The 69,705-nt window shown below is 37.3% G+C and overlaps 7 protein-coding genes and 2 pseudogenes across 13 annotated transcripts in view; 3 read left to right on the top strand and 6 right to left on the bottom strand.

Moving 5' to 3' along the window:
• Positions 1–4,582: 4,582 nt before the first annotated feature.
• On the top strand, positions 4,583–18,609 carry LOC141596451 (E3 ubiquitin-protein ligase BRE1-like 2). The gene is made up of 19 exons (XM_074416622.1): positions 4,583–5,466; positions 9,525–9,686; positions 9,769–9,856; positions 9,963–10,181; positions 10,458–10,634; positions 10,869–11,062; positions 11,163–11,246; positions 11,410–11,529; positions 11,859–12,045; positions 12,214–12,374; positions 12,616–12,687; positions 12,936–13,012; positions 13,399–13,593; positions 16,113–16,185; positions 16,321–16,407; positions 16,733–16,870; positions 17,374–17,576; positions 17,832–17,994; positions 18,329–18,609. The coding sequence occupies exons 1-19, from the start codon at positions 5,359–5,361 to the stop codon at positions 18,458–18,460; spliced, it is 2,640 nt and encodes an 879-aa protein (XP_074272723.1). The 5' UTR covers positions 4,583–5,358; the 3' UTR covers positions 18,461–18,609.
• Positions 18,610–20,385: 1,776 nt separating this feature from the next.
• LOC141596452 (senescence-specific cysteine protease SAG39-like) lies at positions 20,386–21,503 on the bottom strand (annotated as a pseudogene).
• A 5,830-nt stretch (positions 21,504–27,333) lies between these two features.
• On the top strand, positions 27,334–33,293 carry LOC141596453 (O-fucosyltransferase 7-like). 6 transcript variants are annotated; one of them, XM_074416623.1, is made up of 12 exons: positions 27,334–27,857; positions 28,429–28,527; positions 29,503–29,590; positions 29,683–29,750; positions 30,280–30,368; positions 30,469–30,649; positions 30,862–30,990; positions 31,078–31,211; positions 31,615–31,828; positions 32,075–32,259; positions 32,350–32,445; positions 32,636–33,293. In XM_074416623.1, the coding sequence occupies exons 1-12, from the start codon at positions 27,717–27,719 to the stop codon at positions 32,784–32,786; spliced, it is 1,575 nt and encodes a 524-aa protein (XP_074272724.1). In that variant the 5' UTR covers positions 27,334–27,716; the 3' UTR covers positions 32,787–33,293. The 6 variants fall into 6 exon arrangements, with proteins under 6 accessions (XP_074272724.1, XP_074272726.1, XP_074272728.1 ...); XM_074416625.1 differs by having other exon boundaries at positions 29,517–29,590; XM_074416627.1 differs by having other exon boundaries at positions 28,432–28,527; positions 29,494–29,590.
• A 306-nt stretch (positions 33,294–33,599) lies between these two features.
• Positions 33,600–37,481, top strand: LOC141596456 (thylakoid lumenal 29 kDa protein, chloroplastic). Its single transcript, XM_074416632.1, has 11 exons — positions 33,600–33,842; positions 34,078–34,185; positions 34,998–35,082; positions 35,158–35,192; positions 35,304–35,369; positions 35,516–35,556; positions 35,724–35,854; positions 36,046–36,152; positions 36,285–36,422; positions 36,875–37,009; positions 37,142–37,481. Exons 1-11 carry the CDS (start codon positions 33,744–33,746, stop codon positions 37,250–37,252), a joined length of 1,056 nt encoding a protein of 351 aa, XP_074272733.1. The 5' UTR covers positions 33,600–33,743; the 3' UTR covers positions 37,253–37,481.
• Positions 37,482–37,886: 405 nt separating this feature from the next.
• LOC141594742 (exopolygalacturonase clone GBGA483-like) lies at positions 37,887–39,246 on the bottom strand (annotated as a pseudogene).
• A 192-nt stretch (positions 39,247–39,438) lies between these two features.
• Positions 39,439–44,311, bottom strand: LOC141596455 (serine--tRNA ligase, chloroplastic/mitochondrial). 2 transcript variants are annotated; one of them, XM_074416629.1, is made up of 10 exons: positions 44,034–44,311; positions 43,432–43,580; positions 42,094–42,187; positions 41,862–42,010; positions 41,633–41,725; positions 41,192–41,371; positions 40,835–41,001; positions 40,199–40,333; positions 40,005–40,098; positions 39,439–39,884 (listed from the first exon to the last, which is right to left on the bottom strand). In XM_074416629.1, exons 1-10 carry the CDS (start codon positions 44,248–44,250, stop codon positions 39,618–39,620), a joined length of 1,545 nt encoding a protein of 514 aa, XP_074272730.1. In that variant the 5' UTR covers positions 44,251–44,311; the 3' UTR covers positions 39,439–39,617. The 2 variants fall into 2 exon arrangements, with proteins under 2 accessions (XP_074272730.1, XP_074272731.1); XM_074416630.1 differs by having other exon boundaries at positions 42,094–42,194; positions 44,034–44,276.
• Positions 44,312–45,658: 1,347 nt separating this feature from the next.
• On the bottom strand, positions 45,659–50,470 carry LOC141596457 (uncharacterized). The gene is made up of 5 exons (XM_074416633.1): positions 50,201–50,470; positions 48,227–48,538; positions 47,566–47,648; positions 47,395–47,476; positions 45,659–46,021 (listed from the first exon to the last, which is right to left on the bottom strand). Exons 1-5 carry the CDS (start codon positions 50,240–50,242, stop codon positions 45,968–45,970), a joined length of 573 nt encoding a protein of 190 aa, XP_074272734.1. The 5' UTR covers positions 50,243–50,470; the 3' UTR covers positions 45,659–45,967.
• A 1,078-nt stretch (positions 50,471–51,548) lies between these two features.
• LOC141596458 (alcohol dehydrogenase-like 2) lies at positions 51,549–54,879 on the bottom strand. Its single transcript, XM_074416634.1, has 9 exons — positions 54,760–54,879; positions 54,348–54,487; positions 53,806–53,852; positions 52,989–53,311; positions 52,795–52,877; positions 52,651–52,726; positions 52,394–52,554; positions 52,012–52,173; positions 51,549–51,863 (listed from the first exon to the last, which is right to left on the bottom strand). The coding sequence occupies exons 1-9, from the start codon at positions 54,821–54,823 to the stop codon at positions 51,747–51,749; spliced, it is 1,173 nt and encodes a 390-aa protein (XP_074272735.1). The 5' UTR covers positions 54,824–54,879; the 3' UTR covers positions 51,549–51,746.
• Positions 54,880–67,395: 12,516 nt separating this feature from the next.
• Positions 67,396–69,705, bottom strand: part of LOC141594743 (alcohol dehydrogenase-like 1) — a 3,927-nt gene continuing 1,617 nt past the window's right edge. Inside the window, exons 4-9 of the mRNA XM_074414737.1 lie at positions 68,806–69,128; positions 68,642–68,724; positions 68,377–68,452; positions 68,131–68,291; positions 67,865–68,026; positions 67,396–67,743 (exon numbers count right to left, since the gene is read on the bottom strand). Of these exons, the coding sequence (XP_074270838.1) occupies positions 67,627–67,743; positions 67,865–68,026; positions 68,131–68,291; positions 68,377–68,452; positions 68,642–68,724; positions 68,806–69,128 (922 nt within the window). The 3' untranslated portion in view covers positions 67,396–67,626. The remainder of the gene's footprint in view (positions 67,744–67,864; positions 68,027–68,130; positions 68,292–68,376; positions 68,453–68,641; positions 68,725–68,805; positions 69,129–69,705) is intronic.

Consider the following 69,705-nt stretch of genomic DNA (forward strand, 5'->3'; position numbering starts at 1 on the left):
AAAACGTAGAATCGCCTAATCTTTTAGTAAATAGAGGATTTGTTTATAATTATGTTGATGCTGATTTGTAACATCTAAACTCTAAAATGATATAGTAGCAATTGATTTGTTTGATATTAGGCTGATTGTGTATTAATTAATTAAGGAATTAAATTTGGATTGATAAGACAACATATCAAAACTTTTAAGGAATTACATTGTACATTAATGCTATGTAAATTTGTCACCAAATTTAGACATCGTAAATATGCATCATAATTTTTATTTTCCTAATTTGTCAGTCACATCTTAATTCTTAATTACAACTTACAAGTAATATAGTAGTAACGAGTTTATTTCATAATCAGGTTGATGTTGATTTGTCACATCTAAAATATAAATTGATATAGTAGTAATTGATTTGTTTCATATTAGGTTGATTGTGTGTTAATTAATTAAGGAAGTTAATTTAGATTGATAAGACAACATATCAAAACTTTTAAGGAATTATAGCGTTGTCTGAATATGCATCTACTAGAACAATTTTTTATTTTCATTTTGCTGATTCGTAAGTCACATCTTAATTTTTAATTACAACTTACAAGTAATATAGTAGTAACTGGTTTGCTTCATAATCGGGTTGATGTTGATTTGTCACATCTAAAATCTAAATTGATATAGTAGTAATTGATTTGTTTCATATTAGGCTGATTGTGTAATAATTAATTAAGGAAGTAAATTTGGATTGATAATACAACATATCAAAACTTTGAGAAATTATATCCTTGTCTAAATATGCATCTACTAGAACAATTTTTATTTTTATTTTAATTGTAAGTTGTAATTAAGAATTAAGATGTGACTGACAAATCAACAAAATAAAAATAAATATTGTTCTAGTAGATGCATATTCAGACAACTATATAATTCCTTAAAAGTTTTGATGTGTTGTCTTATCAATCCAAATTTACTTCCTTAGTTAATTAATACACAATCAGCCTAATATGAAACAAATCAACTACTACTATGGTAAATTATACCATGCACCCAGGAGTATGGTGCATGGTACTCCCTTTTCTTAATTTGTTTCTTATAATAAATAAATTATAAATTTAATAAATTAGAAAATAATAAAAAATATATTATTATTCATAATTTTTATTCCTCTACAAATTGAGATCATATTTGATATATTTTGTTATTTGTTTTATTTTTCCTCACATATTCACATAACGTAATTGACATATTCATATCATATCACATAATTTTTTTCCTTAAATTATTTTGTATTATGCGGTTTTGGTATGAAATTAAACGTTCATGATTATTGTTCAATATATTTGAACAAATAAAGTCATATTCACTAAATTATAAATGTCATATTCACTAAAGTGAAAGTGAATATAATAGAACCATCGGATGAATATCACACCACATAATACATATTCATCAAACTACACTGTCATATTCACTAAACTGAAAGTGAATATGATAGTGTCCTATTGTGAATATCGCACTTTAAAGCACATATTCATTAAACAACATTGTCATATTCACTAAACTTAAAATGAATATAATAGTGTCATATCGTGAATGTAACACTACATAACACTTAAACTGAATATGATCGTGGTAGCTTTTCTTAAAAGTGGAAGTTTATTTTTTTGTTTTAAAATTTTAAAAGAAAAAAAAAAAGCAAAAGAAAAAAAAATGAGGAAGTTGAGGATGAGTGGGGAGTGAGGGGTTAAAGGGAGTATGTAGTATCGATTTAAGAATTGCTACTACTATATCAATTTAGATTTTAGATGTGACAAATCAACATTAACATGATTATGAAACAAACCAGAATTAAGATAGTAGATGCATATTCAGACAACGATATAATTCCTTAAAAGTTTGATATGTTGTCTTATCAATCAATTTACTTCCTTAATTAATTAATACACAATCAGCCTAATATGAAACAAATCAATTACTACTATATCAATTTAGATTTTAGATGTGACAAATCAACATTAACATGATTATGAAACAAACCGGAATTAAGATGTGACTGACAAATCAGCAAAATAAAATAAAAATTGTTCTAATAGATGCATATTCAAACAACGATATAATTCCTTAAAAGTTTTGATATGTTGTCTTATCAATCCAAATTTACTTCCTTAATAGATGCATATTCAAACAACGATATAATTCCTTAAAAGTTTTGATATGTCGTCTTATCAATCCAAATTTACTTCCTTAATAGATGCATATTCAAACAACGATATAATTCCTTAAAAGTTTTGATATGTTGTCTTATCAATCCAAATTTACTTCCTTAATAGATGCATATTCAAACAACGATATAATTCCTTAAAAGTTTTGATATGTTGTCTTATCAATCCAAATTTACTTCCTTAATAGATGCATATTCAAACAACGATATAATTCCTTAAAAATTTTGATATGTTGTCTTATCAATCCAAATTTACTTCCTTAATAGATGCATATTCAAACAACGATATAATTCCTTAAAAGTTTTGATATGTTGTCTTATCAATCCAAATTTACTTCCTTAATTAATTAATACACAATCAGCCTAATATGAAACAAATCAATTATTATTATATCAATTTAGATTTTATATGTGACAAATCAACATTAACATGATTATGAAAGAAACGAAAAATAAGAAAAAATTAGAAATGAAATCTTACCAAATCTGTTAATTTATGGTATAAAGAAATCAATAATACTTTGGGTAAATTTTCACATTTTAAATTAATCTTTAAAAAGTTTGGTTTCCAAATATAAGAAAATCAAAGTTAAAAAAAAAATTCTATTTCATGCTCCACCATTGCCACATGTCCATACGTTACTCGCGGTGTGTAGAAGATTCTATACACCGAGTGTAGCCGTAGCTTTTTCGATTACGGTAGGTAATATAATAGTAACAAGTTTGTTTCATAATCGGGTTGATGTTGATTTGTCACATCTAAATTCTAAATTGATATAGTAGTAACTTATTTGTTTCATATCAGCCTGATTGTGTTTTAGTTAATCAAGGTAGCAAATTTGGATTGATACGACAACATATCAAACCTTTAAGGAATTATATCGTACAATACTGATATGTAAATATTATACGTAATTGCTAAATCCTGCACACTGTGTTACTTAATCCTGCACAATATTGATATCCGGAAATCCGTATAATTAAATTCGTATAGCGTATCGGATATGTAAAATAAAACCCTATCGTATAATTTTGCTCAGCGCTGAGGACATGGACATATATATTTTTCATCCATGGTACAAAACGTTTGGACAAGAAAACAATTATAATTTGAATTTAAAGGACGCTAAAAAGGTAACTAAAATTAGATTAGGGACAAACTAATACGAAGTATGAAAATACATACGGAGTAATAACTTGGGAAAAAATTGACAAAAGAGAAACATTGTTTACATTGCTTAGAGCTAGCCTCTTGCTCTGTCGTCGTGTAATGTAAAATTGTAGTGTTAGTAAATCAAAATATATTTAAGTGTCAAAGAGATCTTTTATACTCCGTATTATGTTGCAATGATTTTGCAAATGTTATGCAACAATGAATAAAGGTGATAATGTCAAGTCGATAGAGAAATGATTTAGAGTAGCTCAATAACTTGAACGTAGGAATTGATACGACTGGTAATGATTAATGAAACAGTAACAAGAAATGCGTTTAATAACATAAAAGGATGGTAGTGAAGTTATAAGACTTATTACCAATTTGCATTACCTTCATACTCCCTCCTATTCACAATAAACTTCCTTATTTTTTTTCGTCTATTCACCATAACTTCCTTATTTCCTTTTTTGGTAAGTGTTTGTGTGGTCTAAATTTAATTGTATCGTGTGATAGTCTATTTGTGTGGTCCAAATTTAATTATATGGTGAGGTAGTGTGTTTCCTTAATTTTTGTGTCAAAATGAAAGAGGAAGTTTATTGTGAATATGAGGGAGTATTAAAATATGACTTCTTAACAAGTAACTCTTCCGATATAAAATATTTGCAACTTCGGTGTCGATGAAGGTGCACACGAAAGCAACTAAGATCTTTGCCGTAAGAAAAATTAATACTCCATAGTTATATAAGATATAAGAAAATGGACGTTTTGCACTTAAGCACAATGCTAGATAACAATCTTCATACGGTGGTGAAACAACTTTGAAATGAGTGTGACCACAATTACTAAGGTGAAAAAGAAAGAAGGGAAGTCGGCACAGTAACAACGGTAATCAACTTTTAGTTCAAACGTGTAATATGTAGAAACAGTTAAACACTGACTTTCCCTACCGCGTATATGAGCACTTGACCTTGACAAAGAAACGATAATCGCATAAATAGTAATCAAAATTCAAAATACCGTTATTAAGTAACACCTATAATTCAAATTAGCATCAACCTTAAGGAAACCAGACGATTCCAAAACACCGACAAATTTAGAATCTCGTTATAAGTTCAATAATACAACAGAATTTCACGATCACCACAATCATACAATTGACTACAAACCCGCCAAATATAGTTCAATCTTCAAAAATAACTCTCAACTAACTCGTTCCATCGTCAATTACTACACAACAAACACTGAAACACACAACGAACTATTCTACACTTCTAAATAAAGCACTCCAATCAATCACAAAACTACTCTCAGTTTTCCACACTTCACAAGTTCACATATAAAAAGCTCCTATCGTCGCAATGAGAAACTCCGACAACTTAACCTCTTTTTACAACCGTCTTACCCAAAAACTCGTCCGTGATGACATCATCTACCATCACCCCACCTACCAGGGTGTTTAGTTGTTGAGACTCCTATTCTAACAAAGAAGTCAACCTAATTTCTCACACTATAAATTAGTAGTGTATATGACACACTTACATACACAGGTGTGATTCTTTCTGCTGCTAATTTTGACAGCTGACATTTGCAACTGCAACAAAAAAAAAAAAAAACATCTGCAGTTTCAGTTTTCAGTTTCAGTCTCCGTTTCACATAAAATTCCTCAACTTTTTTTTTTTTTCTCTTTTCCCTCTTCCACGGATACTTTTAACAAACCCCCAAATCAATCAAACCCTTATTTCTATTGATTAAAATTAAATTTCTGCAGTTCTCACTGAAAAACAATTGAATTTCATTATTTCTGTATCAAAGTTTTCAACTTTTTTCAATACCCAGATAAAAATTTCACTGTTTTATCCATCTGGGTATCTGAAATTATCAAAAAGTTTACTTTTTGGGGATTTTTTTGGGGGGAATTTTATTATTTGGGATTTAGGGTTTTAGGGTTAGGGTTTAAGGAGAGAAATTGGGTAATGGTGAAGGAGGAGGAGGAGATTAAGTGATGGAAAATTCAGAATCAGAAGGACCAGATAAGAAAAGACCTCATTTGGGCGCTCAAATTTCATCACAAATGGCGCGCAATTCTACCCTTTCTCCTGATAATAAAGCGGTATCAATTATATATTTATTTTTGTGTATTTATCATCTTTTGAATTTGGTTGTATTATTCCATTTTTGATTTAAGTAATTTGATGTGTGCCTTCGTTCCAATGAATTGTATACATTTTTTGAAATATGTGAGGATGATTTTGGAAAATGTATAGAATTAATAGGAATGGATGAAGTATAATTGGACTCCCCATACCCCTTTATTTAATGAGTTGTTGTTGGTATTAATGTTTGTTTGTTTAGATGAATTTTGTTGCACTTGAATGTTTTTGAATAAATGATTTAGCCGGATTCGAAGCCGAGTGAAATCTAAAAGTGTGGAATTAATTCCATTTGTGTTTGAAAAATTGTTGTGCTTGTAAGTTTGGCATGAAGTCCTGGACTGTAGGATTTCCTCTTTAGCAGGATTTTTCCGGGATTATTGTTGTTGTTGTTGTTGTAGTAATTTAATAAATATTTGAGTAGGGTTAGTTGATTGTTTAGCAATGTTTATATGGACATTTTGCGTAAACGAAATGAAAACGGAATGAATATAAATTGAGAGCTCTTATTATGGAAGTTCATGTCAGTATCGTGTTTGGGTCTTAGTTTAGGCTGAATTAACGGCCAATGGCAGTTTTATGTGAATAGAGAAAAAGGAGAAGATTTTCCGAACAGAAGTTTAGTACAGAGTCTTTAAATTTCTTGTAAGGTGAAAAGCTACTTGTTTGTTTTCTCTAACTCGATAATTATATCCTAAAAAGGTAGGATTTTGTCAGGTGGTTGTATATTTGTATGTATGGTATTGAATATCGGTAGATACACAATGTAAACTTAACTCCGCTGATATCTAAAGTAGCTATAGAAAATAACCAATAAATGGCCATCGGCTGCCCACGCACCTCTATAACCCTGTACCTTTGAGCATCAGACTTTCAAATAGTCACTGGCACAACCCTCCAGCATCCAAACCTTCATATATAACCTCTTACCTTTAAGTCATTCACATCTGAACTCGTTCTACACCAAACAGACACGCAAACATTGCCTAAGTTGACATAAAAATATTATTACAGATACGGCCATTGGTTTTTGTGTCTGGATTTAGAAGGGGTACAGTGTCAAACAATTCCCTTGTCAGATCGAAGGTCAAATGGTTTTAAGGATCAAGTATGCCCTCTATCCTATAACATATAGATTGACCTTGCAGAACAGGAAGAGAACCAAGTTCGTTTCTGATAAAAGAGTTTCCCTTGGTCTTCTTAAGTCTTAGCCATGAACTTGCTCATCTCATGATCAGAATTGACATTCAACGCGTCTCCACTGGTTCTCTCTGGGTAAATATTTGTGCGAAAGGCTTCCTTGTTACCCACCACCTCAAAATGAATACCTTGTACTTGTCGAACAAGTGGCCGTTCCCGAACCCCTAATACAAGGGGACTGATCCTTTGGGGAGACGAGTCCCTTTAATGTAATGGTACCCCTGAGTTGTACTGTTCGGCACATATAATATCTTATCGCCTAATTCAATAATGAAGTAAATCAACGCATTGTACGAGCTGATGGGGTTGACAACTTGAACCTCCCATCGCCTGGCTTGTACATTGCATCTATCTCTCTTGAGTTTCTTTAGATCGTGCAGCATAACATTATAGCGAGCACCTTTCTTTTGGGTTACTAACGACATGTTGTTCCCATGGAGTTTAGTGAATCCTGGGATGGAGATGAAATAATTCTGATGTTTGAAAACTGGTTTGAGTCGAACAAGAAATATAATTGGTAACAGAACAAATATTTCAATCGTGAGGTCTAATGTTAGGTATATGCGACTGATATGACTGGGCTGGTCGATACAAATCAAGCCGCAATAAACTGTCATTGTCAGTGTCACGTTACCATAGCAATCCTTACCACTGTTGTGACTCGTACCGCTATTTATTACCATGTTCGTAGGGGATTATGGCTGAATAGAATGTGCAAATATTCTAAATGATTTTGATGGGAAATGTTGCTATTTGAAGTCTAGAACTTTTGGGTGGGATGTGGAATAGTTGTAGAAATATGAAGTTTGGATAGGATCGGCACTGGATTCTGTTTAGTTAGGCAACATATCTTGTTTGTCAATGGGGCGTTTGCACACCCGTAAGATGAAACTGACTTGCAATGATTAATTAATGGTTGTAAAATCTCTTGTAAAGTCGCTATCAATCTTATGCTTAGGAAAATGTAGTGGTTGTACCTGTGTTTGTCCCCTCGTGTCTGTTCCTATCTATGTCTGCTATTTGAAGTGGAACTCTGCCACCTGTTATTTCCGAAGCCATAACATTGATCCAGAGCACAAAAACTGATTTCACATGTTCCTCACTTTCTGAAACTTGATTCTACAGAACATTCATCCACCATAGAGTTAGAGCACTTTGCACAAATTACCAGAGATTAGATCACCAGAAAAACTGATTAACAATGAAAAGATAAGAAGAATACCCCTAGCTTTTGTAGTTATGAAAAAAAAAAAGAGTAACTGCAAGTAAGAAAAGTGAAGGTGGTAGATGAAATAGGTCAAATTAAACACACTAAAAGATATGATCTATGAATAGTTCGACTAAAATTGAGCATTGAATTGATTGATAAACACTCGTATGTTTTCAATGCTCGAGAGAGATCCTCAAATTAAATTTCAAGTTAAACCTTTCCGAACAAATCAGATTCAATTCTACAACTTTAGATCCACAGCACTCAGAAGCAAAAGCAAATTGATTTCACATGTTTCTCACTTTTTGAAACTTGATTCTACAGAACATTCATCCAGCAAGATTTTGAACACTTTGCACAAAGTACCACATATTATATTGCATTAGATTACCAAAAGACTGTAACACTGAAAAAATAAGAAGAATATCTCTGGCTTTCGTAAGCGATTAGAGTTTACAGAAAGGTATGTGAAACATTCGATACAGGGCCAAGTGAACTTCACGGATATTGCCCTCTCATAAACAAAGCAGGTCGTGAAAAAAAAAAAGAGGAACTGCGAGAAAGAAAAGTGAAGGTGGTAGATGAAATAGGTCATGAATGAAATCCTAAGGGATAGACTTCCATTTTAGTTATTACATATTGGACTACATATTGGACTGTCATATCTAATTCGCCACTTAAATTTTGTTCGGTATATCCTAATGCTACTAAAGTTAATTTTCAAAAACCAAAAATTTGGATCAGACCGTCAGAGGCGTAGTCCAAGTCATTTTCTTGACAGTCCAATATGTAGTAACTAAAATGGAAGTCTATCACTTGGGATTTCATTCAAAACCTATTTAAGCTACCACCTTCATCTTTCTTTCTCGCCGTTCCTCTTTTTTTTTTTTCTTCATAATCTGCTTTGTTTATAAGTGGCCAATATTCGTGAAGTTCAGTTTGCCCTATATCGAATGTTTCACATACCTTTCTGGAAACTATAATCGCTTACGAAAGCCAGGGGTATTTTTCTTATCTTTTCACTGTTACAGTGTTTTTGGTAATCTAATGCAATATAATATGTCGTACTTTGTGCAAAGTGTTCAAAATCTTGCTGGATGAATGTTCTGTAGAATCAAACATGTGAAGTCAATTTGCTTCTGACTGTGGATCTAAAGTTGTAGAATTGAATCTGATTTGTTCGGAAAGGTTTAACTTGAAATTTAATTTGAGGATCTCTCTCGAGCATTGAAAACATACCAATGTTTATCAATCAATTCAATGCTCAATTTTAGTCGAACTATTCATTGATCATATCTTTTAGTGTGTTTAAATTATCTATGTTAGATCAGTTAGTTTTGTTGACATGACAGGTATATTACGCATTTTCTATTCCAGGTTGCCTTCTGGGTACATGACGTTGATTTGGGAACTGTAATGTATTTTCATGCTTTCTCTCATAAAACCATTGTACACCGAATGTGTGGTTCATAAAGTATTATATGCTACAGTGAATCTTGTATAAAATGGCTTTTATTTATTATTTTTTTTTTCCCCCCTCTTGCGGGTGAGAGGAGGGGTTGCAAATGATTCTGATAAGTGTTATTAACGCTATTTTATTATCTGCAGGTTGACGCAGCTGTCCTTCAATACCAGAATCAAAGTCTTGTACAACAGCTAGAAATGCAAAAGCAAGAGTTGCACGATCTCGAAGCTAAGCTTCAAGAACTGAAAGACAGGCAGGCTTCTTATGATGAGAAGCTGATTTCAGTGACCCGTTTGTGGGACGAGGTTAATCACTGAGAATTTTTTCCATTTCTATTTTATCCTTTCTATGCTTCTTTTGATGATATAGTATGGCCTAGTGATGCAGATTGATAGTTGGTTAGTTATACTCGCGATAAGAGCCGGTGGAGGCCAAGAGGCTCTACAACTTTTAGATGCTATTGATTCTTCTCATGGTCAGTTTTCTTGTCCCTTATCTCATGTGGTTTTTTGAAATATGAGTAGGGATCATGTTTAAACTCTTATGTACTTGGATAAACATTGATTTGCAAAATATTTTAGGTTCAGACCCGTCATGTTCTGCAGAAGATGTATTTCTTCAGAGGCTTCTGAAAGTTGATACTGTTATGGACAGCACAGGAGATGATCGTGTGAAATTTGTTGAGGAAGCCCTTGACCGACGACGTGATTCTACTTTGGAGTCAATGACAACCCTTGAAAATATAATTAAGGATCAGATAACAAAACTAAACAGCATTTCTGAGGAATTGCATCGACAAGGTCACTTCGTTGAACTTGAATTTTTCTTTTTCTTATTTATTTATCTTGTAAGCTTTACTGTTTTATTTATTATAAAGTGATACTAGTATATCTACATTTATTTTAGACATATTTGATTAGATTGTATCTTCAACAATAAGAAGATATATAAATGCAAAAAGATAAGGTGAAATGCCACTTCTTAGACCACTAAAGGTCAAATGAGAAAACATTGTGAAACAGGGGAATACATTTATAAATTCAAGCACTGACTCTATTAGTTATTTTCAATTTTAGATGGAGTCAATGCTGAAATCCTATTCAACAAGTATAAAGATATGTGGACAGAGGAAAGAAACAATCTTCATAACGCGATGAATGCTCTCAATCAGAAGCAGCAGGATTATGCTGAAAGAATTCAAACTTACATACAGAACCAATCTCTCGATCAAGCAGAGATCAAACGTCTTGCTGGTCAGCTGAACACCTTTTCTCTTTCTTGGTTTCTGCGCATGATGCTTAGGGAGGGTTCTTGCTGTCTAATTGATAATTTGAGATGCATCATTGTTTGCCGTTTCTTTTTGTAGTAGTAGTATTTGCTATTTGTATTTCCGACCTTTTTAAATGCTTGAGTTAGTTTTATAGGGAAACTTGATTGTCTATTTTTCTTACACTCTCCACCCACTTCCTCTGTTGTAATGTGAAAAGGTGAGCTTGAAGAAAGCATGGCTGAACTTGAAGAAAGCAGAAGGAAGCTTGTAAATCTGAGAATGCAGAAAAACATAGCATCTGGGGTTTACAGCCCACCTACTGAGGTGGTAAATGGCAACTTATCTCCGGTAAAGCTACCAGATAGGGCAATGAATTTGCAGGAACTAAAAGACTCAATTCACGAAGCCGAGGTACTTATCTGTCTGTAATCTATCCCAGTTAAATAAAAAGCAGGTTAAATTTTCATAATTCGTTCTGAAGTTCCTCATTTCATTTTGTACGGTAATTCAGATATTGGCAGACGAACGTCTTACAGAGCTTGATGAAGCACGGGAAGACAATGCAGTCCTGATAAAACAACTGGAAAATCTGGAGGTCTGCCACCATATTCATAAAATAATTATTTTCATCTGTAAATTCATTTGACTCACATATTCTTGGGAGGCAATGAGAAATGTTTAGAGATGGTGTACATATTTAACTTGTGAAGACTCCTTATTTTGTTACTTTCTCACTATTTTTAATATTGCTGTCGCAGAATGAAATGAAGGACGACAGATATGTCTGCAACTCTCGAATGTATAATTTATTGAATGATCAGCTCCACCATTGGAAAGCTGAACTCTCTCGGTACAAAACTTTGTCAGAGTCTCTGCAGGTGATGCTGCTTTCTCGATGTCTAAGAATATATATCTTGTTCTATTTTCTTCAAGAACATTACCCCAATGCCTTTAAAGGCTTCCGTCCATGGTGAGGTAAAGGAGGACGGATGTACGTAGCCTTATTGTTCTGTTGAACTCAAATATTCTTTTCCAGCCTCTAGGTGATCTTGGATGAAAATTGTCACGATTTGCATCAATTGTTTTGCTACTTAACTCTAGAAGTGCAAACAGTTTAGTAAATCGTTTTGTTTGATTCCATCAAATTCCCAAGCGAAAAATGGAGTCTTTGTGTTTACTGACAATGCTCTAAAATGTTTTGTTTCAGGCAGAAAGGTCGTATCTCATGAGAAGAGAGAAAGAACTGGATCTGAAAGTGGAATCATCAGATTCTACAAAAGCTGCCGTTGTCAATGCTGAGAAAAGAGTAGAGGAACTAGAGGCTCAGCTTCAGAAGACTGTAACTGAAAAGAATGAACTTGAAGCTAAAATGGAAGAAGCTGTTCAAGATTCAGGTAAGTAATTGATTGACGCCTTGACGGATTTAATGTGAGACAGTACATAAACTCAAGTTTAGTACCACCCGGTGGCGCTAATCCAAATCATTTATCTGTCATAATGCGCTATTTGAATAATGATTAATCTACATATGGCATTGTCTCTAAGTTTTGAGTGTTGTTCAGGGAGAAAGGACATTAAAGCCGAGTTCAATGTGATGGCCTCTGCTCTATCGAAAGAAATGGGAATGGTGGAGGCTCAGTTAAATCGTTGGAAAGATATTGCTCAAGAGTCCCTGGCTTTACGTGAAGAAACAGTTTCTCATAAAGCATTATTGAGTGAGAAGGTATTGTTTGGCTTAGGTTTATTAGAGAATTCCCAGTAGCTGTCTAGCTGATGTTCTTATGGTGCTTTGCTCCTTGGTACTTCTGAAAAATTGAAACTATGGCTGGATTAGTTACAAAGTATCCTCGTTAGCTATTTGTGCTTTGATTTTCATGCAAACATGTGTTGGTGGTAACAGATTTTTTAACTATTATTCGATATCGTTTTTGTATTAGATGTTGACATTTTTTTGTTGCTGGTAGACTGCTGAAGTGGAGTCCTTGAGAGATAAATGTGCCCGACAGTTGATTGAAATCAAATCTCTTAAAAACTCGGTACATCCTCTCTATATTGCGAAAGTATTCTGTCAATTGTCTTTTTGCTTAGTTGTTTTATTCCCCATCTCTTTAAATTCGAGCATCCCATAAATTCAAAATCCCTCTCACAAAAGAGGTGGCCCGGGGGTGTTCCGTTTTGAAGAGAGGAAGTATCAAACAAAGAACTTTAAAGTAGGCTAATAAAAGTTGTGTCTGATTTAATGGGTGGCTTTTGTTTTGTTATCTTATTAATATGACTATTGCAGATTGAGACGTTGCAGAAGGAGAAGTTTGAGTTGCAAATCTTTGTGGATATGCTAGGACAGGGAAGTTATGACAATAGGTACGTTACTGAAGACTCTACAACTTACGACTTGCTGTAAATGTTGCCCAACCACATGTAGATGGCTTTATGATAATGTGAGACTGGTTTTTATGTGTTGGTTATGGGATACTAAAATTTTCTTACTGGATTTTGCATAGATCATATAGCTTGCACTTTGAGGGTTTGAGGTTTATGATTTAGCTAAGCGGAAATTTACTTGATTAAATGTCCAGAGTACTCCATTAGAGGTTCAGTATATCCACATTGTCTTGTTGCTTTGTGCAACACTGTTTTCGTGTATGGAGGTCAAGGGGAATCTTGACCATTTATTCACCAAGCAGGTGTATTGCATTTTGTATAGTTGACGTTTTTTTTATGTTTAATCAAGGGTTTCGCAATTTCAGAAGCTTGTTGGAAATCCAAGAATCGGAAAGAAGGGGGATTATGCAAGCGGAGCAATTGAAACAAGCTCTTGATGAACATAATTTGGAGCTAAGGCTGAAAGCTGCTAATGAAGCAGAGGCTGCTTACCAATTACGTTTATCTGCTGCGGAGGATGAAATAGTCGACTTATGGGTCAAACTTGATGCTACTGAAAGGTATTAACTGGAATAGATTCATCATCTGGCTCATAGTTTCTTTCTATTATTTCTTTGGAAATAGTAGGATAATCTCAAGGATTTCTAAGTTCTAATTCATTACACAATTCATTCTGATTTTTGTATCAAGTAGCCCCACAAATAGAGTTGTTACATGAAATAACTTAAGATGAGTAAATAGTTGCTGTCCTTAAATAGGCATAACTTCCACCATCTCAGCAATTCAGCATGATTTGTCTTCATTACCCCAGGGAATAGGCTTCCACTCCAAACGGATTAGGAGGGGCTAGACATACGCAGTGGTGGCAATCGGACTGTGGTCGGTTAAGGGTCAGGTTAAAGCATGTCAGACTGTATCAAGTTCGGGTTTTGTCGCGTCAATATTGGGTTTGGATCGATCAGGCTCATGTAGGGTCAGATCTGACAAATACGACCCGACCCGACACCCGGATTGAGGATCCGATCGTGACCCGCAATCCAAATCAGCCCGACCTGAATGTTTATTGTTGCACACAGTCCATTATCCTGAATAACTTGAAAATAGCTGACCCGAACCAACCTGACCCGATTGATTGCAAACCCAAAGTGACCCGGTTCAAACTGACCCAATCCGAACCCGATCCGGTTGACCCGTTGCCAGGTCTAGTTGTTATCGAGTCATGCTATCACCATATATTTTCTCTTATATTTTCAATATGGTTTTTTTTTTTTTTTTGTCAAAAACTACCTTATATTTAAGGGTATTTGTAAAAAATACTACCTTATATTAATTTTGTTTTGTTTTTAATTACCTTTATTTTCTTTATTTTTTGTTAATGACTACCTATGCCAAGATTCTATACTTATTTGTTCAATTTTTCGGCATTAACCTATCTCACAAGAGTCTTTTCTTGTTTAATCTTGTGTAGACTCGATTTCAGGAAGTCATTATATACTTACACTTAACTTTAGTGAATATTTGTAGTTGTTATTGATATATGTAAAGTGTAAACATAACTTTTGCTTGTCTAAAGTTAAATTACAGTTTGGTTGTCATTGGTAATTGTTATCTGATATTTACAGTCATGTGAGATACGTTAATGTCGCTAAACTGATCAAATTTCGTCAGATTCTCAGCATAGGTAGTTATTGGCCAAAAATAAAGAAAACAAGATAGTTGAAACCAAAAAAATAATATAAGGTAGTATTTCTACAAATACCCTTAAATATAAGGTGGTTTTTGACAAAAAAACCCTTTCAATATTGAAAAGATAATTTCATGTTAAAAGCCATTTTAGTTGTATTTTTTTTTTGTTGCAATAAAACAATCATGATAAATGTCAATTTGATCTTATTTGCATCATTATTAAGCTACGTATTACGCTATCGTTCTATCGGGTTGAGTTGTATCGATCATGAACCTTCTCAGCTCTGTTTTAGCGTTGGCTAGGTTAGAACGAATTGGGTGCTTGTTGTTTGACTTCAGTTGGGCAGGTTACGTTACGGTTCACTTAGTTTTGGGGTTATATACTTGCATACGGTCAGGTTTTGGTCACTTCGGGTCAGGTTCCTTGAGTCGGGTAAACTTTCAATAGCTCTAGGCGTACCTAACATGTTTCCTTGCAAGAGCAAATATAATGTTCCCGTTAAAATCTGGACCACCACCACCTGCTTTTTAAGCATTAGTAGAATTTTTAGTTTTTTTTTTTTTTTTTTTTCCCCAAAAAGACTGAAGATAGACATTTTTATTTTCCTCCACACTGAGATGTACAACAGTGTGATTTCAAAAGCATCATACCATTTTGAAGTTGTTAAAGCTCAATCATAGATCTCAACAGCTCACTCAGATAGTCTGAGCACTAAAAACTCACATAGTCCATTCTTCTAAGATCCACACGGGCTATCTGTAGTACAGCGGAAATGCACAATATCTTCCATCCTGTTTAAAAATACCAATAGGTATAGTAGAGGGCTGAAAAGCATACTGGAATTTACAAAGTTTTTCAATGGAGAACAAAAACTTTTATAAGGCACAAATTCTCATTTGTGATGGGCATATCCGTCGCAAGCTTGCGACGGGTCAAATATTACCCAAATGGGGAGATAAGACAAAAGCAAATTGCCTAGGGAGTAGCATTCTGTTTTGTCTTATCTACCCATGTGGGTAGTATTTGACCTGTCGCAAGCTTGTGACGGATATACCCGTCACAAGGAAGACTTATAAGGATAGCTTACCAATGCAACTGTTCTGACATTTGTTCTTTCTATTCTTATAGTCTGCATCACTCTCCATCCTTGACAAAGCAAAGTAATTAAATTCATTTAGTTTACAAGACAGTACTGCAAGTATGATTTTCTTAGACTGATCAATAGATTGATGGAGAAAAAAGCCATTAAATCCCAAATTGTTTAGATGTTACTAATTACTTTTTCAGAGTTTCAGCTGTGAAAAAATGGACTCGCAGCATAATAGCAATAAAAAATAGTTACGTAAATTTGTATGTATATGATCTAATTTATCACTACTTTTCTGTCCACAGGGACGTTCTTGAACTGTCAGAAGCAATCAAAATAAAAGATGCAGAGGCAGAAGCCTATATTTCTGAAATAGAGGTTTACATGCCATTCCTTTCTTGATGTTTCAATAAAAAATTGCCTTTTTTGACAGTTCATGGTGTAGCTTCACTGACAAGTTTACTTTTGTTGGGAATTCCCGTCCTCTATGCTGACTGTTTTTTCGTTGTTCAGACCATTGGTCAAGCATATGAAGACATGCAGACACAGAATCAGCATCTATTGCAGCAGATGACAGAGAGGGATGACTACAATATTAAGGTTGATGTCTAATCTCAAAACTAGTAATGTTGATATAATTGTTTTTTTTTTCCGGTTTTTAATGCGTGTAAATGGAGCCGCGAGGACAGTTCTGTAATTGATGGTTTTTGAACTCAAGTATGAGGCCCATCACTCAACCTTACGAGCTAGCTTAGCTGCGGTTTTGGTATATTAGGACAGATGTTTCGTGGTAGCAATTTAGTTGTGAATCCTGTTATTTTTTGCTATAGCATTGGCCTTTTCAGTTGCCATGGACTTCATCACCACTTTAGTTAATGAAGTTCAATGCGTTGTCAACTAACAATGGTGTGTTTTTATGTTTTAGCTCGTGTCTGAAAGTGTGAAGACAAAACAAGCTGTAAGTACACTTCTGTCTGAGAAGCAGGCCCTAGCCATGCAATATCAACAAGTAAATACATCGGTCGAAACTCTCAGGGCTAGGATTTCAGAGAGTGAAGAGCAGGTATATCACCATAATTGTCTTATGTTCTTATGTTAAATTTTCTTTTACGGAATAACGTGCTGATATTATATCCCCAGTATTACTTGGAAAATAATTGTTTGCACTCCAAATGAGCCACAGTTTCACTGTTCTCCGGCTTTTGATTGTTTTGAATATGATTGAATAAGCAAACTGGCTTGGTAACTGTCAACTCTATATTCTTCTATTGTGATTCGTGAAGTAGTCGAGTGTTCATGCATTTTACGATGCGTTTAATGGACGACCTTGAAAGGGCTAGGCAGGTCCTAAGTTTTATGTCTTGCAGTAATTGTAACTGTTTAATCAGATTGAAGCCGGTCTGTCCTTATTTTTTTTGTCAAGGATAAGCCCGGCCTCCCTTAATTTTTTTTGTCGAGATCCGCCACTGCCCATGTTTAAAAACTACATTCAACCCTCTTAACTGCATTGGCTGGCGCCATTAAGGCATTGTTATGTTGGAACTGATCAGACTACTTGTTTTTCAGATGAAATCGATTATGCTCGAAGCACTGAACACTTGTCAGCAGGACAGACACCTACTTTTGAGCCTAGAGACCGCTAAATGGGAATTAGTGGATGCTGAAAAGGAATTGAAGTGGCTGAAGTCCGCCACTGCTTCTTCTGAAAAGGAATATGAGCAGATCCAAAGAAAGACGGCTGAAATCCAGAAGGAGCTAGAGATGGAAAGGTAATAGCTATGTGATCTTGCCTTATGCGTACATCTTGGTCTTTTAAAGCTCTCTCTATTCATACTCTTGATTTGAGAGATGAAAGAAATTGATTAAGGCCATTTCCAAATACTTCATTCTTTGGCTGGTGGGTCTTGGACCTATATATTCGCTCGTATTGTACTGATCTACCATTAATGACCTAAGCTTTCGTTTTCTTTTTGAACAAGTGTATTTGCCTTCTAAGAGAATTTATATTTGTTATGTGAGATCAGAAATGACCGAAAGAGGATTGAGGCGGAGCTCAAAGAGTGGAACAACAAGGTGGCTGATTTAATTGAAGAAACTGGGGATGCTGCAGTCCAGAGACTCCAAGATGAAATTAAGGAATGCAAGTCAATACTTAAATGTGGTGTCTGCTTTGACCGACCGAAAGAGGCAAGTTTAATGTCCTTCATCACTCTCTACAACTCTACTAAAATAGAACTTACCTATATTACCTTAATATTTCACTTTGGCCGTGTTTTCCAGCCCTTCATTTTACGCCACCCCCCCTCTCTTTTTTTCCACAAAATAGCCGTCTTTCATTTGTATCACGGAATCACGGCCCAAGTAACCTAGGAATTACTAAAAATTGAACCGCATATCCTCGTCTACCTGCCACATCCACTAGTTGTCAGTTTTCTGAAATGAGTCTTGTATTAGACGGTTTCAACTTTCAAGTGTGAAACCATGTCAATTAAGTTCTTGCCTTTCTCCATTTGGTTTGCAGGTTGTCATAGTGAAGTGCTACCATCTGTTCTGCAACGAGTGTATTCAAAGAAACCTGGAAATTCGGCATAGGAAGTGCCCTGCCTGTGGAACTGCGTTTGGGCAGAACGATGTTCGATTTGTGAAAATATGAATAAGGTGGTCATCTCATGGCCCTCCATTTGTTCTTTGTTTCTCAAATAAACCTTTACATAGAACATGGCGATATAGATAAATTGCTCCTAAAAAATTCGACATCTTTTTCCTCCGATTAATAAAACGATCAGATTAGACTTAATAAAACCTTTATATAGAACATGGTCTTTTGTTATACACAAATTCTTATTTCAGACCGCCATATCCGTCTGAAATGGTCAGACGGATACCATTTCCTCTCACAAAAAACCCATTTAGGGTGTGAGTGGGAAAGCACATGGGGGTGTCCCACCACCCATGTGCTTCTCACTTGTGAGAGGTCTTATTACGGTCTGAAATAAGGCGGTCTGAAGCAAGATGGACTGATTATATGGTTTACAATGTGATAATGTAAAACCATTTTACGCGAGACTTACGAGGGGCAAAGACTGCATGCATGCACGTGATATTCTGATGATCCTTAAATTCTTTGCTTGCTTCAAGATTATCCAGAGTAATACTGTATTTACAAACCCAGGCCAACTAGAAAATGTGCGTAACAAGGATCTCTTTCTTGCTTCCATCACGTGATTTAACAAGTGTCCTTGTGACGAGCATATTTGTTACAAGCTTACGAAGAGTCAAATACTCCCTCATATTCTATATATTATTCCCTATTTCCTAAAACGGATTATTCAGGTTTTCTTCCCCTTTCTTATTTTGGAAACTTTTACTCTTATTTTATTCATTTCTCTCTCCTATCACCAAACCCCACCAACACTTTTACTCATATTTTATTACTTTTTTTAAAGTTTTGGCCCCACCATTCCTTATTTAACTCATAATTATTCATTCCTCTCTCCAACCACCAAACCCCACCCAACTTTTTACTCTTATTTTATTACTCTCCTTAATTCCCGTGCCCATAAACAAAGGGAAGAATACATAGAATTGGAGGGAGTCCTATTTAAGTGGGTAGATAAGACAAAACAGATTGCTATTCTTTAGGTACTCTGCTTTTGTTTTATGTACCTACATGAGTAGTATTTGACCTGTCACAATTTTATGATGGATATGGTCCGTTACAAATGAGATGACAACCTTATTTGAGAAACAAAGAACAAATGGAGGGCCATGAGATGACAACCTTATTCATATTTTCACAAATCGAACATCGTTCTGCCAAAATGCAGTTATTTTTTGTTAGATTGTCAAGCTTATCACGTGACAAGTTACAAGTTCGTTAAAATTAGTTATTCCCTTCCGTACTCGTATCACAATCTCTTTATGTTGCTAATACAAAGATAGGACTGTGTACATTCAACTCTTTCTTACCTTGTAATTTGCGGGAGCATTGAGGCACTAAGGTAATATTGTTGTTGACGATAATGTGTAACTTATCATCATTGATACTCCATTACAAGTCATGTAATATTACTATGATGACAATGTCACAATGTGTACATTTTGATTAACATAGCTTTAGAGCCCCTTTCACAATTATATTGGAAAGAAGGGGTAAAACATACTACCTCCGTCTTGATAGATAGTTATCTATTGACTTTTTTGTGAGGGGATTTTTAAACAAAGATAACTATTGATCAGAACGAAAAGAGTATAGTATGTTAAACTAAACCTTCCGTGAGCTTAAGTAGGGAAACTGGGTTGCCTAGCTAAGCCACAAAGGCCACCTCTACTAGCTACATTCCGCGTCATTCGTAAAAAAACTTTTTCTCCCCAGTTAGTACCCCATGAATTCTTGACAAGCGAATACTTCTTGCGACTCTGTGCTCCATATATACCCAATGATAGTTCCGCCATGGTTTAGACTTGTTCCACAAAACCCATCAAATATACCTCGTCTATAGAACTGTAACATAAGGTTAGAATTAAGACCGACTGCAAAGCGTAGCACTCGTTCGTTGTTTCTAGGTACCAACTTATAACCTGTTATCGTCGTTACTGCCTTCTTTTGTGCTTTAGTTTGGTTATTACATGCGCCGTTTTTCCCCGTGTAAGGGTAGTCTTTCTCTAAGGCATGCAATACCTTTGGTTTTTATGTAGGTAAAACCTCCTTCCATCCAGCCCCCCGTTGCAGCCACGATTTCCACCACCTCGATCACAGTCAATGAGTTGCTGCTCGGATAATGAAATTAACTTTCCTGTTTTGATTTTGTGGAGGCTCTCGACTGATGCGATTGTCGTGAATGCCCAACAACTTCCTATAAAAGCCCATGCCTTGGTTAACATGCTAAAACTCGAATTATTCTAAATTTCCTCTATTGTTAGGTCTGAGCTACGTTTATGCAGGGCTGTCAAATAAATTTAAGAGGTCCGATTTTAAAAGACCGTTTGAGACCCCATATAAAAGAAAAACTTATTTCTAGTAGTAGATTGAACTCTAATGTGGATATTAGCTAGCAAATTGAACTATAAAAAATTCGGGATCAGATCCCGATTTTGAGATCCTTTTAAACTTGTTATTAGACGGCCCTGCGTATATGCAAGTCATATAATAGTAAGAAAAGCCAAGTTAGAGAGTAGAAGCTACCACATTGGCCTTGGTTTTTAACTGGAGTCACTGCACCCTGTTTTCTCCAATCAACAGTAGCCGGCAAAGCTTGGTAGTCGTCGTAGCTTGTATTGTTCACTTCACGGCTTCCACTCGGTACAATGCCAGTAAATCGACCCGTGAACGTGGATTAAACTCGTAATTCGTCATATCAGCAAACTTGTTGTCGATTAGGGTGTACGATAAATTCTGAGAATTGATGTTATCGATAAACTCAGCATTCGATTGGTATATTCGAAACCTTTCCTCACTTTCTTTTACGTCCTTGTATTCCTTATTATTATCGTTCATCCATTTTTCAAATCGCAATTTCATAACTTTTGTGTCGTAACTTGTTTTCGGAATAACTATACCTTCACTAATCACTTGTATTTGAATTTTGAAGATACCCATATAACACCGGTTAGTATAAGAACTAAACGAAAGTTTTGATGAATGTTCAATTCTGCATGCATTTTAAAAGCTGGATTATGTTTGAATGTAAACATTTCATGCTTTTTTTATACTATTATGAAGCAATGCGAACGAATTTTTTTTTTTTTTTTTTTTTTGATTAGGTAAGAAAACATGTGAACGAATTTTGTTAATATTTTTCGGCACGTCTCGGAAAGTTGGCAATTGAACCAACATTTTCGTCACTTGTTTCTAGTTTATAAAATGTTTCAATAGTGTGGTTGAATTAAATCAAACTTCAGCTATCCAACTTTCTATTCAAAGATAATGTCTATGAAAAAAATTAAGCCTCTTTAGTCTTTACATTCATTTGGTTTCGAGTTATTTTCGATATGTCGAATTAAGTGGAAGATTAAAATCCCGATTGAATGAGAAATATTCTGTATTTATTACTCCAAATTATTTATTTATCTTTTATACGGAGTATTTTTTATGGGAAGGATATTTTAATAAAAGGTAAATAAATAATTGTCATGTTATGACTTGTGAAGTATCTATCTTTCAATGGAGACACTAACACCGACTCACACGTTACTCTAACAAATGAAAATAACTTTTATTATATGTAAATCACATAGTCCGTATTTGAGTATTACCAAGCTCAATCATTTTCTTTCAATCTTTCACGTGATATTAATGGCTAAATACTTAAAGATTTCAAAACTGATAGTTGAATGTGATAATTTATGTGTGATATCAACTCAATTCATAGTACTTGACAAATTCTGTAGGAAATTTTAAGTATTGTCAATGATGTAAAGCTAGACTTTCATTTGTTCGAGTAAGTGATGATTAAACATTATTGCTTTCGTGCAGTGGTGGTTCTAGGGGGCGAGCAGAGGTGCTCGCAGCGTCAGAAATTTGAAAGTTTTTAGTAAAAATTTTCCAACATTTTTTGAGTTTCCCTTAAACCTTTACCTGTTTTCCCCCAGCCCTCGTTGGGGCCAATTCCTAGCTCCGCCACTACTTTCGTGACGCCAATAAAATTGTCGACTTTATGGCTTCTATTGGACATTCTTGTTCATCTCTTTCAAGATCGTTTGAAAGATGATGGCCTCAATAATTACTTATCTGAAAAGATAAAATAACTAGGTTGGACATACCCTAGATAATCAATCTAATTTTCTTACCAGATTTAAAAAAAAAAAAATCATAACTTGAAGAAGCCCTCATCAACCAACTTATTGCCATTAAAAATGATAATTTCTTGAGGGTTATCACTTATCATATTCTATTATCAACCAGAAAGTGAGATGCCTTTACTAGAAAGTTACAACATTGCATGCAACGAATGTTTATAGTTTAAGCAAACAGACACGAGACGAAGATGCTGATTGACAACTGATCGATAAAACACATGCAAATTATACAAACTGACATTTTCCGCAAGGTTGTTTAATTTGTTGGTTTCACTTTTACGTTCACGTAATCACGTCAACTACTTCTCCGTTTACGTGATGATCTGACATAATTCATAATACTCGTTAGATACTCCATCCTATTATTTGCAATTTCGTGTACGGCGGCTTATTTGTAAAACGGATTTATTAGTAAGTAATTATGGGTCTTATATTTGTAAAACGGAATATTATTCGAGTCAGTAGCTCACATGAATTTGGTGGTGATATTTTAGACTCGTTAGATTAGATACTCCATCCTATTATTTGCAATTTCGACATTTAACTAAAATCTTCTTTACGTACAATCAATCAATGCTGCAGTTGCACAAAATAGATGAGAGTATAAGGTCATGTTCTTTTGGACTAAAACTTATCTGATCTGAACTGAACTGAACTTATAGGATCTGAACTGAACTTAACTTATAGGATCTGAACTGAACTTATTGGATCTGAACTGAACTGAACTTATAGGATCTGAACTGAACCGAACTTATAGGATCTGAACTGAACTGAACTTATAGGATCTTGAACTGAACTTAAATTAAGTGAGGTATAGAATCTGAACTGAACTTATAGGATCTGAACTGAACTGAACTTAACTTATAGGATCTGAAGTGAACTTATATTAAGTGACTTTAAGTCCAAAAGAACAGAGTCTTACTTTATAAAAAAAGGCTCCGACCATATCAGGATCAGGACCAGGACCAGGACCAGCCGGCTGGGGCTCATAAGTGATTACTCTAATTAGGACCAAACAATCAGTCCTAGACGAAAAATGCAAATTTTGGGTTAGACAAAAGTTTATAAATAATGCAAGATAGAAAGAGTATTTGGTACGACGTACTCCTTATATAGCTAGACAGCTGAGAACATACATTGAGGTAATTACAGCGAAAAAGAAATGATTGATTTGCATTATTATTCAAATAAATTAATTATTGCAAATAGGCATATCATGTAAATCGAAAAGTAACCAGCAAAATTGATTCTAAATGGTTTGGAGTAGTTTGATTAGTTCTTGTTCAAAGATGTGGAAGTTCAAAAACAATAATGCAGTGTACTGTGTACTCTAATGACCCATGATATGATTAACTATTCTTATAAGCAGTAGCGGAGCTAGAAATTGACCGCAACAGGGGCGAACGGGCAATAATTTAAGAAAAGCTCGAAAAAAGTTAAAAAAAAATTAACTAAAAAGTTTAAAATTTCCGATAGCTAGCAAGGACGAGCGCCCCTGCTAGCCTCTAGTCCCATCACTGCTCATAAGCAATAAACAATTGATCATGCGCTTAACTTAACTAAGTTCATATTAATTTAACTATAAGTCCATTAATTTAAAGTCATTTTGATCTTGAAGCAAAAATTAATGATAAGATAGGTAATTAATACTCCGTGCTTGTGTAAGGTGATCTACACAAATTTTATCGTAAAATTGATTAGTTTAATAACTTAGTGAGTGACCGTATTCCAAGTTCAGGTAATTAATTTATATAACAAAAGGAAAGATTATTCATGATTTATGTTCTTATAAAAAATGTTTCTTGTTTCGACATATATAGTTAATGAAAGTTTGTTTTTTAGATAAAACATTTTGAAAATGCATGTGAGGATTTTGAGGAAAATTTATTAAACGTTTGGAGTTTTAAAATTGTGGTATAAACTATAAAACATCAAAGTTAATCAGCCAAGTTAGGGGTGTTTGGTTGAAATTTTTAGGATGGATTCAATCCATTCAAATGTTTGGTTAGAGCATGTTGAAATGGAGTTAAATATCTGATAAATTTTAACTCCATTCCAATCCCTTATAAGAATCACCTCTTTCCCCAAGTTTCTAACTCAATTTCACCTAGACTTGGCAAAACGGGTCAACGAGTTGGGTTCGGGTCAGGCCAATTCGGATCGGGTCAACTCGAGTTTGTCCCATTATCGGGTTAGTTCGGGTTGAGTGGGGTTCTTTCGGGTTGTTTCGGGTATGTTTGTCGACTCATTTTCGGGTCAACCGAGTCTGGTTGTTTGGGGCCGGGTCATTTTCGGGTCAATGATTAAGAGAAAAAAAAAGGCATTTCAAGTCTTTTGGGGTCAACTAAAGTTATGTTTTGTCGAGTCATTTTCGAGTTGGGTGGTTTCAGATCGGGTCATTCCGAATCGGGTCTGTTACGGGTCCATGAAAGCTCGGGACATTTTCGGGTCAGGTCGGGTCAATTCGGGCTTCAGGTGTGATTCAGGTGCGGCAGTTTGGGTCGATTTCGGGTCTTTAGTCAGCTTTTTACGGTCGGGTCAATCAGATCAGGTTGAATTTGCCAGGTCTAACTCCACTCAACACACTATTATTCCTCATCCCCGAACTGAACCAAACAACTATAAACATGTATGGGGTTCTAATTCCACACCTCCCTAGAGTTAAAATCAATTCCATTCCATTCTAATATTTAAACCAAACAACCTTTTATTCTTCTTAATAATGAGTTAGTCTCCACAAATTGTTAAGATAAGATCCTATATATATATCTCATAAGACTAATATGGTACGAGATAGTCTTCCTAAAACGTACCCATAGATCATTTACTAAAATTGTTGAAATAAACTTACGTGCATAGACACTTCGTCTAATCAGCCGTCCTGTGTCTGACACCGTGTCAGACCCTAACACTCATCAGAAATACGTCGCCTAGACATGTTATAGTTTAGACAAGAAACGAAATGTCGAAAGAGATTAATTAATAAGAAAATGAATTTGAGCGGGAAATTTTATGGGATGCCGTATCACGTATCCATGCTACCTAATTGAAATCACAAAACATCTCAAATCTCAAATGTATTGATTGATCCATCAGTAGAGTGACTAAAATTACAATAAGTCCGATTATTATAAGATTTTTTTTATTATAAGATTGTTTTATGTATGTATTTCTTACGTCTCATTCATTTATTTGCCTTTTTTATTTTTTATGAGAGGCGTTTTAATCAGATGTAACAAATAATTTGAAGTTTTAACGAGAGGAGTGTTAGTTATAATTTGAATTATATAAGCATTATTGTAAAATCAAGTGATTATTTACCTAAAAACCACAACTAAAATAATTTTTACCAATCACCACTTTACATAATAAGGGTATTAAGGTCTTTTGTTATATGGTTTTATAATGTTATATTATTTTTCTTTTGTGTTGACCTAGAGTATCCTCTACCGATAGCTTGGGAAATCTTCTTTGGGGTGTTGAAGGCAACTTAATAGGTAGACCCCTCCAAAGTTTGGCTGTTTTCATTCGTAAGAGTCATAAATCGAACCCTTAACCACTTATTTAAGAGATGAACCCTTTATCAGTGACCTGGCAAAATTGATTGGCCCGACTGAATAACCCGACCCGACACTCGAACTCAAGATCTGAACTTGTTCTAACCCAGGATAATCTAGCTCGGTTGTTTATCATAGCACACTGATTATTATCTACAAATAACTTGATAATAGTTAACCTGAAAACGACCTGACTCGACTCAACCCGAAATTGATCTGATCCGAACCCAGTCCAGTTGACCCATTTGCCAAGTCTTATCATCCTCCTATTTTATATACTAAGAAAATAAAACTTCTCTAAAGTTTTCCCACCAAAAGTGTCAGGCTTATATATGGAAACAAATTAGATTTTCATTTATTAGACTAATTTCCATTAAAAATAATCTATACATATAAACTGTATCTCCTACTATAATCTTCGTGATGAAAAAAGAATTTATTAAAATAATTGGAGTTAGTTAAAATATTTTCTTAAAAAACACAGTTCTTGTAATTACTCAATTCGCTTGATTAATTTTAAGATTAATTGTTTTTTACAAAAAATTATAAGAGATAAATCTAAAATTTATAACTAATACGATAAAAAAAACCAGATAGTCTTACTTGTGACGGGCTAATCCCGTCACAAGCTTGTGACCTCTCACAAAAACGGAGAGGGAGACAAGGTGTGGCACCCCCATGTGCTTCCCCACTCACCTCTCATGGGCATTTTGTGAGAGGAAACGGTATTCGTCACAAGTTTGTGACGGATACCGCCGTCACAAATGAGAATTTGTGAAAATTAAAAGACCTCTATATACCGCACATTTACGCGAAATCTACCCTAGTTAACACCAACAAACCAACTTTGATACATTTTTTTTTTTTTTTTTTTGAGGGGGCAGGTTTGATACAATTTTTTTTTTGGTACACAACTTTGATACAATATAATATTGTAAAACAATCTTACAGAAGTACCCAACTAAAATACTAACCAATTGGTCTCCCTTGTGACGGGTTACCATTTGTGGCGGATATTTTGTGAGATAAAATGGTAACAAAATGAGTTAGTGGAGAAAGGGGACCACATGAATAGTGTTGCAGAGAGAGAAAAAGTGGGTACTTTGTGAGATAAAATGGTATCCGTCGCTCAAGAGTGACGGATATGTACCGTCACAAACAAGAATTTGTGAATACTAAAACAACCCAAAAATTAATTAACAAGGTTCATCTCCTAATAAAAACATGTATAAATTAATTTATTTCCTTAATTATTTCATACTCTCCTACACCTCCATCTCCATAAATCTCCACTTCTACACCCCCCACGTTACTCCACCTTTGATTCCACTTCTCTCATCTTTTTTCTTTTCTTCGTCAAATTAACTGAATCTTATTAATCATAATAATTACCAGCTAAACGCCCATAACGCATACATACCATATAAACATAATATAAAAATTCATAAAATTAATTATTTGACATTTGTTTGATGAAATAAATAATGGGTTTTCATCAAAAATTTTAATTTATTTGATATACATTATTTATATTTATTTGCAGAAGGAAAAAAAATGCAGAAAAAAAGATTAAGAAGTTTAGTGTTATTAAGAAAGTTGATAAGTTGTGCAATTTGTACAATTGGTTTGTTTGCTCTTTTTTCAGTTCATTTTCCTAGAGTTTCCAAGTTGCCTGACCCTTATAAACTCCCCACTGTAAGTTTGTTTTGGTCTTATTAATCTTATTATTATTTGCCTTGTCCCGGTCATTTGTTTACGTTTGATTAATCTTCTCTCTCAATAAACGAGACAGAGGGAGTATTATGCATATTATGGGTTTTGTCAAAGTTTGTGACTTTGACTGGTATAGTGTGTGTTTGATGAATATTATATTATGGGTATGATTGGGAATGTAAATAGAATGATGGGTAATTTTCAGAAAATGCTATATCTTCTGTCTCGTTCATTTGTTTTCTGTCTTGTTCATTTGTTTACATTTGATTGTGACATAGTATGTAAGTTTTTGTTTGTGGGTTTTATTTGAAATTTCATTTCTTGGTGATTAGTGAAGATCATGTAATGTATATGTGCAAATAGTCACTGTGTACCATAAAGTGATCACTTTTAGTCTGTCGACACCATTAGACACAATAGCTAATAAATGTAAATGAGTATGAGTCGTGTTCCATTTTTCTTAATTGGGTTTTTTAATTTAATGTGAGGAATGTGACATTGGTGTTGAAACTTGAAAGGAACTGATTAGTGTGGTGGGTTGTTGTACTTGCAGCAGTATGACACTAATTTCCCAATATTAAATGCTGAGCTAGACCTTGACCAGGCATATGCACCTCCCCATGTTACTAAAGCTTCACTTTCTTCCATTAAGGTTTGTGATTGTTTTCCTCTACATTGTGTATCTTTGATATGTCCTAGTCATATACGGAGTACTCTATGTTTATTCGACACTTCACTTCTGTAGCGTGCAGGCTGGTACTGGTTTGACACTTCGGGTCCGTTTGGATTGAAGGAATTGAAGAGAAGGGGAGGGGAGGGAAAGGGAGGGATTTAATTTCTTTTGTTTGGATAAAAAATATGGGAGAAAGGAAATGAAAGGGGAGAGAAATGAGAGGACTTATTTTCCCTCCTATAGAACAAACTATAATCTTTCCAAGAGTGGCAAGATTTGGAAAGAAAACATTATTTGGACTCTAATTATACCACTAGCATCCTTCAATCCTCCATCCATTCTTCATCTCCCTCCTTCCTCCCCTTCCATTTCCCTTCATAATTTTTGTTATCCAAACACCCACATCCCATTTGCCCTCCCCTTCTCTCCCCTCCCTTCACCTCCCCTCACTCCCCCTCCCCTCCCCTTCCCTCCTAAAATTGTATCCAAACGGACCCTTCATTTTGGACCTAGAACATGAATATTTTTTTTCCCCTGAAAATTAACTGTCCAACTCTCGATAGTGTCGTGCCTGACACGTGCAGTCGAGTCTGTCACATAGCATAAACTCCCTTAATTCCATGGGATTTTTTTGTTGATTTTGTCTTCATCTTTTAAGAAGTGTAAATTATTGGAAACTAAGGGAGTAACATCCAGGAGACTCGGCAATCTAAGGGTGAGGTTGAGTACATTGGACGTTCTTAGGTTCTAGTCCCTTTTGTCGGGATATGTATCAGAAGATGTCATTATGGTAGTTGTACTTGTGAAATTGAGAACTTGTTTTGATATGGATGCAAGTATTGATGCATGTTAGTGGTTTATTGAACGTTTGGGCTTGAGAACAAATAATTTATTTACGTTTAATAACAAGAATTCATGCTCTTTTTCATGTTTTCACTCATTTAGAATTGACAGTTGGTTGGTGCCAGTAAATCATTATGGAAGATGCCTCCAAATCATCGTGATTTCGTGCCTTGTATCAGGCCTAATGATTCATATGCTCGTAAGAGATCAATCTTTCCTTTGCTTAATTTTAGTTATCATCTGAAACTTTGAAATACTAATGTTATTCTGTTATATGATGTATATATGCAGCACCGGCAGACTCCAGGGGGTATCTACTTGTTCATACTAACGGCGGCCTTAATCAAATGCGAGCTGGGGTTTGTTCTCTCTTCATCCTGTCTCTTCTCTTGACTACTTTATATACTTGCTGCAATTCATATCACCGACCCTTAGTTCCCTGGCACTAACTGTATTACCATTTTAAAGTAGTTTTCTTTTAGTTCGAACACTAATATTATTCAATAAATTAGATGAGTTCTGCACATTGAATTCTGAGGCTTTAATTAGATGTTTGGAACTATACGGTACAGAGACACAAATCTCTCTATGCAGATCTATATATATCTGTGGTTTGTCATACTCATCATCTTCTTGGCATGAATGATTGATAATATAAACTTTCTAGTCTGTAAGTGTACCCCCTCTCTTTACTAATTGGAATTTTGAATTGAATAGTTGCGGTCGAGAGATTGGCTATTGGGTTGCTTTTATGTTAATGTGTCTTCTTAAACATATAGTGCTGTCATGTTCTTAGTAGGATAGTTGACATGGTTCATGTCAATGGCTATTTTTATTATCCTTATTTTGTTGAAGATGCAAAAGGTTGAACATTTTTGTAATTTGCAGATTTGTGACATGGTGGCTGTGGCTCGTATTATCAATGCCACTCTTGTGATTCCAGATCTTGATAAGAGATCATTTTGGCGAGATTCAAGGTATGTCTTGCATTGTGTTTTCCTAAAATTTCACTATGGTTAAGCTGGATACATGAGATGCTTCGATCTATCTAATGTGGGTTTTAAAAATATATTACAGCAATTTTGCAGATATTTTTGATCAAGATCATTTTATTAGTGCCTTGGCCAACGATATTAAAGTGATTAAGAAATTGCCAAAGAAAATGATAACTGGTCCTCGTGTAGTGAAGCATTTTCGCAGTTGGTCTGGACTAGAATACTACCGGAATGAGATAGCAAGCATGTGGGCTAACTATCAGGTTAATATATAAGATTGTTCTATTCAACTCTGGAATTTAATATTTGGACATATATAAATATGCCTTCGCATTAATGAGCGGGCTGGTAGCTTATTTAGTGATTTCATGGAGGGGTTGTACTCTTGACTTGGGTTCAAACCCAAGTCATGAAGATTGTCATTGTGGCTCCATTTACACCAAACAAATAATGATTTTGTCAACTTTTCTGATAGGTTATTCGAGCTGCAAAATCTGATTCTCGTTTAGCAAACAATCATCTACCGTCGGACATCCAGAAGTTACGCTGCCGTGCCTGCTATGAAGCTCTCCGTTTTTCTCCTAAGATTGAAGCTATGGGAAAGGTACAAAAGCAGACTCATTTACTATGTGAATTCTGAACTTTGTCCACTGGATTTCTCCATTAAAGCTCTTTTCTTTCCTGTCTACAGCTATTGGTGGAGCGTATGAGGAGCTATGGCCGATATATTGCTTTGCACTTACGATATGAGAAAGACATGCTTGCATTTAGTGGATGCACGCATGGGTTATCGCCTGAGGAAGCTAACGAGCTGACATTGATAAGGTAAAGCAAAATTTCTGATATGATCAAGAAAATCTTACTTACAACTGTGGCGGAATTATAACAGGAAAAAAAAAGGAGGGCGGGGGGAGGGGTGCTTACAAGATTCACTTTCTAAAGGGTTTCACCTATCAGATGTGGCGTATTTGTGTAACGAATTAGGCAACTTCATTTGAACCCTTGACCTCAAGTTTGAAACATTAACTCCTTAACCATTAGGGTAAGAAGGGCATTTGTTAGTTTATGTACAGAAATGTAATTGATCGTCAAAAGCCACCAATGGAATCTCCTACCTGAAATAACTAAAATCCGCCACTGGTTGTAACAATTATGTCGACTGATTATTGAGTTATGGCTGTAGCTAAACAAGTTACTGATGAATGTCTATGATATTTTTGAACTCAAGGCAAAATACAACATATTGGAAAGTTAAAGATATTAATGCCACTGAACAGAGAACCAAAGGGTACTGCCCGTTGACTCCAAAGGAGGTCGGCATGTTTCTGTCTTCACTGGGATATCCATCTAACACCCCCATATACATTGCTGCTGGAGAGATTTATGGAGGGGAATCTCGCATTGCGGATTTGCAGTCCCGTTATCCCATTTTGATGAGCAAGGTATATATATTAATATAGATTTTTTTTTCCCAATCTCACTTCCATTCTATTATTCTGTGACTATGATTTCTCTTGAATTCTTGAGGCGACTGCTGAAATCAGAAATGACCATGTTTTTCTGATATATTATATCACAATTAGCTGGGATTTCTTCTGGAATTTTCAAGATCTTTAAATTTTTTAGTTACCAAGTAATTGCTTCTTCGATGTCAACATAAAACTTACTCGTATTATTGAATCTTTCAGGAGAAATTAGCATCTGATGAAGAACTCGCGCCTTTTGCCAACCACGCTTCTCAAATGGCCGCACTTGATTACATTGTCTCTGTTGAAAGTGATGTATTCATCCCGACACACTTGGGGAACATGGCAAGGGCTGTTGAAGGCCATCGTCGATATTTAGGGCATAGGAAAACAATTAGCCCTGACAGGTTAACACCTCTCCATTATTTTTTTGTCATGGCTGATGGCTCTACATTTTTCAATATTCTGAAACTTCTTTGCTTTTTTCTTTTCATCAGGAAGGCCATTGTTCATCTATTCGACAAAGTTGAGCAAGGGTCTATGAAGGACGGGAAAAATTTGTCAAATCGAATAATTGAGATTCATCGTAGAAGGTACTTATGTGCCTATACCTTAGTAGCTACTTCTATGAGATGGTTCCGTAATATGAATCTGAACCCAAAAGGAGAGCAATGAAGTGGAAAATTCTTGATTTTTTTTTGTAGGAGTAATGTATACTTTAAATTTTGTCTAAACTCCGTCAAAGCAATGCTCATCCTTGTGATGGTTGGTTTATGTGCACAGGCAAGGGTCACCGAGGAGGAGAAAGGGTGCCATCTCAGGAACAAAGGGCATGGACAGGTTCCGATCTGAAGAGGCGTTTTATGAGAATCCTCTCCCAGAGTGTTTATGTCGGGATGGTTCTATACCCTTGAATGCTTCCACCATCAAATAAGCCACCCCGGAGTATCTACTTGATTCACATGGGAAGATCTCTTTGCCTCTCTAATGAGACAGTCTCACATGTGACACCAACCCCAATACATATCCCTTACTCATTTGATTATACGCTTGATGGGTTGGTCTCGCATGTAAAACCGTCTCATATAAGTTTTTATGTTTTCCCTTCGCCCGAGTGTGAGTAACAATCGAGAAGAGCAATTAAAGGAGCAAACATTTCGGACAGAGGAAAGAAAACCAGGCCAAGGGACAAACTTCTTGCGTAATTTGAAGTAATGCCTTCTGTTTTATGAGGAAGGCAAACTTTGTACATTCTTCGTCAGGGCGACATTACCACAAATGAGCAATAGTTCTTGATAATAGGGGGGAAATTTTGATTATATTTTTCGATAGGGATTCGGATTCCTTGCAGGGTCTGCAGGCAGTATTAGCACTCATTACTGTATGTATTGCTTGGTTTATTCAATTTTTGATGAAGCAATAAAAATGTGCAATTATTCTTCTTTAACTATGAGGTTCTAATATTAGTTGTCTCATTTCAAGTCTAAAAGCAATAACCACGTGTAGACTTGACAAAACTAACCCGACCCAAATAACCTAATTCAACCCAAATGTGAAACCTAAAAAAACAAAAACCTACCCGTAACGATTCTAAACACGATTGTCCACTGTACACACACTATTTCAAATTGAAGGAGCGTAACGAAACAAAACCGTTGAAGTTTAACCCGTTTGACAGGTCTAATGACGGCCCCGCAAGCGAGCTGCGGGTCAGCCAGAAAAGACAGGAGAAGATAACAGAAGATATGCAGAAAATCCAATCCAATGAAACTAATTCCCGCTTCCCACACACCACACGAACTCTCAACTATCCAACCTTCATCTTTCTTCCACTTTTCCTACTTCACTCTTAACATTTTTGTACCTTCAACAGGAAAATTAAGGTACAACAATGGCGACATTATCTCTTCTATCAACACTCTCTTCTTCCATTACTTCAGTTTCCTTCTCTTCTCCCGTCTCCACAACCACTAGGCATTCTCGTTTTTCTGTAAGTTTTCCACTTTTTTTGTTATAATCATGTTAGTTTTTCAAGGTAGTGGCGGAACTAGGATTTTGAAATTTGATAGTTAAAAGTTTTGGAACTTTTGTTATCCATTCGCCTACGAACTACAAATCCTGGTTCCGCCACTGTATGTAAGGTTTTTGACATGGGATTTTTTAGAAATGTGTATAATGTTTGGGTAAATTTATAATTAATGATGATTCTATATGAACAAATTCAGGGAAATATAAGGTGTAGCAGTAGTAAAATTGAAGGTAATTCTGGTGATGATGATACTGGTTTTCGACGAAGGGATTTGTTCAATTGCCTTGCATTGTCTGCTGGATTGGTAAACTCTATCTCCAATTACTTGGTTTTTTTTAGTTAATTGATTAATGATTTAATTTGCATTCTCAATATGTAGTAGTGCTTGATTGCATTGCTTGCTTAATTGCTTATAAAGAAAACTAGGAACAAAGTTTAGGGTTTGGTCATGCTAAAGATTGTATCTTTCTGGGAATCTTGATTGGAATCAGGGAAAAATATGAAGTTTTTAGTTAAAATCTTCGACTTTTTCCAAGTTAATATATTGCATTACTATTTGAAGTGTCGGAGTAACATAGGAACTTATCAGTTACTTGTATTTAGTATGGACTGCTTGTTTTGTTTAGTACAGCTTATTATGCGCCATATAAATCCGAGTGATTGCAATTTTAACTACGACACCATTCTTTCATGGCCTACCTTGTAAACTTCAGAGCATAGGGTTTATAGGTTGGTTGACTTGGTTCTAAAAGGTACTCCGTAATTGCTAAAGAGGGCAGTGCCAGAAGCCAAGATTGCTTGGTTGGGGATACTTTAAGAATTGTAGAACGGTTTGGTAAACTGATAATCGACATTTCAGGGTCTCACATTAAGGGTTGGTTCTTTTGCATTAGGTACTTTTTTTGGAATTCACTATTTATTTTCCATTCGCGAATTTTGAACTTTGATTTGTTGGCGAGTGATGCTCAATAATGCATAGCTTAAAGTTAATAATTAAACTGCATTTGATACTGATCTCGTATGCTTGTAATATGTAAACTCATTCTTCCGTAGTAGGTGCTTGTTAGTTGGTATAATTTTGATGATGATTTTCTGCCAGCCTTGGTGCATTCTCAGGAAGTAATATCAAGCTCAGGATCCTTCAGTGGAAATGCTTATGCTGCTGATCTAATAGAACGGAGGCAGCGATCAGAGTTCCTGTGTAAGTCTCTATTGTTTAGCAATATCTTCCAGACCTAGTTATCGGTTCTGAGCGTCCTCTTGTTATACTATGCAGCTTCTGTCAAAGACACTCTATATACTGCTATAAAGGTACTAAGCTGCTGCAAGATGCTTCTCATATATTTATAGGTCTCTGTTGCAAATTGGGAATAGACTCCTATGTTTTTGTTTTACCAAAAGTTCTGCTTTATATTCTCTCAGGCAAATCCAGATCTCATTTCATCCATACAAACTCTTGCTGTAAATGATGCACTGACTTATGACAAGGTAAAATTGTCGGTTTTTTTAAAGGCAGATTATCAGTTCTGAGTTCTGACTAATCACAGTTATATTTTTTTCCTTTTATTGTAGCTTCATTCACCATTGCATTGTGTTGAAATAGAACTAAGTGAATGTCCTCTTTGAATTTGTAGGCAACAAAAACTGGAGGCCCCAATGGTTCGATACGGTTCAGGTACTTTCTGAATTTCTGATAGACTGATACAACTATACAAGTATAGTTTAGTACATACAACTGCGTTTCATAGCTGTTGCAGATCCAAAGGTTTTCTCCTGAAGTAGTTTATTCCTGTCTCCGGCAAACTAGAGTTGATATCTTGTGTTTTACTTTATTGCTTGAAGCTCAGAGATAACCAGACCTGAAAATGAAGGCCTTTCTGCTGCGCTGAATCTAATAGAGGAAGCAAAGAAGAAAATTGATTCAGAATCCAAGGGCGGACCTATTTCTTTCGCTGATCTCATCCAATATGCAGGTTGGAAATTGGTTTAAAAGTTAATGTTGGTATGCTTTATGTTGATATCTTAATGTTTATATCGGATGCGTTAGAAATCTAGGTAACTAATTGACAGTGACAATTCTGAATTTTGCCGTTAGCCTTAACAAGAATGACATATTAACTGCATGAATTTTAGTTCCTGAAACTTTTTTTCCTTATCAATGCAGCACAAACAGCAACAAAGGCTACTTTTCTGGCTTCTGCTATCCGAAAATGTGGAGGGAATGAAGAGAAGGGAGGCATATTATATAATGCATATGGTTCAAGTGGACAGGTTCTTGACAAACCCCAAACACTTTATATATAGCTTCCTAATGAGACTTGTTAGATACTTGATGAATAAACGCGAATCTACGATGTTTAATTCTGATTTATGGTTTGGCCATGGTTCATTTATTTGCGACAGTGGGCGCTGTTTGACAAGAATTTAGGAAGGACTGATGCACAAGAACCAGATCCAGAGGGTAGAATTCCCAAATGGGATAAAGCAAGTGTCCAGGAAATGAAAGATAAATTCATATCTGTTGGTCTTGGTCCTCGTCAGGTACTTATTGCTTCTTCCGACACTTTCTTTTCAGTAAATTGGTCATATGGCTTGATCTTGGATAATGCGCATTTGCGTGATAGATATGGCTGATAATTCCTTAAATGTGATCATGATGGTAAGCTTCAAAACCTTTCACAAAGTGATCAGTAGGCGGTCTCACAGCGTAGATTTAACATCATGCTTCTCATACAAGACTAATTGAATCTGATATAACCAAGATGCTCACCCTTGTCTAAAAGGGAGAGAGAGTTCACATCAGTAGAGGTTCTATCCTAAAACCGTTTGCAATAGGGTTAGTTCATTGGTCTATAAAGTGATCAACTCTCTCCTCTTTCCATTGTCGGACATTCACATGCGAAATTCAGTAGAGTTAGGAGCTACATTCAACAGGATATCTGTGATTAATAGCTTACTAATACCATTTTTCATGTCCAATGTTATTTCTTCAGCTGGCTGTTATGTCAGCATTTTTCGGTCCTGATCAAGCAGCAACAGAGGAGAAATTGGCTACTGATCCTGACGTTGCTCCATGGGTTCAAAAATACCAGCGCAGTCGTGAGACTGTTTCACAGACTGATTACGAGGTAATCAAAACCCAATGTTGCTGATTAATGATGAGTGAACTCGACACTGTCATATCCTTTTCCTCTTCTAGTTTTGTTTCCAGCTTGTACGATTCTGCTTGTTTCTTATTTGCGGCTCTTGCTTTCTGCTAGGTTGACCTGATAACTACTCTTACAAAGTTAAGTATCTTAGGGCAAAAAATCAACTATGAAGCATATACATACCCCAGGCAAAAGATAGAGTTGGGCAAACTGAAACTATAATTATCAAGCGCCAGGCTTCGACAACAGCTGTAAAGGTGAGGGCTTTAGTTGTTGGATGTGAGAAGAGAGGATAAGTATGTGTATTTGTTGGAAATTACTGAGTAACCCGTAAATTTTCCCCTTCTTTCAGTCTAATTGTTCATTTGAATTGTCTATACTCGACATACATGTCTATCACTACAAAGCAGTATTGCATATGCTACCCTGTTAAACTAGTTGCCTTTGCCGAGAATTTAGGAGTTTATTTCCGTCTGTTGATTGGTAAAGAAGGATAGAATTGAAAGTCGCATAAAAACTGAAACCCTCAAAGTTCTGCAGCATTAGCAGAAGCATGAGCAGTACAGGCTTTTGGAATTTGCTTTCCTGTAATTATAGGCTTGGCATTTTTGCACACAGAGACGGCGGGCCCATCTTTGCCATGGTATGTCAAGTTGACATCAGATAACTCCACCTTTTCACATGGCACGCCACTGCTACAAACGACTTTCCCCGCTTCTTTAGTAACTGATGTACCCCTGACGTTCTTGAACCGAATATCGGTAAGCTTAACTTTTGATGGTGTCTGCCAACAAAAGAATTTGTCTTAGAACCGAGTAACAATCAGGTCTCGTTTAAGATTGTCTCATATCATATTACGAGTCAAATCGTCTGATTTTATATTTTGTAATTAGAAACTTTATATTAGGGGACTGTTACCTTGGCCTTGCAATGGTTTATTGATCAACTATGATAGGATTCTTAACATTCTCCAGTGATATCCTCAAAGTGGAGACCAGTAACAGTTCCTGCAAAGGAGTTGTGCCATGTTTTAACACGAACACCATTATCGGTATTCTTAATGATGCAGCCCTTGATAGTGACAGCGTTAATGGGTTCTTCATTAGGGTACCGAGTACCGACCAAGGCTTCCAACACTAATCCCGTGACCTGGGCCACAAGTAACCTGTTGTATTAGCACATTTTTAGCACCATCACCGATGGACACACAGTCGTCTCTAGTAGCGACATGGACATTAGTTATCTTGACTCCGTCTGAACGTCCAATGTGAATTCCATCTGTGTTAAGGCTATGAGCAGGGGCTGTCACGGTAATATCACGCATTTTGAGCTCTTTACACCCAAGGATGGCCATGTGAAACAACTTACTGTTCAGTGAAGTTATCCCGTTAATCGCAGAGTTTGTCAGGAAATTGAACCTGAAGTTCTGCAAGAAGGATCATGAAAACAGACTATAACAAGTAATCTATTATAAGCATCAAAGCGTCTTGTGACGGATATTTTGTGAGAGGAAACGGTATCCGTCACAAGCTTGTGACGGATATCGGCCGTCTTCAATGAGGTTTTGTGTATAAGCATAGCTAAAAGCCTAAGGGTCCGTTTGGATACAATTTTAGGAGGGAAAGGGAGGGGAGGGGGAGTCAGGGGAGGTGAAGGGAGGGGAGAGAAGGGGAGGGCAAATGGAATGTGGGTGTTTGGATAACAAAAATTATGAAGGGAAATGGAAGGGGAGGAAGGAGGGAGATGAAGAATGGATGGAGGATTGAAGGATCTTTGGTGGTATAATTAGAGTCAAATAATGTTTTTTTCCAAATCTTGCCACCCTTGGAAAGATTATAATTTGTTTTATAGGAGGGAAAATAAGTCCTCTCATTTCTCTCCCCTTCCATTTCCTTTCTCCCATATTTTTTATCCAAACAAAGGAAATTAAATCCCTCCCTTTCCCTCCCCTCCCCTTCTCTCCAATTCCTTCAATCCAAACGGACCCTAAAAGTAGCTTCATTGTTTCGCAGCTTGCTATTTCCGAAATAAATCTTTATCTCATGCAGTATTACGTCCGATCTTCAAACCACAGTATATTACTCCTCTTGTTCAATAAGTTGCTTACACTTTTATTCCTTTGTGACGAATATTTTAATCAACATAAACAACTAGCTGAACTGAAAGGGGTGAGAAACACTACAACAACAATGTTATACAATCTTAATTTGAGACATTTTTAATGCAGAATCTTGATTTGAGACATTTTAGGTGCAAGTTCAATTTAAGTGCAAGCATGGCAATATCGGCTTCAGTAGTCGCCAATCGCCATGACATCAAAAATCGACCATTTGTTGAATAGTCGGTAGTCACGTAAAGGATTTACAGATAACCCAGCTTGCGTTTAAAACAAGTGGAAGCTACTGATGATTGTGAAACCCGCTCTAATTATTTTTCCTTATCGATCAAATAAATTGTTACAGGTATTGTAGCATACAACCTATCTAATTTACAAAATTACATTACAATTTAATGAAAAATGGTAGTAAATATGAAGATCTTGAAAATTGAGGGAACTTCAAACGATCGATTTAGTATCGGTTGTGCCCTATCTTTGTTTATAAGAAATGAATTGAAGGCCGCCCATGAAAGGTCTCAATGGCTCAGGAATGAGAACAGAACCGTCTTCTTGTTGATTATTTTCCAGTAAACAGACAATCATGCGTGGTATTGCACATGCTGTCGCATTTAAAGTGTGCACAAATTGTGTCGGGACGTTCTTACTCTTCTTTGTACTCATTGATGACAACTCTGGACGGTACCGGATCCCTAGACGGCGGCTTTGGTAGTCTGTACAATTTGAAGCACTTGATATCTGTAAAGATACATGTTCATAAGCTTATATGTTCCTCTGTATGACTGTATATCATTATATACGTAACCCAAAAAAATGTTTGTACAGCTAGCAGTGAAAAGCGCAAAGGTGCTAATATACCTCACCATAGCGGCCTAACCCTGGCATCCATGCCTCCACATCAAACTTACGGAAAGCCGGAGCCCCTAAATCAGAAGAAGCCATATCCAGGGTTCTGCCAGAAAAAAAGGCAGACAACGGATAAATTACTCGGGAAAAGGTGTAAAGGGAGAAAATAAGACCAGTAAATTTAGAATACATGTGGTATTTCCTACTTGAAGTGAAATCCCAGAGCTGAAAATAGCTCTTCTTCAATTCCAATCAATTCCTCAAGATACTTATTACTGTCCTCGGGTTTACACAAAACAAACATCTCAACCTTGCTAAACTGATGCACTCGGTAGAGACCCCTGCATGGTTTTAGAAAAATGTGTCAAAAACACCAGGATTTCAAAACACAATAGAACAATTCTTAGTCTTTGCAGTAGCATCTACAAAACCGATCCATGGATAAGTTATAACTGGACCGAATTCAAGTGAGATCTTATCGGATCAAATATGATTTGTGCTATACTTTATCTCCGTTCTAGTTCAGTTTGGTTCAACTCTTATTCGGCTAGGATTTTTTTCGGGTTGAGCTACTCGGGTTTTCCTTCAGTTTTGATTGGGACGAATTTGGATTAGGTTTAATATTATGTCACATTACATTGGTGCAGCATTGCAGCTGCAAGCAATAAACTGATAGAGCATTGGGAATAGATGCATTTTAGGTTTTTAGGCTTTTAGCATTCCTGGAGATGTGGAACAGGCTTGCAAATTTAACTGCCACCGCCATATAAGATGTCACAAAGTTCACTTCAAACAAATCATTTAGAATTATGTCTAGTACTCTAGTGGTCTAAGTTAGTTACCTCGTTGCTGCACCAGCTGCCCCAGCCTCGGTTCGAAAGCAATGTGAATAAGCCACATACTTCAGCGGTAATGAAGATTCTGGTAGAATTGAATCCATATGAAGTCCCCCTAATGGAATTTCAGCAGTGCCAATTAGACACTGATCAGAACCCTCAAGGGAATATATCTGTCGAAATTCAAGAACTTTATTACAGGCTACGCGAACATAAAGAAAGATGTATTACTCTGTGGTTAGTTAAATGCGTAACAATAAGGCAACCCAAGTATCCCAAAAATCAGATTATAAAATTCGAATCTAGGGAACTATATTAAGAACAGGATAGTCAGCATATATAAAAGAAAAAACTGCTTCTAACCTGTGTATTCTCTGCACGAGGTTGAAACCCACATTTTTCCACAATAGAAGATCTTACAATTTCTGGGGTTATCAAAGGAGTGAAACCTCTTCTCATAACCTCAGAAAGAGTCCAATTTATAAGTGCCATTTCCAACAGAACTGCTTCATTTTTCAGGTAGTAAAATTTGGAGCCGCTAATCTAGGAAAAGCACAACAAATAGCAGTTGTAAATAAGACGGAATAACACGGGCTCATGCTAATCAATTAATAGATGATACAAAATCGTAAGTGATAAGACTGTTCTTCTACTACTGAACTGAGAACAACTCCTAGGAGACAACACTGCTGCTTTAAATAAACAATGAGTAGATGGTTGTTGTGTTAACATTATTCAGGTGGCCGATAAATAACGCAATAAATAGAGATGTAAACAAAAAAAAGCCACCCCACGGTGCATTACCTCTGCTGCAGCATCAAAATCAAATAGGTCAAGCTCTTTGCCAAGTTCCATGTGATCCTTGACCGGAAAATCAAAATCGCGTTGTCTGCCAATCTATACAAAAAAAAAGGCGGACATGATATCATGAGAAAAGAATGACCAATATTGGTCAATTGTTTCCCTAATTGTGTGTAATTATTGACAAATGAAGCTAAAAATAATGTTAAATCTTCATAAAGAACAAAGTTACCATTTTTCTAAGTGCTGAACAATCTTCTCCTCCGATTGGCACATCTGGATGAGTCATGTTCGGAATACACTGTGCTTCGAGCTGAAGTTCATCAGTTAATCTCATCAAATCTTCCTCCAGGCTAGAAAGCTTTTCCTTCAGGTTCTTACCTACACACAAAGCATTAATAACCTATGCATCTATGAGGGTTACTTTATTTCTGATAAGAACAATAGCATAGAACTCTAATTACCTTCATCCACTAACTTCTGACGCTCAGATGATTCCAGTTTTCCTTTCATCTTATTTGCCACAGCATTTCTTTCCCCGCGTAGTTGTTCAACTTCCTGCGCTCTGTCAGCCGCAATTAGCTAAATTCAGAACAAACCAAATCTAGTCTACTAATGACTTTGTCACAGAATATGCATACACCAGGGCCACTTAAGTAAGTCAGCGAGTATTCTAATGTCAGCTAGAAAACATGAATTGCCCAACAGAATCAGAACTGTCATAGAAGTTGCCATTTTTCAATGTCCATCTTCATACTTAAAAAATCAAACCAAAATCAAGGCTGCATCAACAGCTTATAACCAGGTTGAATATCTCAGAGAGTTCATGATTTAGATTCACAGTTCTAGTATTTTTCTGTAGAAATACTAAACTTGACTACATAAACTAAAATTTACTATTACTGCTGCCTTACAGACAGATAGATGCAGAAAGCAGGCTCCTAAAAAGACTAATATACGATGCACTTTTTTAAGCATGCCAGCAAAACCAGTGCACCCCTTCCTAACCGCCACCTCAAGAAAGAGAAGAGATCAAAATAACAAGGAAATGTGTTGCCTCATGTGCATCGTCAATGGTTGGAAAGTTGGAAATGACCTAGTTATGTATGATATGCATGGAGGAAAAAGAGCCGAATGGTATGAGAAGAAACATTTCAGCAAACATATTCAAATCTATGTCCTTATCATCCCAAGAAGCTGAAACGGGTGAAACGATATCCTATAGCGCTCGTTAGTACTTAGTTGCCTGAACTTTCAGGCTCAACACTGCAACATCTCATGAAACAGAACAAACCAACCCTGAAAGGGCAGTAACACACTTTTTTTTTTATTAAATATTCATGCGACACCTAACTTCCCAGGGGTATAACCAACCAATAACATTACTTTTTTGCAATGAGCCCTTCTCTAACATGCCCAACATTATGTCAACTTTCAAGAAGACAGCCTACATTGCTGCACTACTACCTTATGTTGCTCAAACTTGGTTATAAATATCCGAGGTATGTTACGTGTGACGGTCAGCTAATTACAACAAAATTCCATTATCTTGTCTCTACTACTCTACCCATGCCTAGGTGCAACCCAGGTATGTGAGGAAAAAAGACGAGGCTGGGCAACGTGGTCTGTACCACATCCCTTCTCATCAGAGTGCAAGCTGAATAACATTATTTTAACTTCCAAAGTCTACACCTTTTGACAAACAAATTGTAGACAACTAGTTCTCAAACCATTATACAGCCGACTAACTGAAAACTACTGAAACAAATTAAACCGAAGCTCGACGAGAAGAGGAAGCTAACCTTCTGAAGAGATAGCATTTTCTCATATAACTCAAGCACCAACTCCAAATTAGCAGTAGATTTTCTAGTCTTGATATTAGCAGCAACATCCTCTTTATTATCTCTAATCCACTTAAAATCAATGGCTGCCTTCCATTGACTCTTCACCCCTAAATTAAACAATCACAACATCACCCAAAACAATTTAAATTTACAATTGTTCACAAACTAAAAAAATTCAATCAATTAGACACACAATTAACCAAAATCTCCACACTCACATAACCATTAACCAACTAAATACTACGGACTCCTCCGTCCCACTCATTTGTTTACCTTTTGATTAAAATAGGTCTCACAAACGAATAAAAAGGTAAACAAATGAATGGGACTGAGGGAGTACAATTTAGAAACAATTACCCCCACAATAATCTTATCATGAGACCGTCTACATATAAAAAAGGAGGCTCTCGCAAATTGCGAGTAAGGGGGGTCGGATGTACATAGCCTTACTCATGTGTTAGCAACAGAGAGAGGCCGTTTCTGAAAGACCAACTACATTACATATTAGATAAAACAAAAAGAAACCCAGAAAATGTGAGAAAGATAGAAAAAGATGGTACCTTTATCAGAAGTGGGAAAAGGTTGAGAGGAAGCGCGAAGGAGTAAAGGGAGAGAGTGAAGGAGCTTAGTAGGACGAGGAGGAAGAAGAAGAAGATTGTTGAGTGAAGGGGTGTTTAGTAAAGGTCTAAAAATGGAGGAAGAAGGTGGAGTAGTGATGGAAGCCATTGTTAGGATGTTGAAGGTTGCTCCTCCTCCTATGCACTGTGGTAACACCATTGTTGCACTTTGTTTTTAGAGAATTCAAGATGGATAATTGGAACGTCTTTTTTGCTTAAAAATAAATAAATAAATAAAGTAGATAAAAGAAATGGTTACGCCTACAAGTGTGAAGTCTAGTGGTTAAAATATAGGTGAAATTTTTAGGATATTCAGTGTGCACTGAAGGTAGCGGCTGCGGATTATTCATTACCCAAAAAAAAATGGTCACACAACATGATCACAAATTCAGAGGTGGACTTGGCAAACGAGTTAATCGGGTTGGGATTTGGTGGGTCAGATACGGGCGGATCATTTTCTAGTTGAAAAAACCATTTGCCATATTAGATTGTGTCGAGTCATTGCGGGTTCGGTTATTTTAACGAGTGGTCGGGGGTTCGATTCTTGACTCTTGCGAATGAAAAAGTCAAACTGGAGAGGGGTTTACCCATTAAATTGTCTTCCGTACCTCAATAAACATTTGGATCCAGGTCATGTCGGTTCGGATCAATTCAGATTACAAGGTATGCTCGGATTATTACATTAGCGTATAAAGAGGTTTTTTTCACATAAAAATCGTGTATGTCTTGTACTTTCTTTTACGCTTGTGATATTCAACTTATCCACTTAATAATGGTATCTCCGTAAACTTTATATTAAGTCGCTAGGTAGCACGGAGGAGTCTAACTAGCCGTCCCGTGTCCGACGCCATGTCGGACACCCGACACTCGTCGGACACATGCCTAAACATGTTATAGTTTAGATGAGGAATAAAATGTCAAAAGAGATTGATTAGAAGATGTGTTTGGGTAGGAAATGAGAATTGGTTATAATTATGGTCGAATTTTACCTTCGCTTATTTAAATTTAACGTCAATTACATTACCAAAATAAAATCATTCATTATTTATAACCATAATATATATATTTATCAAATTTAAATAGCGTGTCCCATGTCCTAAATTTCATGAGATACCGTATCACGTGTTCGTTTTGGTGCTACCTAGGCCCTCCGTACGAGGAAACTCAATAACTTGGCAAAAGCAAAATTTGCAAAGAGAATGCAATCTATCTTCTCTTTTCTACCTTCTCCAACCTTCACATCTCACTGGCTAATCACAAATTAACAATTCTCCAACCTTCACATCTCACTGGAAGCACCTGTAATCTTTTGACCACTTGTTAATTTGTGATTAGCGACTAAGACGAGAAGGTTGGAGAAAAGACCAAAACGAAAAGGTCCTTAGCAAAACGCTGCACAAAACTACCACTAGTTAAGCAAGCTACCCGTAGGCTACAATCGCAAGTGCGTCCTGGAAGTAGATTCTGACGTTTCCATATAATAAGAAATTCACAGTGGTCTTCCTATATATTTCATCAACCACGCCTTGTCCTTCAAAGCATTAAGCTATAGCAAAACAGTAAAGATGTAAGAGATGAAAACAGCTAAGAAAATACGATGAATGTGCCGCAATGAGTTCTCTATCAGGTTTGTAGATGCAACTGAGTTTCGACAATACTCAGCAAGCTCGAAGAATGCTCGTAAAATTATTACAAGATCAGAAATACATGTATTGCATTGTTGGACTAGAATTAGTTCCACTCGACACGCCTAACAGTATTATTTTGGCCTACTATATTAAAATTGCAAAAATGCTTTGGCAGTGCTTCTGCTTGGCAAACAGTTGAATCCAACAAAATCAGAGTGACAAAGATAACCCATTCCTGCAAACCCCAACCTAGAGAGGACCGGGGAAGGTACCGTTCTCTCTTTGCTCGTTCCACCTGTCGACCTGCATCCAGGACCATTGCAGCTGTATTAGCTAAGAAGGAAAACCAACCGCCACTTACATAATGACACTTGACAGTTTCACACTTACATAATGACACTTGACAGTTTCTGGATTTAGCAAAAATAAGCATGGGCACATTATAACATAAAAAGAACTAAGACAATGAAAGTATAGTCCTCCCTCTCAAAATTTTGCGACACGACAGAGGCACAATTTTTTTAAAAGGAGGATACAGGTTTATTTTCATATACGAAAAATGAATCGTAAATATGAAATTTGAGGTTTGAAGTAAAAATGGAGAGATGTTTGAGGCGTATTAACTTAAAATTATAAACATCACAGTATGGTCTTCATATACTAGTCTCATGCTCGGCTTTTGACAACCTATTAATGTGTACACTAGGCAAAGTGTCAAATTGAAAAGAGTGGGGTATGAACGGTCTATAACCTGATAAGAGCTTAGTTTAAAAAAGTGAGGCTAAGGGCCCGTTTGGATTGAAGGAATTGGAGAGAAGGGGAGGGGAGGGAAAGGGAGGGATTTAATTTCCTTTGTTTGGATAAAAATATGGGAGAAAGGAAATGGAAGGGGAGAGAAATGAGAGGACTTATTTTCTCTCCTATAGAACAAATTATAATCTTTCTAAGGGTGGCAAGATTTGGAAAGAAAACATTATTTGGACTCTAATTATACCACGAGCATCCTTCAATCCTCCATCCATTCTTCATATCCCTCCTTCCTCCCCTTCCATTTCCCTTCATAATTTTTGTTATCCAAACACCCAAATCCCATTTGCCCTCCCCTTCTCTCCCCTCCCTTCACCTCCCCTCACTCCCCCTCCCCTCCCTTTCCCTCCTAAAATTGTATCCAAACGGACCCTAAGGCGTGCCTTGGAAATTACAAACTAGTACGCCAAAACACCATCGGTGCTTTTTAGGTGCGCCTTTTAGACAAGACTCACCTAACAAGGCTAACTAGTACATACTTTCCATATCTTTTAGACAAGGCTCACCATTTCTTCTCCCCATTATTCCTAACTTTACTACTTGACATGTTAGTCACAACTTGAACTCCTAAAAAGGCTATTGTTCCCCAAAAATTTATTTGGAAATTACAAACTTGTTATCAAATATAGGGTGCCTAGCGTCCAAAAGGAGCGCGCCTTCGCCTTGCGCCTCGGCCCCTTATCGCCTTGGTGCGCCTAGCACATTTTCAAACTAAGCTTGAGAGTCGCAGTAACATAGTTTATTATATCTCAAATTACCACCGTATCTTCCAAGCAAGTAGGTTAGGGGAAAAAATCACTCTCTGTCACCAACAAGATGGTGTCAATTAAGAAATTTTTGGTGGATGATCAAAAACATAATATACTTACCCATTCACCAGGGCAGAGAGCCCGATAGTACTTGGCAAATTTATCACACTCAGGGGCATCATCACCTTTGGCGGCAACACACCTAGAAACAACAGAGTACTACCTCAGTATGCAATAAGATTTAAGCAAAATTTTACATAAGGAAAAGGATCACATATTATGTTGACTTACCGATGATATTCAATGTATCGAGTGAAGCAATGCCTTGTTTGGTTTGTAGTTGGGAAACGGAAATCAGCTGGTGCTGTCTCAAGCTGCAGCATACAAAGTATATGAGCAAGATAAAAAATAGAGATTTCAATACAAAATAAGACGGATACATGGATAGCAAAAACATATATTCTCTCCAATTTTATAAAACTTTCAACTTTAACTTATTTAGTTGATTAATCAAATATCTTCCACTCTCTTTGCCGTGCACTTTTTAGATGTGGATTGACTTTGCTGTCCAAAGTTTAATCGATAAATAGACCTACTTGCAATGTTGGCATTATTTTTTGGGAAGTCATAAATTCACGGCCAATATTTCCTGGGACACGGGATTTCCCTGCACCTGGCAAAAGTACCCTCAAAGCTCCCTTTACCAACTAAAGCAAAGACAAGGACAATATGGGAGAACTCATAACAAATCCTGTGGCTACATATGTTCAGCCCGTGTATTTAGGTCTACCCTTCTTTTTAAGTTCAGTTTTTCGGTTCAGGTATAATTGACCCACTTGCACTTCTACACTCATCTTTTAATTGTTTCACTCAAAAATTGTCGTCGTATTAAAATGGAAGGTTATAAATCAGATGGAGCGAAAGGCAATATAGTCCTGAAACGTATATTAACCTTAATTTCTGGAGTCTCCTCATCGGCCTCTTCACTGGCAGATTCTTCTTGCTCTGGAGCCTCACTGCTTTCCTCAGTTGCCGGTGCGGTTTCTTCCGCGCTTGTCTCACCGGCCTCCACAGGTTCCTCAGTAGTTGTCTCTGTAGCGTCAGCAGGAGTCTCACTGGTATCTTCAGTAACAGTAGCAGCAGGTGCTTCTTCAGTTTTTTCAGGAGCAGTTTCTTCAGAAGCAGCAGTAACTGGTGCCTCTTCCTTTGCTACTTCAACTGGCTTTGATTCAACAGGTTTCTCCTCACTTGGCAATAAATAATCCTGAGTCCAAAGTCACAAAAGGAACATTTTAGATTCAAGCATTAGCAAAGTTTAAAGTGTTGACCTTGAAAGAAGCAGAGCTCTTCAACAAAACGTCTGTAAGACTGTTTTACTCTTAAGATATAGTAACACTGCATCTTATTAATTTAAAAACCATGTAAAATATCTTTCTAGAAACTACTTTTTAGAGTATAAAGGTATTTGGGAAAGCTGCCTTACATAAGTATCTGTCCACGAGGCGCGGGTGGTACATTTCATACATAAAGCTTCGCAAGGTATGGAATGTTAAACCCATAAGAAGCTCAAAATAAAATGTCGAAATGCTTCACATTCATCACTCACCAGAGATCACTCATCATTAAAACATGAACACGGACCCAAACAGTAACTAATAAACTATAGAGTACCTTTTAATGGATCATGGCTAATGGTACAAATGTAAATGGTACTCCATATATACTAAGCCATTTATTTACTCCAAGACATACAAACTCCACAGACCTAAAACCCTTTCCCCATCCAGTAGACCAGTACAGCACCAACAATTTCTGCAATAAGAAGTCGCTAATCTCATCTGAACAATACCGAAATAGTAATTTTTGATGAATCATAACTAACTGGAGATCATAAATTCACAGCCAAAACATCTAAGCTCATTCACTTATACATAAAATCTCCACCGATCTAAACATCTAAGTCCATGCCCCTGCCAACAGAAGCATTGGCCACTTCCCCATAAGCAATCTCATCTAAGCATTAACAAAAATCTCGAAGGATTATAATTAACTGTGGATTACACAGTTGCACCTAAAGTAGAATATAAGCCCTTTACTTGTACATACAAACTCCACGGACCTAAATCCCTTCCTCGTCCACCAAAATACATAACATTTCTCCATAAGAAGTCACTAATCTCATTCAAGCATCAAATATTTATCCAAATTTTCGCCTTAAAACGGACAAACAACAAAGGCATAAACCATGAATCCTATAAGTGAAACATTCAGAAAATCACACCCCGGTTCATTCTAGAGGTCTCATCCCTCAGAAATCTTAATAATCTACGTTTTCCAACAGATTTCAACAACTTAATCTCCAATTTCAACCCATTAAAATGTGGCACAAAGGTTCCCATTTAAAGCGATACAATCACGACATCAACAAAAGCAAACTCTAGAGAAATCCAATCACTGAATCTCTTCCAAATTCCAGATAAAAATTGAAACATGCAAATAAATCAACCCATTTCACATCAAAACAAACTCTACCCATATTCACAATTGCTAATATCATCATATCAAAATAAACTCTACCCAGAAGCACAATTGCCAAAATCACCCTCTACCCAGATTCACAATTCCCAATATCACCTCAAAATAAACTCTACCCAGAATTATCACATCAAAATAAACTCTACCCAGATTCACAATTCCCAAAATTACATCAAACTAAACTCAACCCAGATTCACAATTCCCAAAAACTATCAGCATAACACATAAAGTCACAAACTTTATCAAATTCCATCAACAAATGTCAGATCCATTCAATCTAAATCCACTAAACTTTCTGAAAATCACAACAAAATCAAGATCAAAATAAACAATACGGAGTATAACATAATCAGATCTTAAAAACTCAAAAGATAGATAAAGAGGGTAAACCTTGGAGAGTGAAGGGGGAGATTGAGTATCGGCAGCAGCCATTGATGTAGAGATGAATTAGTAGATGGGTTTTTCAGAAGAAGACTGTCTCTCTGCGGCTTACCAAACCAGCCCTCCACACAAATTCTAATTTCTAGAGAGTGTAATGAAGGAAAAAAATTTAGGGAATTTTTTGGGTGTTTAGGGTAGGTAAAAATATAAAATGGTTCTATTCGAGTGACTGTGGAGAAGAAAATGAGAAAGAAAAGTCGGACAAAATGGTGGCCACTTAAGTTTTGACACTTGTTAGCCACACGGCCCACACCCAGCTCGAGGGAATTGGTAAAATTGGAGGTGACAATCGGGTCAGGTTTAGGTAAGGTTATGCTGGTTTGGATTTTACGGGGTTAGCCTCCTTTTTGGGTTGAGCCAGGTTCAAATCGGTTCAATTCGTGGTTAGGTTGGGTCATTATCAAGTCTAGTTATTATCGCATTGTTTCAATTTCTTACCAATAAATTTAGTTTAATTATTATTTGATTTAGTTATTTCATTACTAAGTCAAACTAAAAACTAAATTGCTTTCATTTTGGTCAACAGTAAGCGTAATAATTATCAGCTCATCAAATTAATCGAGTTAGTATGGGTTGAGTTCCTACCGGGTAGGCCGGGTTTAGTTATCGGGTTGTAGTTTCGATGGGAGAGATACGTCTTAATGGAAAGCCGGGGCAGGGCGGTTCTCTAGGGTACTAATGGACTTTAGCTTCGACCTATTATACCCCGGGGTCGAATTGGGTGTTAAGTCGGAAACTGGTCGGGTCGAATTGAGTTTGTCGGTCGGCTCAAAATTGCCAACTCTAAGTCCATAACTAGCATAGTGAAACTAAGATTTGACATTCGGGTTAATGGTAGACTAGAGAATAAAATAGTTAAAATTAACCCGATATGAATAACCAACCATTTATAGGTCATTTGTTTCACATATTAGTCATTACCTTTCTAATCCGGTCATTTTGAGGGTGTATGCATTTGGAAGCTGATTCGATATTCCGTGTTAGCTACTTATTAAAGAGTAAGGGTTGAACCGGATGATTCAACTCATTCAAGTTTCGAGTTGCAGGTTTGGACGTCGGCCAATCGATTCAGACATTGCCTCCAAAATAGGGATTTCTCATCCTTCTAAGGAACGGAGCATATTCTAGTCATGACTAAACGTCCATTGCGTTTTTCTTAGGGCCGAAGCATAAGCTCTTGGTTAATACTATCCTTTCGAAAATAATCAACTTCAAGTAACATGAAAGAGGCCATCCACCCTTTGCAATGTGCTACATTATACGCACATAGATCAATATATTTGCAAATGTGCAATCATGTATCAATAACTAAATGTGATTAAAAATCGAGTGATTGATGTAGTGTATCGCTGTTTAATACACCGTGATATATAATCCGTATTCAATTATTCATGAGTTTTCGAGTTCAAAATAGCCCAATGGTATCCTTATTTCTGTTCATGTAATAATCAAATCACTTGCAATGTGCAAAGCTTTTTTATTAGCCAATAGACATTTACTTGGCCATCCATATGATGCACCGAAGGCTTTCTCCTTGGATGAGATACTCGAACGCTTTATTGATCTCAGGAAAGCTAACTTCATGAGTAATAAATCCATCAAGACATAATTCCTGCAAGATCGGCACAACATTGTCAAATGATGTCCATGTTTGAGACGGGGATCCAGTGGACAATAGGGTTTAGGTTCGAATCCTTCTTTTATATTGTACTGGCTTTATGTAATAGACGGAATAAAGAACGGTTAGAGGATTAACTGACCTTGTTCATATATCTCTGAACAAGGACAGGTATATCAGATTTTGGTTTGATTCCGCCAAAATAGGAGCCAGTCACAGTTTTGCCTGTCATCATACTCCATGTGTTTATACTCAACGGAGCGCCTTGTGACTCCACTCCGAGTATAATCGTCCTTCCCCAGCCCTGTTCATCGATCACAAATCCACTGTCGTCAAAATCTGAACAAATTCACTTATTCCCCTATCATGACCTAATGTTCGAATGCTTTCTCAAATTGATAACCTTAGGTATGTGAACATATAGGTTTTTATAAGGCTGCATGAAACATCGGTGACACCAAAAAGAAATCGTTCAAACCTCAGGTCAGTAATTTGGAAGTTATAAAATGAGAAGTGATACAAACCGCTCTAGCACTATCGAAAGCATCTTGCATCACAGAGGCTAAACCGATGCATTCAAAAGTATAATCTGCGCCTCCATCTGTAAGCTCTTTAATCACATCGCTAATTTTCTTCTCTTTACAGTCTTCGGGGTTAATAAAATCTGTAACCCCGAATTCCTTTCCTGAAATACAGGTAATCACGCCTTTAACTCCACAAATACGCTAATTAAAAGCATGAGACCGATTAGCTATTTAGCTAATGAAATTAAAAAACTAACCGAGGTTTTCTTTCTTAGGGTTTAAGTCCACACCAATGATTTTGGAAGCTCCTTGTAGCTTCGCTGCTCGCGCCACCTGTACAAGAAGTCATGATTTGAGTACTGTAGAGAGTGTTCCGCAGTTGTACAAATAGAGTGAATTACCGCAAGTCCAACTGCACCGAGTCCAAAAACAGCCACTGTAGAGCCTTCCTCCACCTGAGCCACCTTCCAGACAGCTCCAACCCCTGTTCACACCGGATACATCACGCATTCTCATTAGTTCAGTAACCACAGATAAAAGTCTTATATAGTGTTAATCAGAAAAGAAACGGAAAAACTGGAAAAGCGACAAGGACCTGTGGAAATGCCGCAGCTGAGTAAGCAAGCTTTATCAACAGGCATTTGAGGGTTAATCTTCACCAACTGGATGATATCCACAACCGTGTACTCGGTAAAACTTGAAACCGATAGAAAATGATGGATATCTTCACCATTCATGTCTTTAAATCTTGTTGTTCCATCCCGTGGCATTCCGAAGAAATGTTTCATTGATTTATTGCAGACATTGCTCTTTGATGATTTACAGTCTTTGCATTCCCCACAGTCCCCTAAGAACACTGGTACCACTATGTCTCCTTCTTTCACTTCCTCCACATATTCTCCTACACTTTCAACTTCCCTATTAAACCAAATGCATCACAACAAAATTACAATTAATCAATAAGACAATAACCGTCCGAGTAATATTGTCAATAATAAGAATATTTATCAGAGCCAGTGTGACCGAAGGTCACGGGTTCAAATCCTGGCAACCTCAAAACTCCTCAAAAACTCGAAGTGGAAACCCAGCACACGGTACGGGGGAGCCAGTGCACAACTAACCACTCTTCAAGCCCAACGGGCATTTGAGTGAGGGAGCGTAATAGGAATATTTATAATAGTTGGGCCTCAACCATTACCTTAAGGTTATGGTTGAGTTGGTTCATCTATCAGTCAATATCTTATCGAGTAATGCAATAGAGAGAAAACTATGAAAAAAACGAAATTTTAACAAAAATTTCATAGATCAAGGACCACCCTGCTAAGTGCTAACCCATGTTCCGCCATTGGTCCCGGTTTCGAGTATGCCTCCCCAGTCCCCATAATCTCAAACAAAAACATCAATGAACTTACCCAACTGCTTCGTGCCCAAAGATCCTTGGAAAAGCAGAAGCTGGTCCCTATAAAATAATTTAAAGTTTTACATCAAAAGTTCAAAACATACACACTAATTACTGCGTAAGGCGATCCAATTGTATAAAAAACACTCTTTTATTGATAGTAATAAATAAATAATTTTTTTTATATACAAGAGTTGTCACACAGTGTGTGTGACTGTGTGAATGTGTTAATAGGAATATTTATAATAGTTGAGCCTCAACCATCACCTTAAGGTTTTGGTTGAGATGGTTCATCTATCATGTGTGACCCTCTTATTCCATAATTTGTTATACACAAATAAATAAAAATCATGCAAAAATAGGAAGATGTATTTCTCTCATTTATTTACCTTTATTTATAATTCACAAAAACTTAGATTATCTCATAACTGTCTTATGTATTTTTCACATGTCTTTATTATTGATCGTGACTCAAAATTTCATAACACGAAATATAGATGAACAATTGAGCGAGACGAGAAGAGATTATAAACAGAGTAAAAAAAAAAAACATACATGTGGTAATTTCCAGAAGGTAAGATCAGAGTGACAAAGAGAAGTACAAATAATTTTAAGTCGAACTTCCCAAGCTTTAGGTGTTGCTACTTCAATCTCCTCTATTACTAATGCTTCCCCTGCTTTTCTACATACTGCAGCTGTAAATATTCCACTACTTTATATCACAAATTCTAATATTCTCATAGATGACAGTTTTGTAAGCGTAAAGGAAAAAATAGGTTATATTGTGAAATAGTTTTCTACTAAATTTGTCATATATCTTAATTTATAGTACACTCTTCGTTCAAATTATTTGTTTATCTTTTATATTCTTTGTTTAACAAATGATTGAAACAGAGGGAACAATACTAACGTTAAAGGAAAAAATAAATAAATAAAAGCTTAATTTTAATGAATTAAGTTAGCTAACCTTTACATTTGATGGGTTTTCCAGAGGTTTCAGATGCAGTTTTGTTAGCATCATTGTTCTCCATTATTAGCTACACTAAGAGATACAAGAAGGGTGTCACGCTCTTTATACTTAATAATAAAAATAATAGTAATAATAATAACTAATAATAATAATAATAATAATTGTAGTGGTTACACTTAACACCAAATTGTACTCCGGAAAAGGTCATTAGCTACATTATACCCCCTCCGTCCCGGTCATTTGTTATTCTTTGGTTTTGGCACAAAGACCAAAAAAAGAGGAGGAGACCAATTACTAAATGACAAGTGGAATAAATTGAGTGTGAATGATGAAATTACTTATCAAATTCATTCTTAAAATAGAAAGGACAACAAATGACTGAGACACCCAAAAATAGAAAATGACAACAAATGACCGGGTAATATCATAATACATATACACGTACCTTTTTAATGTTTTTTCATAGTGAAGTTCCTTTTGTAAGGGTAAAACGGATCTAAAACCACTAACATATATGGAGTATATTGTTTCTGTCTTGCAATATATTGTTAATACAACGATGGGAATTTTATTATAAATTGCTTATTTTAACGATGATTTGTAGAGTAGTTGCTTTCTTAAGTTTAGACCATGTTCTTTTCAAATTAATTTCAGTTCTTATTCAGCCCACTCGGTCCACTTTAACTCAATTCAGCTCATTTTAGTTCAGTTCAGCTTATTTCAACTCTATTTATCTCACCAAGTCTCAATTCAGTTCAGCTTCATGTAGCTCGATCAAATGAACAGAGCTTTAGTTGAAACTTAAAATTGTTTGACGAAATATAGAGTGAAATTGAAAAGAAGTAAATAAAAGAGAGATTTGTACAGATGGAAAATAAAACCGGTAGCTAGATTATACATTTATACTACCAATTATATTATAACTGGTGATAAGATCAAATCCTCAATCACACAATTAGACTTTAGAGTAAAAGATTCTTACCACTTAAAATCTTAAACTAATTCTTGTTTTTTAATATCTTGTGTACAACCGCTTTATACTAGAACTTTTTATCTAATTAAGTAACAATGCAAAATCCCTACTAAACTAAAAGAATAAGAAAGTTCTAATATTTTCCCGCCTAAATGAATATTCTATATTTGGGCTTTATTATATTCTATTTACAATTGGGCCAAACTACTTAATTCTATATAATTCTATTTCATTTACACATTTATATACCTAAAACTGGGCCAATACTAATTAATTACATACAATAACTAACCTACTACGGAGTACAACATAAGAGCATTCATATATTCTTTTTACTTCTAAAACGAAAAAAAATGCCAATAATATATATTTTTCTCACACTTTAATTTAATATCTATTTCTACTCTATACAACGCGAGCATTTAAATTTTGGTTAATTTTTTAATGTTTTTTTATTTCATATATACATAAGTATATTTATTACAACACATACACACAAAATAGTTTCAGCAATTTTATATAGAGTAACATGTTGAACCTTCTTTTTTTCTATCTCTTAATACAAAGCATTACTAATATTAAGTTTTATCTATACTAAAATTTCAAATGGAGTTAAAATAAGTTAAATATCATTAAATAATTGTTAAATTCTCTAATGTCTCTCACAAATGCCGTGCTAAAACATGGGATCTCAACTAGTTATAATGAAACCAAGTAACTAACCATATTTAAAAGTTAGATAAGTGGTGTGGGTTCGTTGTCTAAAGAAAACTTTAATTTTGGGACGTAAATGTTAATTTCATTTGCACGACATACGTCTATCTTCACATAATCACATGTTGGTGTTATTCTTCTCCTTGGAGTGTCTGTCGTGACATCGACGCCTCGACGGATTGACCTCCAACCCCATAACAATACACATCGCCCAATTCAAGACATGAACATATAGCCGAATCGTCACATTTCTATTTACGATGCATATATTCATTTTAAATAATTAAACAAATTATTGTATGAGAATGTCCAAAAAATGACAAATTTGTGTTTCATCTATTTATATGAGATTGTATTTCACCCATGTTCCGGGTGTAATTCCGAAGCAGTTATTTGTTACCACTCGTGGCTTGTAGAATGACGTCTTTGGTTGAATCCTTCTTTCGGCCTCTCCTGAAACAATGAACGGCGGGCTCGGCTTTGGCGAGCGTACTACCCGACGCTCAAGTCGGTGAACTTAAAGAGATAAGTTGTGTGTTACTTGGCGAAGTATATGTTGTAGAGAGATAAGGAAGATATTACCAGATTATGAGGTGTTTTAGGTTAGATTGTGGATCCTTTCCTCAATGAGAGTTGAGGAGTATTTATAGACTTTCACCTTTTGTCACGTGGTGGCCAAGTGGCCAAGTGGCTAGCGGTGGAAAGGCGATTTACCCTCGGCCGAGGGACCCATGGCGGCCGGCGGCCCCTGTTGACTCCATGCCGAGGGGTCTTGGATATGAGTACGCGGATATGTGCCCCAGCTAGTTAGTTGTCTAAGCCGAGGCACAAGAGACAGCCGACAGCTGCGTCGGTTAAATTTGTCTAAGTCGTTGACTTCTTTGTGGATATCTTTGACCTTGCTCAATATGTTGACTCGGTCGGCGGGTGCGAGAATATGCCCCATCAATTTGCCCCCCAGCGTAGTCATGCCGTGGTATGGACCTTCGATGAGTGTTGAGCGTATTCTGCGCAAGTTGAAATTTGCTCCCCCGGCCTCTTCTACCTCGGCTTGGTTCTCGCTTAGGCGCACCGTATCGTATCCCCCTCCACATGGATGTGTAATGGACATCGATGTGGAAAAGAAAGTGGCGCTGGCCGAGACCGAGGTTGTGAGTGCCGTGTGCTTTTGATTGCCCCAGTAGGTCTTTGTCAAGCTTGGTTGAATCGGGCGGGCCGTTTGGCAAGTAGATACCAAGGGGCGTCTTTGAAGAAGATACGTCGATTGGCATTCTGTCAAGGAGCGTGTTGAAGAAGTTTTGTCACTGTTTGTCGATTGACATTACATGGCTGCATGCTTGACATGTGTCTCGTTGTTGATTGGTTGACGCTTCATGGGCTTTGCCCTGATTGGTCCGTCTTCGTGGGCTTTGCTCTTTAAATAGAGCAGTATGCCCCTTAATTTTCGCACAAAGTTCAACTTCTCAAAAATTTTTCTTTCTTAGATTTTCAAGGATTTCCTTCTCTTCTAGTCTTCAGAATCGTTACTTCGGCGTAACACTTTTTCTTCGAGGTAAACAAACAAATTTTCCAACTTTTAATTGTTAAGTTTTTGTTGTGAACATGTCTTCAACGATCTGGGACCTAGTAACCTTGCGCGGGGTTCCCGTCGCGCCTTGATGAGGAGGAGGCATTGGCCGCCATCCCGATAAGGTCTGGGGGCCCTAGGTCTCCTTCTCCTGAAGTTGATCCAAAAGCTCTGGAGGATTGGGAGGATGATGATGATGATGTTGATGATGACGGTGATGATGTTGAAAGGACTCGTCCTAATGAGGAGAGGCCGTACATCATGGATCACGGCGACGCCTTTGTAAGGTCCGCCCGACCGTGCTTGGACCCACAAGTTTGCCGGTTGTTCCGGTCCCGACTTTTTCGAACGTCACTTCTCCTTCGGCGGGGAGTATAGTATTGTTATTCCCGGGAAGGTCGGGTCTGTTGCCCTCCTCCGGTCAGATCGGCGTGTACATCAGACACCTGGAGTATGGGCTCCGGTTTCCTCTGAATGAACACGTTATGACCATAATTAAAGCCATGAACGTCGTCGTGGCCCAACTGCACCCGTTGGCCATTAGGACTATAGTCGGCTTTGTGTGGCTCTGCCTTTTCAAGAGGGAGGTCCCAACGGTTAACTTATTCCGCCGGCTTCATCACCTTCGGCCGTCAGCCCCTGGTCGCGTTGGGTGGTACATCGTGCAGACGGAGCCGGGTTACGTCTCCGTTGATAAGCTTTCTTCCTACAAGGACTGGAAGGTGCGGTGGGTGTACGTTGAGGTTCCGGAGGATTATCCACTGCCCCGGTCCTTCCAGCACCAAGTCAATTTGCGGTGCGAGAGTAAGGTGGAGCATGACAAATGGGTCTCCCGGAGTAAGCTTAAGATGGATGCCAGCAGGGTCCCTCTTAATGCGGATGAGGAGCGGGCGATGAACATTTGAGGTGAGAAGAATGGGACACCGAAGGGATGGATGCCCCGACGCAGATCATTCTTCGGATGAGCCGCTTTCGCCACGTCGGCCTCATACCGGCCCTCGAATGGGGTAAGTGGGGTCGGTGTGAGGCCCATCTCTGCTTTTAATGATTTCGTTATTTGAACTTTGATTTATTTCTTCTACTTAACCCTTGCTTCGTTTCCTTTGCGGACCATTTTCGGCCTGGATCATGCCCTCAAGATATCCTTAGGAGAATGGGACTTGCCAAGGACAAAATAGTTGTTAATTTGCATCCTAAGGCTCGGACCGTGATCGCAGATCGCCGCCAAATGATCTCATGGATCAGCGGAACAAGGCCCTAGATGTGAAGGCGGCCCGGGCGAAGGTTCTTGGTAACATGCCGCGCCGAACGCGGAAAACAAAGTCTTCGGCGGCGACGGCCGACATCGATTCCACCTCCCATCCCTTCACCCGAAAAGAGACGGTGGAGGTCGTTAATATTACCGCCGAGGAGGTGGTCACCTTGGCATGGAATCTCTCTCTCTTCCGCAAGAGGAAAGAGCCTACTCTCGCCGCCGATGCTTCTTCTACTACTATCTGCTACTGCTGCCGAGGCCGGCAAAGAAATGCGTCCTCCGGCCAAGAAGGCCAAGCCCGGCAGATCTATCCGTGGCTCGGACTTAGCCGGTTCATTAGGCGTTCACGATGACGGGCTCTCCGGTATGTCCATGAATGTTGACCTGGATGCTTTGGTTGAATTTTTTGTAGATCCACCGCAGGCGTCTCACCGGACACACTTGTTGAACGGCGTCTTTGAGAAGCAAACCGCGCAGCAAGTGGTCAAGATGCCACCGCGTCTCCTCCTTCCCAAGCCTACCCCGTCCAGTTAGGTAGGAGGACTGAGTTTGGCCGGGATCTTTGTCGAAGTGGGCTAATGTGGCGGTGCTCTTATTGTGGAGCAAGAAAAGGCCATGGTCAAGCCGCTCCACGGCTCGAGCGGCTCGAGCTTGAACTCGACGCTGCGAAGAATGAAGCCGAGAGGGCCAAGGCCGAGGTCAAGAGGTGGTCCGTCTTGAGAGAAAACTTAGGAGGACGCTGAAAAGGCGATCCTCGCCGAGAGAGCCAAGGCCGAGGTCGGGAGGCCGATGCCGCTAAGCTAAGCCGGGAGGGGCGTGACCACCTTCGAAAGTCGCCGACTTTAATGCTAAGAAGAGGGACGAATGGAAGGCCATGTTCCAGGCCCAGGGGAAGGTGGTTCGGAATAAGGATGCTATCATCGCCCGCAGAGGAGGAGGACATTGAGACGCTCCAAACCGTTATCCTCCCTAACATGTGCGCCCAATCAGGGACCGGCCGAAGAAGTCGCCGGGGAAGTGATTGGGGAGCTCTTTCCTCTTGATGACTCCTTTCCGTGGCAAAAATTTGACGAGCTGCTTGATGACAAGCTCGAAGCTAAGGAGAAGGCCGCGGAGGCGAAGGCCGCTGAGGAGAAGAGGGTGAAGAAGGAGGAAGAGGAGGCCGCGGAGAAGGCGGCCCTTGCTGAGAAGACTAAGGCGGCCAATTAGGAAGCTGAGAGAATGAGAGCATTTGGGTCGCTGAGGTCAAGCCGCCAAGACGACTCGGGTCGCCTACCAAAACGATCGATGTCGCTAACGTCGCCGATGGCAAGCAACGAACGAGCATAGGGAGACGGGCGGTCGTCACCAGTTCACCCGGCATCTCGGATAGTTTCAAATTGTTCGGGGCCAACTATTAAGCCTTTCCTCCCTGCCATCTTTTGGCGCTTCAAATGATATGTCTGTAACCTTTTGTTCTTCTTTTCCTTGTATCTTGTAAAACTTTGGTAGGTTGTGTTTTGGCTTATCCCTATGGGGACGGCCGTCGTCTGTATTCTCCTTGTAATCATTTTCAGTAAAGTTTGATCACAATCCTTCACTTGTCTTCTTACGTTATTAATTGAGCACTTTTTCGTTTTTACCTTCGGCCTGGCCGAGGCAGTTAGAATGCGTATCTCAACTGTGTTTAACGTTTTTTAAACATGTTGGCATGTTGGTCGCTTCCTCTTTCACTCTCGGTCTGGCCGAGGCGTCCGATTTGCGTTTTCCAACCGCCGCTGTGAACATGTTAGCGTATCGACCGTTGTGTCCCCTGCCAGGCCTTCGGTTGGCCGAGGCGGCTAGAGGTTACGGCTCGACAGCGTTCGTATCTGTAGACATATTGATCGCTTCCTCTTCCAGGCCTTCGGTTGGCCGAGGCGGCTAGAAGTGCGTCTCAAGCGCATGCTTATACGTTCCTAAGGCATGTTGGTCGCTTTCGCAGTATCAAGCTACGGTAGTGATCGCTAGTGGCGTCTACTTCTTGGGGTAACTGCCCGACTTGGGCCGTGACGTCTACCTCGATATGACTACGGAGGGGATAAACACTTTGATAGAAAACTTGGATGATTCTTTATTAGATATAAACACGCGTCGGGGTGCCAACAATTGTCTTGGTCACCTCCGCCGCTATACAAAGTATTTCCTGAGATTGTCAGTGTTCCAATGGCTCATCAAAGGCACACCCTCCATGTCTGTCAGCCGGTATGTACCCGGCCTCATTTCTTCAACCACTTTGTAGGGACCTTCCCAGTTAGCCGTCAATTTACCATGAATGTTCCCTTTGTTGGTGGCGGCCGACTTTCTTAGGACTAGATCTCCTACTTTTAAGTCCCTTTTGTGGACTCTTCGGTTGTAGGCTCTTCTCATTCGGTTTTGGTATCTTTGCCCAAGTTGAGGCGTGCTGTGTCTCGGCTTTCTTCGACCAGGTCTAGGGAGGCTTCCAGACCTTCCTCATTTTCAACCGGGTTAAAGGTGGCCGTTCTGAATGTCGGCACCGCTGCTTCAATTCGCAGGACTGCTTCGGATCCGTAGACTAAGTGGAATGGACTGTACCCCGTTGCTTCTTTCTCCGTGGTCCGGAGGGACCACAGGACGCTGGGTAGTTCATCGGCCCATCTTCCCTTTAGGTCTTCAACTGTCTTCTTCAAACCGTTGAGGATTGTTTTATTGGTCGCCTCCTTTGTCCGTTGCTCGTGGGTGGCAGACGGAGGAGTATGCAAATTTGATACCAAATTCCTCCAACCAGTTCATTATTGTGTCACTCCAAAACTCTCGGCCGTGGTCAAATACCATGACTTGGGGTAACCCAAAACGAGTTATGACATTTTCCCAGATTACCTTTCTTACGGCCGCCGTGGTCTTGGCAGGTACCGCTACAGCTTCAACCCATTTGGTGAAGTAGTCAACGGCGACAATCAAGTACTTTCTTCCTCCGGATGCCGTTGGAAATGGCCCTAGTAGATCCATCCCCCCTTTGTGCAAAAGGAAGGGGACTTAGTACCCTGCGAGGTCTCGGGAAGGTGCATGTATCACCGGAGCATGCATTTGTGATTGTTGCACTTTCGGTTTTGGCTCGGAATCCTCAAGCATGGTGGGCCGAAGTAGCCGGCTCGGAGAGCTTTGTGGGCTAGTGTTCTTGCCCCCATGTGATGACCACAGATGCCTTCGTGAATTTCGTCGAGTATTAGCTCCGCGTCCGGGCCGACACATTTCAAGAGTGGCCTTATTACGGACCTCCTGTATAATTCTCCTTCAAACACCAAGTACCTTGCTGCGATCCTCTTTATCTTCTGTGAGAGACTGCGGTCCTCCGGTAATTCATTCATCAGTTTGTACTTCATTATCGGAGTCATCCACGTCGTCTCGGCCTCTATGTCGCCCACCATGCCGACGGTCTCGATAATGCTTTTGGCATTCCGACGTCTACCAAAGACGGTTCGACCGACGTTCTTGATGGTTGAACTGGCAAGCTTTGAGAGAGCGTCGGCTCGGTTGTTCTCAGACCTGGGAATGCATTGTATCTGAAAAGATTTCAATTTTGAAGTGTCAGCTTTTACCCTTTCTAGGTATCTTACCATCCCGTCGTCTCGAGTCTCGTACTCTCCTCTAATTTGATTAGCCACTAAAAGTGAATCTGTTTTCAAAATGATGTGTTCCGCCCCGGCAGCTCTAGCTAGCTCGACTCCGGTTATCACCGCCTCGTATTCGGATTCGTTGTTTGAGGCCGAGAAGGTAAATTTCAAGGCGTACTCAAACTCGTCCCCGTTTGGGCTGATGATAAGTATGCCGGCTCCTGAGCTGTTCGCCGTGGAGGACCCGTCGGTGTATACTTCCCATACTCCGGGGTTTTGCTCTTCTTGATATGTGCACTCGGCCGGGGAAATGCAAGTGCTGTCCCTTTATTGAGGGCCTCGGCTTGTATTGAATGCCGAAGCCGGATAGCTCTCTCGCCCATTTGATGAGCTGCTTAGGATTGCTCAAATTTTTCCAATGCTTTCTCCAATGGTTGGTCGGTTAAGACCGTCACGGGATGTGCGTCGAAGTAAGGCTTCGATTTCCTTGCGGCAACGACGGCAATGAAAGGTCGCTTTTTCAATCAGTGGGTAATTTCTTTCGGCGGGCAACAATGTATAGCTGACAAAGTAGATTGGGTGTTGCTGTTTGTCTTCTTCTCTGATGATCACGGCACTGACCATGGCCGAGGTAACTGCTATGTATAGATATAGCGTCTCCCCCAGCATCGGCCTGGACAGGGTTGGGAGAGTTTGAAGATGAGCTTTCAGTTGTTCCGGGTGTAATTCCGAAGCAGTTATTTGTTACCACTCGTGGCTTGTAGAATGACGTCTTTGGTTGAATCCTTCTTTCGGCCTCTCCTGAAACAATGAACGAACTGAGGGCTCGGCTTTGGCCGAGCGTACTCACTCCGACGCTCAAGTCAGTGAACTTAAAGAGATAAGTTGTGTGTTACTTGGCGAAGTATATGTTGTAGAGAGATAAGGAAGATATTACCAGATTATGAGGTGTTTTAGGTTAGATTGTGGATCCTTTTCTCAATGAGAGTTGAGGAGTATTTATAGACTTTCACCTTTTGTCACGTAGTGGCCAAGTGGCTAGCAGGTGGAAAGACTGATGTACCCTCGGCCGAGGGACCCATGGCAGGCCGGCGGACCCTGTTGACTCCATGCCGAGGGGTCTTGGATATGAGTACGCGGATATGTGCCCCTACTTACAAGACTAGTTGTCCTAGCCGAGGCACAAGAGACAGCCGACAGTGCGCGTCGGTTATTTGTCTAAGTCGTTGACTTGCTGTGGATATCTTTGACCTTGCTCAATATGTTGACTCGGTCAGCGGGTGCAGAATATGCCCATCAACCCATTTTATACTTAAAACGCATATATAACCGCATAAAGGAAGATTAATTGGCAAATCTTAGGAGTTGTTTGATTGATCAAGAAACTTAATTTTCTTAGGAAAATACAATTCATGGGAATTAAGTTCCCTCATCCAATTTGGGTGAATTTCGGAAAAATGTTTGATTGCTCATGTAGGAATTAAATTCCATAGAAACTTCCAATGACCAAGGGGGGAGTAGGTAAGCAACTTCCCACATCATGTAGGCATTGGAAGTTCCTGGGAAGTTCTAATTCCTACATTTTCCAAAATTTATGACAACCAAACAACCCATGTTTTTCAAAATCATGGGATTTTCCAATGCCTATATTTTCTAAGTGGCAACCAAACGACCCCTTACATTTCTAGGCACATTATTACACAAAATGAGCTGAAAATATCATATTATTAGATTTAGTACAGGAATTACGTAGGTTTTTAGACCATATATCTTCGTCTGTTTTATATGACCCAACTTTAACCGTAAATAAATAAATCAATACTATATATTAAATTCAGAAACCAAGGGACTTCAATGTAATTAAAGAAAGTTATACAAATTAATTATACTATATAGTTTTAAATCACTAGCACCGTGTGATGGACCCGATTAAGGGATCTCAATGCAAATATTATATAGTTTGAGTTAAAATTAAATTATATAGAAACTTAGTAATTTTCCTAAACATTTGTAAGAGACTAGAACATGGTCAATTTCCTTAAAATAAAATAATTAATTAAGATAGTCAATTTCCTTAAAATAAAATAATTAATTAAGATGGTCAATTTCAAGGAGACTAAAAGAAAGAAGATGTTTGGTAATTTTCCTAAATATTTATATAAGACTAGAAGATGGTCAATTTCCTTAAAATAAAATAATTAATTAATATAAACATGTACACTTATGGTATTAATTATTATCATCATAAAATTATATATTAAATTTAAAATCTATGTAATTTTATTAAACTTTATAGTTTATTAGATGTATAGATATGTTAATTATTTAACATACAAAAATATAATATGAGTAGGTTATAAATAATTCAAGTTAGATTCCATAATATATAATATTGCATAATTCTTTCGTTTTGACTTAATGCATATATGTAATATATTTATATAAATATATAATCCTCTTAAAACTGCATGTCTAAGTAATAAAAGCAATTTCGTCAGTAAAGACAAGAATTATAGTAACATTGGATATAGTTATATGATACTAATCAATCATTTAAATAGTAAAAGTAACAATATTATCAGCGAGATTAGTGAAAGTGGTAGAAACAACAACGAGAGTAGTGAAATAATCAATATTAATGCGGCAATAGTGAAAGTAACAATAACTACGACGGGAGTGGTGAAATTATCAATATTAATGCGGCAGTAGTGACAAATTGACAATAACAATAATTACGGCGGGAGTAGTGAAAATAACAATGATTACGACAATTAGTGAAAGGTTATTACTATTGTTTCATTAATAAGAGTAAAATATTAATAGCGGGAGTAGTGAATTTGTTTCAAAATTTATTTCATCGTTATTTTGGGATATGTCATAGAAAAATATATTAATGATAAATTTATGGGAAATGCAATTTTAATTCATTTTATTTAATGAAAAAAAAAATTAATGCTAAGTAAAGGTAGCCCGGGCGAAGTCGGGCACCAAGTAAAATAAAATTTGATAGTGATATACTTATATGCTTATTTGTTAGATTTAGTAGAGGTATTAGATTTTTAGGCTGTCTTTGAGTACAAGAGCATGAGTTAAACTTGAGCTTGAGCTTGAGCTTGAGCTGAATTTGAGTACAAGAGCATGAGTTGACTGCTAATGAACTGGGTTTAGATAGAAAGTATGCTAGCTCTTCGTGACTTTGATGTACATGGTTCGTTAATTTGCCTATCATTCTTCAATGTATGTGATAACAAACCCGCTCAACACATTGCATCTAATCACGTCTTTCGTGAGAGGATTAAGGAGGTGTGTTGATAGTAACTAGTGTAGATCCCCGTGCTACAGCACGGTATTTTTTAGTTTTGTTTAATAAAGAGACATTCTCATTAAATTAATTGCATAAATTAACTTTACCTTTAATGTTGTACTAATATAATCTTAGTAAGAGGTAGAAAATGAAAGTTTATTACAATGAAAAGACACTTTAAGTTAAGTTATTTTTCTCTTAAATCATTTTTACTTTACTATAAAAATTAACTCTATAATGCTATATCATTGCATGAAACTAATTTATGACATTAAATTACAATTAAGTGATGTAAAAATGTAAAATTTAATTAAAACGCGTATAAACCTTATAACAAAACAGATAAAAACAGTATACCACGCACTTAAAAAGACGATTTACGAATAATTAAACTAATATTTTTTTTAATTAAAAAAATACATAAAAATTGTTATGTCCTTTAAAATATACACCATATTGATGAAGGATAATATAAGAAATAGATTTACGTAATTTTAGGGTGTAAGTGATTACAATAATTACGTTAAAGACTGCATAAGAAGAAGTTTGCGTAATTTTAGAGTGTAATTGATGAAAAATAATATCTATGGAAATGGAAATGATTGCATAATAAATTATGAATTTTAATGAAGAAGTCATATGAATTTTAATTAAAAGATTAGAGTTTAATTATAAGAATATATTAATTGAAAAGATAATAATGTAATGAAAAAAAAATATTAATTTGTTACCTTATTTAGCTAGATGCCTTTTGGAGGGAAAACGAAGAGAGTTTTTATTGTCTTAGTAGTAGGGGGATTGAGGTCAAGTTGATTATTTGTCATTGTTAGTTTTTGTTACCGTTGCCAAGTCAGCATTAGCTAGCTCTACAAAAATTAATTAGAGTTGTTACAATTTCCAACAAGCCTATTTTACTTATATCCATACCAATCGATTTTTCCCAAATTTACATTTTTTTTATCTCTCCCTCATATTCTCAGCTCCGCCTGAATCCAAGGCGTCTCATAGGCCCGTAGTTAACCTAGGAGGACCACTATCAACCATGTCCATAAGGCCATAAGGGTCATCTAACCTAAGCTTAGGTAGGGGGTACCCTATTTTTTATCTGAAACAATACTACTCGATGATTTTCTGTTATAAATATGTAAATACTCCGTCAATATAATCCATATATACAATTCTTATTAATAAAACATCAAACTTTTCATATTGTCAAATAACATGCATTACATTCTTTGCACATTCACCGTAATTATGCAAATTATAAATAACTGAATGCGTTAATTACTAAAAATATTGTCTTTTTTTCTGAAAATCAAATTTAATGAAAAAAATGGGAAAAGAAAAAAAATGCTCTGGGATTCATCCGTTTCCCAGTTTAGTTAAGCTCAACATGGAACCAGCAGTAGAAATGTATCCATGTTGTAAAAACTTATTGTTTAATTAACCATTGCATATTTACTTGGCCATCCATATGGTGCATCGAAGGCTTTCTCCTCGGATCAAATGTTCGAACGCTTCATTGATTTCTGGTAAGTTAACTTCATGAGTAATAAATCCGTCAAGACATAATTCCTGTAACATTAGTACAACATTGTGTCTGTCATTGTCGCATTATGCCCGTCTTTGTTCAACCTTCGTAGACGGTTTTTCTAATGTGTACCCTAATTGTATAAAATAGATAGAATAGACTGACCTTGTTCATGTATCTCTGAGCCAGGACAGGTATATCAGATTTGGCTTTGATCCCGCCAAAGAGCGAGCCTGAAACAGTTTTCCCCGTCATCATACTCAATGTATTTATACACAATGGAGTGCCTTGTGGATCCACTCCTAGTATAACCGTCTTTCCCCATCCCTGTTCCTCGCAAAAAATAATCAATGATCGCAAATCAATAACTCATGTCTCAGAGAATGTACTATAATAAGATAATAAGACGTTAAAGTGAGAAAATCACGCACCTCTCTAGCACTATCGAAAGCATCTTGCATCACAGAGACTAAACCAATGCATTCAAAAGTATAATCTGCTCCTCCTTCAGTCAGTTCCTTAATCACTTCACTAATTTTCTTATCTCCACAGTCTTTCGGGTTAATAAAATCTGTAACCCCGAATTCCTTCCCTGAAAAACGGGTAATCAAAGCAAATCATGAGAACTGAGAAGGATTAAGCGTAAATCAGTAAAGTTAGCAAGCATCAGGACAAACCAAGTTCTTCTTTTTTCGGGTTTATGTCAACACCAATGATTCTGGAAGCTCCTTGTAGCTTCGCGCCTCGAACCACCTGTATAACAAGTTATTAGAATATAAAAAACCGATCTTGGGACTCCAACCATCAGCTTAAGCTTTTGGTTGAGATGGTTTCTTGACGTGTGACCACAAGGTCACGAGTTCGAATCTTAGAACCCTCAATTCTAGTAAAGCATGGACTGATAGCATAAACACAAGGATACAAATGTAGTAAATTAATTACCGCGAGTCCAACTGAACCGAGTCCAAAAACCGCTACTGTAGAGCCTTCCTCCACCTGAGCCACCTTCCATACAGCACCCACCCCTGCATTTGAATTAACGGGTTAATCACAGATTCATAGTAGAACGGTCTTAACATTCTAAAAAGGATAAAAGCGAAAAGGACCTGTGGTAACGCCGCAGCTGAGTAAGCAAGCTTTATCAACAGGTATCTGAGGGTTGATTTTGACCAACTGGCAGATGTCCACAACAGTATACTCGGCAAAACTTGAAACCGATACAAAATGATGGATTTCTTCGCCGTTAATGCTTTTAAACCTCGTCGTTCCGTCTCTTGGCATACCGAGAAAATGTTTATTTGCTTTATTGCAGTCATTGCTTTTTGATGAATTACAGTCTTTGCATTCTTCACAGTTGGGCATGAATACTGGTACAACTATGTCCCCTTGTTTAAAATCTTTCACATTTTCACCAACACTTTCAACTTCCCTTTTGTACCCAATGCATCATGAACAAATTTACCATTAGTTTATACTAATCTATGTTACTCCGACACTTCACTTAGTTATCGTGTCGAGTGTCGACAACGACATGACACTTCGACACTTCCTTTTTGACCAAAAAAATTGAAAATTTCGCACAAAATAGCTGTATCCGACTTTCGACACGTGTTAGATACAACACCCGTGTCGGAGAGTCGGGGTAACACAAATACTAATTGCTAGATTAACTCACAACTTAGATAATATTCCCTCCGTCCCAGTCAATTGTTGTCCTTTCGTTTTGACACGAAAACCAAGGAAAGAGGAGATGACCAATAACTAAATGACAAGTGGAACAAATTGAATAAGAATGATCAAATTACTCTTCAAGTTCATTCTTAAAATAGAAAGGACAACAAATGACTGAGACACCCCAATATGGAAAAGGATAACAAATGACCGGGACAGAGGAAGTATAAACTATTTTATTCATTATTTTTGAGTTTTTAGCCCTACATCGGGATCCATACAGTGGTGGATTTAGGGGGCTAGCAGAGGCCCTCGCCCCCACTTTTTCCCACCCA

This window comes from Silene latifolia, chromosome 8 (assembly GCF_048544455.1).
Source record: "Silene latifolia isolate original U9 population chromosome 8, ASM4854445v1, whole genome shotgun sequence".
Taxonomy (NCBI): Eukaryota; Viridiplantae; Streptophyta; class Magnoliopsida; order Caryophyllales; family Caryophyllaceae; genus Silene; species Silene latifolia.

Coding starts and splice junctions, on each gene's coding strand:
- LOC141596451 (XM_074416622.1), top strand. CDS start 5,359: ATGGAAAATTCAGAATCAGAAGGACCAGATAAGAAAAGACCTCATTTG. Junction 12,375..12,615: donor AAGCATTATTGAGTGAGAAG/GTATTGTTTGGC, acceptor TGTTGCTGGTAG/ACTGCTGAAGTGGAGTCCTT. Junction 17,995..18,328: donor GCTTTGACCGACCGAAAGAG/GCAAGTTTAATG, acceptor TTTGGTTTGCAG/GTTGTCATAGTGAAGTGCTA.
- LOC141596456 (XM_074416632.1), top strand. CDS start 33,744: ATGGCGACATTATCTCTTCTATCAACACTCTCTTCTTCCATTACTTCA. Junction 35,193..35,303: donor CTCTATATACTGCTATAAAG/GTACTAAGCTGC, acceptor ATATTCTCTCAG/GCAAATCCAGATCTCATTTC. Junction 35,557..35,723: donor AATGGTTCGATACGGTTCAG/GTACTTTCTGAA, acceptor TATTGCTTGAAG/CTCAGAGATAACCAGACCTG.
- LOC141596455 (XM_074416629.1), bottom strand. CDS start 44,250: ATGGTGTTACCACAGTGCATAGGAGGAGGAGCAACCTTCAACATCCTA. Junction 42,188..43,431: donor AAATGCTATCTCTTCAGAAG/GTTAGCTTCCTC, acceptor GACAGAGCGCAG/GAAGTTGAACAACTACGCGG. Junction 40,099..40,198: donor GCTCTGGGATTTCACTTCAA/GTAGGAAATACC, acceptor TTTTTCTGGCAG/AACCCTGGATATGGCTTCTT.
- LOC141596453 (XM_074416623.1), top strand. CDS start 27,717: ATGCAGAAAAAAAGATTAAGAAGTTTAGTGTTATTAAGAAAGTTGATA. Junction 28,528..29,502: donor CTTCACTTTCTTCCATTAAG/GTTTGTGATTGT, acceptor TAGAATTGACAG/TTGGTTGGTGCCAGTAAATC. Junction 32,446..32,635: donor ATTGAGATTCATCGTAGAAG/GTACTTATGTGC, acceptor TTATGTGCACAG/GCAAGGGTCACCGAGGAGGA.
- LOC141596458 (XM_074416634.1), bottom strand. CDS start 54,823: ATGGAGAACAATGATGCTAACAAAACTGCATCTGAAACCTCTGGAAAA. Junction 52,878..52,988: donor CAGCTGCGGCATTTCCACAG/GTCCTTGTCGCT, acceptor CGGTGTGAACAG/GGGTTGGAGCTGTCTGGAAG. Junction 52,555..52,650: donor CCCTAAGAAAGAAAACCTCG/GTTAGTTTTTTA, acceptor CCTGTATTTCAG/GAAAGGAATTCGGGGTTACA.
- LOC141596457 (XM_074416633.1), bottom strand. CDS start 50,242: ATGGCTGCTGCCGATACTCAATCTCCCCCTTCACTCTCCAAG. Junction 48,539..50,200: donor CTCCCCCTTCACTCTCCAAG/GTTTACCCTCTT, acceptor CTTTGGACTCAG/GATTATTTATTGCCAAGTGA. Junction 47,477..47,565: donor CGATACATTGAATATCATCG/GTAAGTCAACAT, acceptor TGTTGTTTCTAG/GTGTGTTGCCGCCAAAGGTG.